This window comes from Anolis sagrei, chromosome 2 (assembly GCF_037176765.1).
Source record: "Anolis sagrei isolate rAnoSag1 chromosome 2, rAnoSag1.mat, whole genome shotgun sequence".
Taxonomy (NCBI): Eukaryota; Metazoa; Chordata; class Lepidosauria; order Squamata; family Dactyloidae; genus Anolis; species Anolis sagrei.
Window position 1 is genome coordinate 254,409,326 of NC_090022.1, and position 70,937 is coordinate 254,480,262.

At 48.0% G+C, this 70,937-nt stretch overlaps 1 protein-coding gene across 2 annotated transcripts; it reads right to left on the minus strand.

Annotated features, from left to right (window-relative positions):
• Nucleotides 1-22,975: 22,975 nt before the first annotated feature.
• NR2F1 (nuclear receptor subfamily 2 group F member 1) lies at nucleotides 22,976-39,478 on the minus strand. Of its 2 annotated transcripts, none has more exons than XM_060761776.2 (3): nucleotides 39,028-39,478; nucleotides 33,102-33,629; nucleotides 22,976-24,143 (listed from the first exon to the last, which is right to left on the minus strand). In XM_060761776.2, exons 1-3 carry the CDS (start codon nucleotides 39,476-39,478, stop codon nucleotides 23,863-23,865), a joined length of 1,260 nt encoding a protein of 419 aa, XP_060617759.1. In that variant the 3' UTR covers nucleotides 22,976-23,862. The 2 variants fall into 2 exon arrangements, with proteins under 2 accessions (XP_060617759.1, XP_060617760.1); XM_060761777.2 differs by lacking the exon at nucleotides 39,028-39,478 and adding an exon at nucleotides 35,654-38,914.
• Between the last annotated feature and the right edge of the window lie 31,459 nt (nucleotides 39,479-70,937).

A 70,937-nucleotide genomic window follows, 5' to 3' on the forward strand; every position in this document is an offset into this window, starting at 1 on the left:
ATGCAAAAAGGCAGAAAGAGAAAGAGAGCTGGAATATGCAAAAAAGCAGAGAGAGAGAATTTGTAAGGGAGGGGAGAGAGAAAGGCTGTGAACGGAAGAAGAGAGAGAAGCTGCAAGAAAAGAAAGAGAGCAAGAGAGAATATGCACAAGAGGAAAGGAAAGAGAGAAACACGATATGCAAAAAGGCAGAGAGAGAAGGAGAATATGCAAGGGAGGAGAGATAGAAAGGGAGACCATTTGCAAAAAAGCAGACAGAGAGAAAGAGAAGGAGAGAAAATAGGCAAGAAGAGAAGGAATATGCAAGAGAGGAGAAAAAGAGAGAAGCTGCAAAAGAGAAAGAGAGAGAGAGCTAGAATATGCAAAAAGCAGAGAGAGAAGGAGGATATGCAATGAAGGAGAGAAAGATAGAGAGGCAATCTGCAAAAAGGCAGAGAGAGGGGGGAACAGGCAAGAAGAGAAGGAATATGCAGGAGGGGATAGAAAGAGAAGTTGCAAGAAAGAGAAGAGAGAGCTAGAATATGCAAAAAAGCAGAGAGAGAAAGAGAAAGAATTCGCACGAAGAGAAGAAAGAGAAATGCAAGGGAGGAGAGAGAGAGAGAACTTGTAAAAAAGCAGAAAGAGAGAATCTGCAAGAAAAGAGACAGAAAGAGAGAATGGGGAACAGGCAAGAATCTGGAAGAAGAGGCAGAGGGAGGGAAAGGGACCCACCCTGCTTCGCCAGTTCCACCTGGTGGACAAAGCGCGCCCCCACCCGTCTTCTTCCCTCCACGCGTGCGCGCAAGCAGCGCCTCCACGCAGCAGAGCATCCCCACCCGGGGAAGTGGAGAGAGGGGTTCTGGTGTGCTCCCTCCTTCCCAAAGAGCGGCTCCCCCAACTCCCGTTGGCTTCGGCTCCGTAGGCTCTCAGGGTTACTTTGACCCTCTTCGTGTGTAATATTCCTCCCCCTTGGGTCCATTCTCCTGGGTGGGTGAGCGGTCGGGGAGTTTTTTTTTAGCCGGGACGCAAAGGGCGAGAGCCGCCCGGTCCTGAGGCTCTGGCTTGGCTTCTCCAGCTGAGCCTGCAAATCCCTGGGAGGAAAAGAGCCCCGACTTGCCCTCCCAAAACGCAAAGTCGAGCTGAGATTTTTAATTTTAGAACCCAACGTTGTTCCTCAAGAGATTACAAAAGTCAAGGCGCCTTTTCCTATTTGATTTGACTATTTTGCGATTTCATACATTCGGTGTCTTGATGCAATTGCCTTTAACAATACAAAACAATGACAGAAGAAAGGGAAGGAAGGAAGGAAGGGAAGGGAAGAAGGAAGGAAAGAAGGATGAAAGGAAGGAAAGAAGAAAGAATGAAAGATGGAATAAAAAGAAGAGAGAAGGAAAGGAAGGAAATAAAGAAAGAAGGAAGGAAGGATGAAAGAAAGAAGGAAGGAAGGAAGAAGGAAGGATGAAAGGAAGTAAGTTAGGAAGGAAGAAAGAAGAAAGGAAAGAAAAAGGAAGGAAGGAAGGAAAGGAAGGAAAGAAGGATGAAAGGAAGTAAGGAAGCAAGAATGAATGAAAAGAAGGAAGAAGGAAGGAAGGAAAGGAAGGAAAGAAGGAAGGAAGGAAGAAAGAAGGAATGAAAAGAAGGAAGAAGGAAAGGAAAGAAGGAAAGAAAGAAGGAAGGAAGAAAGGATGAAAGAAAGGAAGAAGGAAGGAAAGGACGAAAGAAAGTAAGAAAGAAGGAAAGGAAGGAAGGAAAGAAAGGAAGAAGGGAAGATTGTGTCTGGAAGGAGATGCTACCTCTGATGTTTGCAAGCCCTCCTTACCTTCGTTTTGGAGGGAAATGCATACTTTCTCAGCTTTGCTTTTTGGGAGGGAAAGTCTCTCAGTGCCTTGAAAATCAATATAAGGAAGAGTCTGGTGCGAAAGACTCGATAATGTCTGTGTGTATGTATTATTTCGAAATATATTCTTGATATATATTAAAGAACGGCCTTTCAACTGATCAGAAGAGAAAGAGGGTGAAAGTAAAGAGGACTACATTAGGAGCCTGTCCTCCCTTAACCTCTCTCACCCCATTTTCTCCGGCACTGGGTCTTATTTGGCGAAATCCCTGAGAAGGAGCCGGGCCAGAAGGGTGGGCACTGAACCCCACTTTAGAGTTGCTGAGGGTATCTGGGGAAAGCACCCCCAAAGGGGGATTCTGTTGGGGAAAGGGGAACTGGGGCAGAAAGGGGGCTCCGGCCTCTCCTCCTTCCCCACCCAGGCTGCCTCTCCCTGGGCTCCTTGAAGCGAACATTGACGGATGGCTCCTCAAAGGAAGTGGGCCCACACGCCCACGCCGCGCCGTTTTGTCCGCCCGGACCCCGAGATTTATTTCCTGCTTAGCGCCTGTCCGACGAAACAATGTCCTTTTAAGCTTTATTACACATCGAGGAGGAAACCCGCCTCGAATGTATTGGGCTTGTTACCTGAGTTTGTTGTTTGAGAAGGGCAAGAGGAGGGAGAGAGAACAAACGAGGGGGGGGGGAGGAACTGCTGGAAGGAGGAGGAGGAGGAGAAAAAGAACACGGGGAAAGACAGAGAAAGAGATAAAAAAGGAGGCAAGCAGGTGGGGAAATGCAGCTTGGAGGAAACAAACTTCCAAGGCAGCCAGGGAAGGGTGATATCCCCCCCCCCCTCCACCAACACAGAGGAAGAAACGGGGAAGTCGGGATAATTTAAGAGAGGCCAAGTTGGCCTTGATCCGCAAGGAGGTCTGTCGCTCTTCGCCCAAACTCTTAAGGAAGGGAGCATTCCTGGGGGGCCCTCCTTCCCCTCCCCCTTCTGCCCCCTCCCCTCCCCTCCCCGAGGCCGCCTTACCTGAGCCCCCTTGGCGGCCCCCTTCCGCTCCGTCCCCGCGGTCTTTAGTCCGCAATTAAAAGGGCCCTTCGCTCTTGGCCCTGATAGGACTGTCTCGGGTCTTCATTTCACGCCCTTGGAGGAAGGCGAAGTTCTCACATCTTATCAGGGAACAAGAAGAAGGAAAGGGGGGGGGGTCGCTTTGAGTTTGGGGACGAAGCCGGAGGGGGGTAGAGATGGTCAGGGATTGGGAAGGCTGTGTGTGGAAGAAAGAGTGAGTGAGTGAGTGAGTGAAAGAAAGAAAGGGAGGCTGGATTTACATCGCCATACAATGCAGTTCGAATAGCATTATGTGGGGATACACTGACTATATAATATTGCAGAACGAAGAAAGGAAGGAAAGAGAGAAAGTAAGACAGAAGGAAGGAAAGAAAGAAGGAAGGAAGGAAAGAAAGAAGGAAAGAAGGAAGGAAAGAAGGAATGAAGGAAGGAAGGAAGGAAGGAAGGAAGGAAAAGAGGAAGGAAGGAAGGAAGGAAGGAAAAGGAAAGAAAGAAGGAAGGAAAGAAAAGAGGAAAGAAGGAAGGAAGGAAAGAAAGGAAACAAAGAACGAAAGAAAGAAGGGGGGAAAGAAAGAAAGGTTATAGCTCTGTGTCTGACAAAGAGAGAGAATACTAAACTTCTGAAGATGCCAGCCACAAATGCAGGGGAAACGTTAGGAGGGAATGCTGCTGGAACATAGTCATACAGTCCGAAAAGCTCACAGCAGCAACCCACTTCTGTGTCTTTATATCTTTATATATGTATATGTATATGTGATACTGCTACACACAGAGGCGCATAGGAATCTATGCCACCGCATTGGAGGCCTCTTGCAGAACCGGGTTTGAGGGGCCCGCTTGCTGGGATGAATGTCCTTGGCCTCCTCCCCCTCCCTCCCTCCCTCCCCCCTCCCTCCCCCCCTCCGCGCCCCCCACCTGAATTCTCACGGAGGCGCCTCATAATCACTTTAGAGATCATCCAAGGAGGACGCGCTCCCTTTGCAAGGCGGGAGTGAAGATGTGACAGGGTTTATCTCCAGCCCTGGGAGGCGTCCTTTGTAAGAGACAATCTGCCATAAAGACCCCCGTCTCTATTAAAAGGAGACCCCCCTCCCCGGCTCCGAGAGGGGCCCCTCCCACCCCTGTGCTCCCTCCCCTCCCCTCCCCTCCCCTCCTCGCAGGCCTTCTCCAGGGTGTCCAGAGAGTGGCCAAAGAAAGGCAAACTTTTCTGTCCAGGGAGGATGGGGTCAGTTACTAAGGGAGGGAAAGAGGGAGAAGGCTGCCACGGTTCAAGCTCAGCTCACTCTCTCCAAATGACATAGATCTCTCCCCCCCCCCGCCCCACCTTTCACGATACAGCCAGGATCCGACCCCCAAACCAAGCGGACAAAAGACAGAAAGGTCCAAACCCGTGGACATGGCCCTATTCATAAGAGGCAGCGCTCCTTTCGGCCGCCCTTTGAATGGGGCCGCGTCACTCAGAAAACCCAGGGCCCTTCTTTCTCCTCCGACCGCACAGGCCTTTCTCCCCTCTCCTCCCCCCCACCACCTTCCCTCCCTCCTTTCATCGCTCGCCCAAGACCTCCGTCTGTCCTCCTTGAAACTCTTGCTCTGAGATCATCAGGAAGGGCCCTTCGGGAGAGTCCAAGGTGGGCCCGAAGGGGCCAAAGTCGCCTCCAGGGAAGAGGGAAGGGAGCTTTCCCTCGAGACACCCCCCCCCCCCCAAGCCCTTTGAAGACACTTTGTCGGGAGGGCTTTCTAAAAAGTATTAGGCAGAATGAAAAGGGGCTATGTAGAAGGTGAAAGGATCAGGAAGGAAGGAAGAAAGGAAGGAAAGAAAGTAGGAAAGATAAAAGGAAGGAAGGAAAAGAGGAAGGAAGGAAAGAAAGAAGAAATAAGGAAGGAAAAGAGGAAGGAAGGAAAGAAAGAAAGTAGGAAGGAAGGAAGGAAGGAACAGAGGAAGAAAGGAAAGAAAGAAAGAAAGAAAAGAGGAAGGAAAGAAAGAAGGAAGGAAAAGAGGAAGAAAGGAAAGAAAGACGGAAGGAAGGAAAAGAGGAAGGAAAGAAAGAAGGAAGGAAGGGAAAGAAGAAGAAAGGAAAGAAAGAAGTAAAGAAGGAAGGAAAAGAAGAAGGCAGGCAGGCAGGCAATCAGGCAGGAAGGGGGGAGGGATAAATTCACTTGGTGTCTCTTGGGCTATGGATAGGGCTACAGTTTCCTCGATTTGGAGGGTCACTTTGGTCCAGACCTCAGCCCTCTCCATCTAAGGCGGTTAACCGGGTTATGAAGAGCAAGGAGAGCTTGGCAGAAGTCACTTCCAGAAGAGCGTCAAACCCTTAGTGTTATTCAAGGACTTGGTTCTCAAATCTTGGGCTTGAGAACATGGGCGAGCCATTGGGAAGCGGACTAGCTCCGTGCTTCCCGAAAGCAGCCCACTTTAGAGACCCAGATTTTAAGTCTCCCAATTCCCCAGGGCTGAAGGGGAAAAAGAAGATCTGGAAGTAGAGAGGAAGAAGAAAGGGAAACTTCGCCTTTGTTGAGGCGCGGGTCTTGCCTGCCTGCTTTATCTCGGGAGTGGGGTGGGGGGAAAAAGGACTATATACACCCCCTTTCCGCTGCCTCTCATGAACCCCGGATCTGCTTTCGCACCCCCAAGTTCTCATCCGCAGCAGGAGGGAAAAGCCCCCTGCGTTGGAGATGCCGCAGCCTTCCCCACCTCCTGGTTTCGACAGGGTGGATTTCAAAGCACTTTGGTGCAATGGTTTAAGTGCCAGGAAAACCCACTGGGTCACACTTTCTCGACCTGAGAGGAAGCCAAGGACAAACCTTGTCAGAAAAATAACCCGAAGGCACGAGAAGGACAGATTTCAGAGCAGTGGGTCGGGAGAGGCCCTACTATCTGCGACAGAAGAGAGGGAACCCCAAAATAAATATATCACTAAGAAAATACAGGAGAGATCCTAAAATCTGCGACTGAAGAGGGGGAACCCCTAAAGAAATGCAATACTAAGAAAATACTGGAGAGATTCTACTCGACTGAAATACATCACAAAGTAAATACACAAGAGATCCTAATATCTGCGACTGAAGAGAGGGAACCCCTAAATAAATGCATCACTAAATAAATACATGAGAGGTTCTACTATCTACGACTGAAGAGAGGGAACCTCTCAATAAATACATCACTAAGGAAATACACAGAGATCCTAATATCTGTAACTGAAGAGAGGGAACACCTAAATAAATATATCACTAAGGAAATACAGGAGAGGTTCTACTATCTGCGAGTGAAGATGGGGAACCTCTCAATATTGACAATTGTGGCTATAGGCTTGGAAGGAAGAGGGTGCCAATGCAACCAATCGGAGAGGAAGCTGCCTTCCAAGAACCTGCCAGCTTCCTCCTCCTCCTCCTCCTCTTCCTCCTAATCCTCCTCCTCGGTCTTTGCAGAGACCCTCAGGGACCACTTGGGTCGGTGCCCACGTTCCCATCTCACTCTCTCGGCTCAGAACTGCCACGGGGCGAAGGCGAGGCGTGGACCTCTGTTGGGCTTTTTCCCCCGAAGGGAGGATGGAGGCCGGCCTGGGAGAGGAGAGGAGGAGAAGCTCCGAAGCGCCGCAGAAGGCGCCGGGCTCTCGCCTCCTCGTTCCGCCTTGATATGCAATTAAATTACAGCAAATTCCTCTTTAAATAATATGGTTGGGAATCCCGCGCTAAGATTCAAGGATGTCTGAGGTTAAGTAGCTTTCCGAACGTCAGTTCTAAATGGCTTAGGCAATGAATAGGCTACCTTTAAATCCTAACACCATTATAAATATGCTATACATGGGGACGTCAGTTTATCTCTCCATATTTCCTTCCTTCTCTCTCTTTATCCCAATGAGGGAAGCCTTCATGATCCTCATAATAACCACAGAAAGGGAGAGCCTTCCTTGGCGCATCTGAGTTCAGGAAAAGCAGATGTTAATTCCTCCCTTTCTCTGGAGCCAATCTCTCTCTCTCTCTCTCTCTCTCCCATTTACAATCTGGTTTGATGACCAGCTACGTTGAGAAAGAGCCAACGTGATTCCTGCTTTTCTTGGAGCCCCGACCCTCACGAATAGCCTTGCCAGCGAAGCGGAGGTCCTCACAATAAAATAAACACCCGGGATTGCTGTGAGTTTTCCGGGCTGTATGGCCATGTTCCAGAAGCATTCTCTCCCGACGTTTCGCCGGCATCTATGGCAGGCGTCCTCAGAGGTTGTGAGGTCTCATACCCACTGAGGATGCCTGCCATAGATTCAGGCTAAACGTCGGGAGAGAATGCTTCTGGAACAGCATCCTCAGAGGTTGTGGGGTCTCACAACCTCTGAGGATGCCTGCCATAGGCGAAACGTCAGGAGAGAATGCTTCTGGAACAGCATCCTCTGAGGTTGTGGGATCTCACAACCTCTGAGGATGCCTGCCATAGATGCAGGCTAACCGTCAGGAGAGAATGCTTCTGGAACAGCATCTTCAGAGGTTTTGGGGTCTCACAACCTCTGAGGATGCCTGCCATAGATGCAGGCGAAACGTCAGGAAATAATGCTTCTGGGACATGGCCATACAGCCCGGAAAACTCACAACAACCCGATGATTCCGACCATGAAAGCCTTCATCAATACATTAAACACCCGGGGCTTTGTCAACAATAACAACCACAAACCGAATGTGTGGACGAGTGGCAATCCAAACGGAGTGGCATTGGTGGTGGTGGGATGTCGACACGGTGTGTGGATGGAGAGTGAACACACCTGACGCCAAGGAAGAAGGAAGAAACTACCAACAAACTTTCCTTTCATAGCGTTTCTAAGGCAGGAAAGGGATTCCTTGGGGCCTGGCCAAGCGAGTGTGTATTTTCCATGAAATAAGGTTTTTAAAAACCCAAATAGATCCGGATGCCAAGATAGATTGGCAAAGTACCTCCCTATAAACACCCAAAACACCCTCTTGGGGCCTCATTGATTTCCTTTTTCCTTGGAGGAGAGTGTTGGGAGAGGGAAACCAAAATAAAACAACATTCAAAGACGGTGGAGGGAAAAGGTTTGCTTTTCAAGCTTCCTATCACCTGTTTGGGATGCCTGTCCTCACTCTCCTGATGGTTCTCTATCCTTCTAAGGGATCAAGTGGAAAGATTTCCATCCTTTTCCTCTCCTCCCCCCTCTCCTCTTTTCGCCCCATTAACTAATACGTTTGAGAAGGTTCTTGTTTGCCTTGAGTTACGCGGAGACCGGAATACATGGGAGGGCTTAACACAAGCACACTCACTCCTTCACTCACTCACACACAGACAGACAGAGCCAGCAGAGCTTTCTCTGGCATCACAATTAACTGTATGCAATATTTATACCCTTACAATGTTTGCCATCAGGAAAGACCAAACGTAAAATCGGTGGAAGTTTAATAAACAGACACCCAGAGATTGATCAAATAGAATGAATAAGCGAGCCTGGATTATGCAGACGTCGGCGCTTCTGACTATTAGGATCCTGAGCTCGGAATAAATGCCAATGGGGGTCTGGGGAGGCGTGGGCTGGCTTTCATTCCAGCAAGTCAGGGCTTTTTTCTTTCCCCCCACTTTCTATTGAAGTTAATTCGACTCCCCCTCCGTCCAACTTTCCCTTTGATATGAAAAGGTCAGGATTGCACCTCAGGAAGACATCCAGATTCTCTTTATGACGTCAAACGTGGGCCAGGTGGGTGGGTGACTGCGTGGGTGGGTGCCTTCCTTTACGGCTGCACTCATTATTGGGGATTGGAGGGGGGAAAGCACTATTTATTATGTACCTATATACCCAATATGCCCCGAATATATGAGTATTGCATGGGGGGAGATATATTTCCCTACATTGCACTATAATTCGACTAGATTATTATTTATTGTGGACCTATATACTCGAACATGACTCCAATATGGGGGGATATGTCCCCTTCCATACTGGTCTTGCATAGGGGTGACACATTTCCCCATGTTGTACTATAATGTGCCTAGATTATTAATTATTGCATATTATATACCCAAATATGACTCCAGTATGGGAGATATGTCCCCTTCCATTCTGGTCTTGCATAGGGGTGACAAACGGAGGAGAGAATTATAGGCATTATAGTAGAATATGGGGAAAATATGTCCCCTTCCATACTGGTCTTGCATAGGGGTGACATATTTCACCATGTTGTACTATAATTCGACTAGATTAATATTTATTGTGGACCTATATACCCAAATATGACTCCAATATGGGGGGATATGTCCCCTTCCATACTGGTCTTGCATAGGGGTGACATATTTCCCCATGTTGTACTATAATGTGCCTAGATTATTAATTATTGCATACTTATATACCCAAATATGACTCAAATATGGGGAAAATATATCCCCCTTCCATACTGGTCTTGCATAGGGGTGACGTATTTCCCCATATTGTACTATAATGCGCCTAAATTATTGCATGTTTATATATCCAAGTATGACTCAAATATGGGGAAAATATGTCCCCTTTCATACTGATCTTGCATAGGGGTGACATATTTCCCCATGTTGTACTATAATGCGCCTGGATTACTAATTATTGCATACTTATATAACCAAACATGACTCAAATATGGAGAAAATATGTCCCCTTCCATATTGGTCTTGCATAGGGGTGACATATGCCCCCATATTGTACTATAATGTGCTTAGATTATTTTTATTGTGTATTTATATACCCAAATATGACTCAAATATGGGGAAAATATACTGGTCTTGCATAGGGGTGACATATTTCCCCATATTGTAATCTTACGCTGCTTATTGTATACCTATATGTCCAAAAATAGAGGAGTGTGTCACTTTTGTATTGGTCTTACATAGGGTGCTATTTTTCCCTATATTGTAATAAATGCATCCAGATAATACTTTTCTATTGTATTTTACGCTGCTTTTATGTATCCATATGCCCCCAATAAAGAGGGGCATGTCACTTTTGTATTGGTCTTGCAAAGGGTTGCCATATTTCCCCATATTGTCATGCAATGTGACTAGATAATATATTTGTTTTCCATTGTATTGTGTTTATTTTACTCCCGACATAGGGACTCAAGGAAGCTAATAGCAAATAAGGATCCAACATAGACTGCATCTACACTGTGGAACTGATCTAGTTTGATACCACATTGCCATGGGTCAATGCAATGGAATCCAGGGATTTGTAGTTAGGTGAAGCACCAGCTCACTTTGGCAGAGAAGACCTCGCAAAGAGAGATCTCCCATATAACACTGATCCATAGCAGGGAAAGTGGTGTCAAGCTGCATTCATTCTACAGTGTGGATGCAACTATAGTCCAAAACAGAGCAAATGCATTGGTGTTTAAGGCATTGAATGTAAGGCTGTAAGCCGCCTTGAGTCTCCTTCGGGGGGGTCTAGAAAGGCAGGATATAAATATAGTAAATAAGTAAATAAATAAATGTGAATATAGAAATTGTGAATATAATTAAATAAATGTGAATATAGGAATTGAAACTATATATATATATATATATATATATATATATATATATATATATTGCAGTGGAGTATAAAAAGGAAAACTAAATTTCTACTCCCCTCCCCCACATTTTTTTAAATGCAGGCTCTTGCCGGCTGGGGCAGCACAATGCCAAGAAGCCATCTGGTCTGCTTGGAAGGGGAGGGGAGAGGGTGGCATGGCATTGCATGGCATGGTATGGCAGCATCTCTCACTCATCTACGCCTTCCCAGACACAAACCGGGCCTCGTCGGCTTCCAGAGGCGGGCAAGGAAAGGGCGATCCGGAGCAAGAAGCCAGAGCATCTTCGCTTCTCTCCCCGAGCCCCCCCTCCCTCTCTCTCTCCCTCCCTCCCTCTTGTGGGAGGTGGTCCCCAAGACAAGAGGGAGGCGAGAAGCCACGCCCCCTCGCCCTGACTCTGAAGGGGATAGGTCAGCAAGCGGGTGACGTCACTTCTCAGAACACAGGGAAGGAACCCGGGTGGGAGGGGAGGGGGCGTGGAGGGGAGCGCTGCCACTCTCTCAACAGTTGGGAAGTTTGGCTGGGAAAACCGAGGCGGGGTGGGGGGGGGGGGGGGAGAAGCATCTTCGTATTGAAAGGGGTGTGTGCGTGAATCCTAATTTAATCTGAAACCCATTTATTGTGCTTCTTTCCCTCTCTCTATGCCTTCAAATCCCTTATCCACTCAGTGTTAGACCCATATAATGCAGTTTGAATGAACAGCATCTGATAGGTCTACACTGGCCCCATAATGCATTATTTGACAGTGTATCTCCAGCCTAAGAAACCCCTATGGAATTCAAAGGGTCACCCTATCCAGCTCCTAACTAGGGTCGACCCTGCTTAGCTTCCAAGACGGGGTGGGATCTGGTTCCTGTGTAGGCTATGCTTATTCATTCATTCATTCATTCATTGACTTCATTTATTTGTATGGACTTTATTTATTTGTATGGACTTCCCTTTATTGATTTGTATGGAATTAAAACATTCACACCTAGCTCCCACAGACAAGAGTTCTTTCTCCCACCCTGGACTTTCCACAGATATATAAACCCAATTTTCCTAGTCTCCCACAAACCTCACAACCTCTGAGGATGCCTGCCATAGATGCAGGCGAAACGTCAGGAGAGAGTGCTTCTAGAACATGGCCATACAGCCCGAAAAAACCTACAACAACCCACTGTATGGACTTTATTTTTATTCCACCTTTCTCCTGATTATAGGGACAGGTTTCTCCTCCCCCACCCCTCTCATTTTATTGCTGTGGGGTATTATCTCACCATTTTCTTTGAGTTAGACATTTCCAGTTTATGAACAGGAGGAGAAGAAGTGTCAGATCAGGTGACCCATCCACCCAGGCACCCAGGCATAATGATTAATATAGAAGTAAATAAATAAATGGCTCCAGCCACGCCTCCTCCCCGCGTGAAGCTGACCCAGGGCAGCCGACCTGTAAAGAGATCTCATCCCTCTCCTGCTTTCCAACCAACCATCCATCCAACCTTTTCTTCTCCCTGCTTTGATGGAAAGTCCCTTATATCTTCCCTTCCCAAGTGTTTTGTGTGACGCTTTCCTGGAGTCAGAGTCTTTCAGGACTCCTTTTAGGATTCCTCTTCTTCTTCTCCCTGATGCTTCTCCCCATCTACTCATCCTTTTCTCCCTCTTGTTTTGATAAAAAGTCCCAAGTCTCACTTGCATCTTCCCTTCCCAAGTGTCTTGTGTGACATTTTCCTGGAGTCAGTGTCTTTTAGGACTCCTTTTAGGACTCCTCTTCTTCTCCCTGATGCTTCTCCCCATCCATCCATCCATCCATCCATCTACCCATCCTTTTCTCCCCCTTGTTTTGCTGGAAAGTCCCAAGTATTCCTTGTATCTTCCTTTCCAAGTGTTTTGTGTGACGCTTTCCTGGAGTCAGGGTCTTTTAGGACTCTTTTTAGGACTCCCCTTCTTCTTCTCCCTGATGCTTCTCCCATCCACCAGGAGAGATTTACCTTGCCCTCCAACTTGGCCTCTCTTCCTTACCAATGTAGAATCAGATAACCCTCTGAGCGCCCACTACTTACTTATTTTTCGGTCAGGAGGGTCCTGAGAAACGTCCTCCTCTTCCTCTTCTTCTTCCTCTTCCTCTGACTCTCCAAGTCGCTGGATCTGGGTCGCCTGGGAAGTAGTCCTGGGCCAGTTGGAGGCAAAGAAGGCACCCAACTTTCCTCCTCTCTCTTCCCTCCTCTCTCTTTCCTTGAAGGATTGGAGATACAAGAGGTCCATCCTGAGGTGGGGAGGACTAGAGGGAGGCAGGCCTCGGTGGGGCGGCCCTACACAGGCGGGGGGCCAAGGGCTGCCTGGTTTCAGAGCCCAGGAGCCTCGGAGTTTGGCAGCCTTTGCGGCGCCCCAGAAGGCCGGCCTTGGAGCGAATTGCAGATTGAGACATATCGGGATCCCTATAAAAGGGTCATTTCAGGAGGGAGGTTGGACACCAAGTTTGGACTCGTGACTGGCATTCCTGAGAGAGAGAAAGAGAGAGAGAGAGAGGCCTGCATATTTTAAAAAACAACAAAGCGAGCCCCCAAAGAAGGGCTTAAGGGGGAGAGGAGAGGGGAAAAGGCGCGCGCGGAAGGACGGGGGTTGGGGGTAAAAAGAGGGGAAGGGGGGCTGGTGGGGGAGAAGTTCCTGAGTGACACACATCTGTCCATTTGGACGCGTTACTTCAAGAAACTAAAAGACACTGACCCCCCTTCTCTCTCTCTCTCTCTCTCTTTCTCTGTATTTATGTCTCCAGCATCATTTATATATATATATATATATATATATATATATATATATATATATATATATATATATATATATGGGTATGTGTGAGTCATTCGAGAAAGTTTATAAAAGAGAGTCTAAAGCCACAATGGAAAAGTGGGGAATGGAAAGGTCTGACATAATGCCACCCTCCCCCCTACACGCACCCCTCTTTTCTCCCCGTCCCCTTTTCCCAAGGTGTGTTTGAATGGGTAAAATTAAACATTTTTCAACAGAGAAAGAAAAGGACCAAAAAAAACCCACCTCACTCTTTTTAAAGGGATTTTTAAAGCCTTCATACAATAACTCCTAATTGCAGTGAGGTTTGTATATGTTTTTAAAATTATTTGAATTATTATTCCTTCCCCCGTGGACAATATGACAAGATCTCAGGGTAGCATCCAAGAAAAATAGTCTAGAATCATAGAAAAATTGGAAGAGAACTCGTGGGCCATTCAGTCCAACCCCTTGCCAAGAATTAGGAAAATCGCATTCTAATTACCCCCTACAGATGGCCATCCGGCCTCTGGTTTAAAAGCCTCCAAAGAAGGAGCCTCCACAACAATCCAGGGCAGAGAGTTCCACTGCTGAACAGCTCCCACAGTCAGGAAGTTCTTCCTCATGTTCAGGTGGAATCTCCTTTCCTGTAGTAGTTGTGGTGACCATGAATCCTGAAGAGGTTCCTAAGCCAAAGGAAGCAACCACTTGGACCGGTAGAAAAGGCCTCTTTTTGGAAGGCACCAGATCCTGTTTTGAGTTGGGAAACTAAGCAGGGGCGGCCCTGGTTAGAACTTGGATGGAAGGGTGCAGTTAAAGTGGTGTTGAACTGCATTTAGTCTCTAGAGTGTAGATCAAGCATGGGCAAACTTCGGCCCTTCAAGTGTTTTGGACTTCAGCTCCTAAAATTTTAATGGGGGCTTGTATGAGAAAAGGAGGAGGATGCTAAATAGCGAGAGGACAAAAAACTCACCTCAAGTTGGACGTCTAATTAATCAGGGAATAGTTTTGTCAGGAATAGTTTGGTCTGGGAAATAGGGAGTGGGATAGAAGAGGGCTGTGGCTAGATCTACACCAGACATGGGCAAACTTGGGCCCATCCTCCAGGTGTTTTGGACTTTCAGCTCCCACCATTCCTTAGCAGCCTCAGGCACCTTCCTTTCTCCCCTCAGCGGCTTGTTAGGAATGGTGGGAGTTGAAGTCTAAAACACCTGGAGGGAGGGCCCAAATTTGCCCAGGCCTGGTGTCGATACATCCTGAGTGTTCCTTGCTCTTATAAAAATCCAGGGGGTCGTCATAAATAGTATCTGGACTCCATTCGAAGGAAGCCGTGGTCAGAAAAATCCCCTTTTCCTCTACCTTCTGTCTCTTCCAACCCTTGGAAAACATCTGAAAAGGCTTCAGCAGCGGCTTGGAATAAAAGTCGGCCGAAAGCGGGTGGGAGGGGTGTGGGGAGGGGGCGGCTGGTGCTCTTTGGGCGCTTTGCCTTTGCCGGCCTCGAGGGCGAAGCCGGGGGGGGGGGGGAGGTGGGGGTCTGTCTTTGCTTAGGCAGCCGGAGAAGCCGGTGTCTCTCTTCGACAGCGCAAGACAAAAGGAGGAGAGGCCTAGTGGTGAGCTGGATATCTCTGTTAGTTGTCAGCTCAGGTCGAGGGGCCGGCCAGGAATGCTAATCAGCCCCGGAGGAGGGGGAGGGAGGGAGGGGGGCTGCCCATCTCGCAGCAGAGTCACGTCATCCCCCCCCTTCCCCAGTCTCCCCACCTAATCATTTCAGTGACGTCTCTCAAGCCCAGGCTTGGCTTTGAGCATCCCCACCCGGCAAGCCCTCTCTTAGCCACACAAGGCCTTCGAGATCTGCAAGGGAGGAAGGAAGAAGAGTGCCTGGCTTGGAAAGAAAGCCTTTTTTTAAAAAAACCTTTTTTCTATCCAAAAGGGCTTGGATTTGGGGTGCGCCTCCAATGCCAGATTTGCAAAGAAATCCCTTTATTTTCTTATGCAAAAGGGCTTGGATTTGGGGTTGCGCCTCCAATGCCTGGTTTGCAAAGAAGTCCCTTTAAAAATCCTCCAAACCGTCTTGAAAAGGTCTTGGATTTGGGGTTGTGCCTCCAATGCCATCTCGGTTTACCTGGCTGCAAATCCCACTGAATTAATGAAGTGTTTTCTTTTACATAGGCAGGTAAAGGAAGGGGTCGGTTTGTCCTGTGTTGTCATGTGTGCAAGGTCACCTTTTTATTTGGGAGGGGGAGGGGTGTCTCAAACGGGATTCACAAGGTACCCAGGCTGAGATGACAGCCCCTAATTTCCCCCATAGATCTGAACCTCTTCGGTCTTCCTCTGTCAACACACACACACAACACAGAGGCTTTTTCTAAGCAGCAGGATCGATCGCTGACCTCAAGGTTTGTCCGACGCCTTATTTATCTGGACGAGGAATGATATTATCAGCCTTAAACGTTATATACAGACAACGTCTTCCTAAATCGACACACACACACAAGGCTCGCTGGTGGCAAAGGCAGCACCCAGGCAGGCTTCTCCCTCGCCTTCCGGGACTTCTCATGGCCTCTCCTCCTTTTCCTGGTCCGTTTGTTAAAATATATATAAATAAACCCTGCTTTCTTTGGTTTTCGCGGGGCGGGGGGCTCGGCCATCCAGGAGGCACAAATATACCTGATCCACACACACACACACAGAAAGGACTGGGTTCGTTTCAAAGGCTACATTATCCTTCTGTTTCAGAATTGGGGAGGGGTGGGTGGAAGGGTGTGTGTGTGAGTGAGTGAGAGAGGAGATCCAATTTCCCACTCTCCTCGCTGTTAATTGCTTTCTTTCCTGGCAATTATATTTATAAACCGATTTGCGCCTTTCTATGTTACGGCTTTGTGTTTCTAATGGAAACCACGTGGGGGGAGGAGAGCAGAGCAAAGCAGAGAAGCGATGAGACCTCCTCCTCCTCCTCTTCTCCTCTCGTAAAACTCATTTTGTCCCTTTGCAGGTGCCCAGCCGACCGAAGCGAAGGAAACTGTTGAATTTAGTGGTAGTGGTGGTGGATTTGTCTTTGGGGAGAGGCTGTTTTGGGGGGCTGGGGCTCTTTCCCGGGTCGAGGAAACACCGCCAGGTCTAGAAACGTGACTTGCAAGGGCATCGAACCAAACAGGGAGGCCTCAAGTTGGAGAAGTCTTTATTTTTGAAGGGTGGGAGCATCTACTCCTCTCTCCCACCTCTCTCTTTGCCTTTTCTTTCAACAGGTGGCTGCATCTTGCCAGGTCCTCGACACCTCTACAGATCTCGCCTCTCTAGACTGCGAGGCCTTTGGGCTGCAAATCCCCCTGCCACCCAGGGATGGTGGTCCCTGCCACTTCTTGGGAGTCCAGTTTGATGCGCAATTACACGCAAAAGCTCCTCCTCCCCCGGAATCCTGCCCCAAAAGGCTCTTCCTTGCCAAGAAAGGCAGGGATATTTACTCCTGTGTAAAGCTGCTTTAGCTAGGGACGTAGAAGAGCGTTCAGCCGCAAGGACTAAACGCCCAAGGCCCCTTCCACACAACTGAATAAAATCCCACATTACCTGCTTTGAACTGGGATATATGGCAGTGCGGACTCAGGGCCCTTCTACACAGCCCTATAGCCCAAAATATCACGGCAGGAATTCCCACACTGAGTGTGGTTTCAGATAACCCAGTTCAAAGTAGATATTGTGGGATTTTCTGCCTTGATATTATAGGATATAGGGCTGTGTGGAAGGGCCCTAGGAATGGCATTGGTTGTCAATACCTGTCCAAGGTGCTTTGATATTCTGGGACATAGGGCTGTGTGGAAGGGCCCTCAGATAACCCAGGTCAAAGCAGATATTGTGAGATTTTCTGCTTTGATATTATAGGATATAGGGCTGTGTTGAAGGGCCCTAGAAATGGCATTGGTTGTCAATATATTTTCTGCTTTGATATTCTGGGTATAGAGCTGTGTGGAAGGCCCCTCAGATAACCCAGGTCAAAGCACATATTGTGGGATTTTCTGTCTTGATATTATAGGATATAGGGCTGTGTGGAAGAGCCGTAGGAATGGCATTGGTTGTCAATATCTATCCAAGGTGCTTTGATATTCTGGGATCTAGGGCTGTGTGGAAGGTCCCTCAGATAACCCAGGTCAAAGCAGATTTTCTGCCTCGATATTCTGGGATATATGACTGCGTGGAAGGGCCCGAAGTGGGAGAAGGAAAAGGGTGAACTGGGGAGAAGAGCCTGGGCTGTCTGTCTGTCTCTCAAGGGAAGCAGCAGCCCCAGATCCTTCGCCTCTTTCCCTGGAAAAACCCTCCTTCCTCTCTCTCCAGCTGTTTTCTGCCCCTTCTTCTCTGGGAGGGAATGGAAGGGGTGGGGGTTAATCCCGGAGCCTTCAAGGACTTTCCTCGCCCTTTCCCTTTAAAGCAAGAGCCCAACTTTGAAAACGGATTCGCTGACAAGTAAGGATAATAAATGAGGGGCGCTTTCAGATAGATATCTCAGACGTGAAATCGCGCCCAGCTGGTTGTGTAAGCAAACAAATCGGTCCATGTTCGAGGCTCTCGACTCGCGGCTGGATGAATAGGAGGCGACAGAGGCAAATGGCTCTTGAACTCATTTCGGAATCCCACTCCGAGGCTGCCCGAATCGGAGGAGAGCCCAGAGTCGGGGTCGACCCGGAGCCAGGCCTTTCCACGGGAATTGCACGGGTGGATCCCGCCTCTCCTGCATCTCCACGATGGGCAAGGAGGCCTGGTGCCCAATGAGCCTCCCAAATGAGAAGGGCCGTGGAAACCCTTTGGATACACACACAACTGGAACTTGAAATCCAAGGGCATATGATAGGCACATACAGACTTCTATACCGCTCTTCGTTTCTTTTTTCTTTTCTTTCTTTTTTTAAAAAGTCGCCAAGAAGCGGTTTACAAAGCTGAATACAATCGATCTACTTATCTGCCGATAAGGTGCATTGTAAATATATGTATAATAAATAATGGAACCTAGTAATTTATTGTATACAATAAATACTCGCCTCCCATTGACACCGGGAAGGGGTGGGTTCCTCCCTCCTCCCCAACTCTTTCCGTTACATTCAGATTGTTGGCAGCAAGACTGATGACACAGGTGGAAGGAGAATATATTTCAGCACCCTTTAACAACAACAGCAACGACAACAACAACAAAAAGAGGGGAGATTCCCTGCTCTGCAAAAAGCAGACTTGAAGGGCGAGGAAGGTGAAGGCGGGTTTTCTCGCCATGTTTATTATGCAAGATCAAGAACATCTCAGTCTGAAGGCACCGACCAGCAAGACTTCCCTTTCAGGGAAATCATTTGCTCCGGAATATAGCGCTCGTTCCGAAAGGTCTGCTCATTACTGGGAGGCGTGGGTGTCAGCCTGATGCCTGTCTGCCTGGCCCTCCAGATTTGCCAGGCGGAGAAGGGGTGGGTTAATTCTTGGGGGGCTCTGCTTTACTTACAACTCCCCCGTTTGCCTTTCCCCACCTTTCCAAAAGCAGTTTGAAACTACCACACTTCCCAACCACTTCAAAGAAACTTACAGCTCTTGCCCTCACCAAGAACGTTTTGCCTGCCAAAAGAGGGAGGGGGGACCCTTTGATTTCAGTATGAAACATCTCTTTTTTTGTTATTTAATACGAGATAATTATGCCAAAAGGGGTTCAGATAGAAGCGCCGAGGTCTATTGCCTTCTCAAAAAGGAAGACAAGGAAAGTCACATTTGCCTTTCACCAAAGAGAATCAGTCTGCAGTCTCAAAGCTTCCTCTCTAATCTTGATCTCTCCCGGAATATTTTCTGCCTGAAATATATTTATGAACAGCCCCCTTCTCTGATGTTAAGCATGACTGGACAAAGTTTCTCTCTCACAGAAACACACACACCCCTCGTCCCTCTTTTCTTTCTTCCTCAGCTAATTCGGAGCCATCAAGAGTGCGTCCCCGAGGCCCTTACAAACAGAATAAAATCTATGCTTCCGTGGAAAAGTGTGTAAAACTAATTCTGGACCTAAGAAAGACACTCAATTGGTCATAAACTCGCTAAGACTCTCTCCACAACCTGGTCACACTGCTTCATAGCCCAGTCCTGAACACTTTGCATGGAAAGCATTGACGACTTCCATTAAAAGTATTCCTAGTCTGCGGTGGCAGACCACAGTCCCTCGTTTTGGAAAAAGAGACCAGGGCCCCTTCCACACAGCTGTATAAAATCCACATTGAACTGAATTATATGACAGTGTGGACTTAAATAATCCAGTTCAAAGCAGATATTGTGGATTATCTGCGTTGATATTCCGGGTTATATGGCTGTGTGGTCTACAAAACAAGTCATGTTAAACCAACACCACTACCTTCTGCAATATTCTGTTACAAAACTCTGTGATAACTCTATTAACAACCTAAGGGCAAACAAAGTGTCCACAGTCTCGTTAGCTAGAATTATTTGCCTGAGTTTTGCATCAATCACTTTGAATTTCTTTAGCTGTTGGGTGATACAGCTGGAGATTTACTTGCACATAAGTTTCCTTATTGGAAAGGTCGGATTAGCGTCCATAAGAGCCACAGTCTTGCAGTATTCTCCCCTTCTCTAATTTCTCAGGGTTCTCAGGATTTATCACCTAAAGTTGGTTGAACTACTAATACTGTTGTATAAGAAGAGGAGAAGAACATTGTTGCTTCCTATGACTTCACATTTTCCAAAGTGGTGTGAGACACTGAGGCCTGACCAGATTTTTCAGAGCCCTGTGGCTGCAACAAAAAGAGGAACACCACTTCTTACGAAAAAGAGAGATCAAATAGTGGGTTCCTGTGAGTTTTCTGGATTGTATGGCCATGTTCCAGAAGCATTATCTCCTAGCGTTTCGCCAACATCTATGGCAGGCATCCTCAGAAGTTGGGAGGTCTGTTGGAAAGTAGGCATTCCACAGATATATAAACCTCACTTGCCTCGTTTCCAACAGACCTCACAACCTCTGAGGATGCCTGCCATAGATGTGGGTCAAACCTCAGGAGAGAATGCTTCTGGAGGACGCCCATATAGCCCAGAATGTTCACAGCTCACAGCAACGTGGAAGGCTTTCATTGAATCCTGCCATGAAAGCCTTCCACAACACAGAGATCAAATAAATGCCCTTTTGATATCATTTGCGAAAGACTTCACCATTGAGCACCCTCCTTCCCTACAGAAGGCCAATGGATTCTCATGCTGATCTCACTAAAGGCAAAAGTAAAAAAAAAAAAATCAGGAATAAATACTTGGTTTTTGGAACAATCGCTAGGAGGAGAAGAGGCTGAGTCATCAAACGTTTCTTGAGGGGTCTAAGGCCCTTCGCTTTTGAGCGCTCAAGGGCTGAGATCAAGTACCATCTGAAAAAAGAAAACCAACACCACTACCTTCCTTAAAACAAACTGAGAAGTCAGAGAGAAAGAGAGAGCTTTGCAGAGCTCATCAGAAAAGTTTGATGACAGAAGGAAATCCCCTTAGGCATCCTTTCCTCCTTTCTGGACCTGAAAGACTGACTCTATTCTGTATTTTTTCAATAGCCTTAATTTGTATTATTGACACCTGCCATTGAAATAATTATAATTCTGAATTTACCCTTGATGGGGAAAAGGACGGTTTTTGGATGGGAATTTACCCTTGATGGGGAAAGGATGCATTTTAGGTGGGAATTTGCCATTGATAGGGAAAGGATGCTTTTGGGGCTGGTGGGGAAGATGGGCGTCCATCTCTGAAGGATATTCAGAGCCTGACTACAGAGGCTGTCTATTCAAGGCTTGTGTGGTCTCAAAGGCCAACATTACCCAAACCAGAGAAACCAGTGGCACTGGCAGTAGCTTGGCCTGATTGTCCCAAAACCAGATCCTTCCTGAGTGTAGGCATCTTGAAAGCCTTGGGCCAGGCAGAGGAGGTTATCTAACTGGCCACTATATAGAAATAGGTTTCTTTCTCTCTCTCCCATCTCGGATCTCCTGCAAGTAGAATATTAAAAACCACCCCTAGTGAGTTGGATGGAAGGATCTTGTTAATGCAAACCAGAGAGAGGGAGATGGTGTGTGTGTATGTGTGTGTGTGTGTGTGTGTGGGGGGGGGGGGTGGTTGGTTTGAAAAACCCTAGAGAGCACAGACAGCAAATTAACAGGGAAAGTGCTGCCTCTTCTTCCTCTCGAAAGCCCTGTCTGGTTCTTGGAAATGTTTGGAGGGCTACTAGAGAGAGAGCTGAGGGGAGAGAGAGCTGGAGGAGGAGGGGGAGGGAGTTAGGAGGGGGGACACGGATGTTATTTTTAAAGATCCAGGCTTTATTAATACGTTAAGGAAGGGCTCCCTTGGCAGTGTGTGTTCTTACAGCTCCGTCTCAGATCCTATAAAATATTAATGCGGTGAAAGCTGTTGCAGAGATCTGGAGCGACCGGCTCCAAGGAATGGGGAAGTCTCCTTGCCTTCAAAAGGGGCTCCTCTCTGGGTAGGGAGAGAATTGTGTGTGGGGGGGGGGGGGTATGGGTTTTTGAAGGGGAAAATACAATATGAGGATTCAAGAAAGAGACTACACAGGAGTGTCCTTGGATGGGTACACACAACCCAAGTGAGCCACCTCTTAGTTTTTCTTTCTTGGAGTAGGTGGCCCTTGTGGTCTCTTCTGGTTCTAGGGTTCAATGATGTCTCCTTCCCCATCTCTCTTCCTCTTTTCCCATATTTACAACTACTACACATTCAGCCCTCACTGTCTCATAGTGACACCATAGCCAAAGCAGTCACCATGAAAGGATATACCCTGTCTCTTTCCATCTACAAGGAAGCCATACAGTTGGCCGAGTTAGAACCCAAATATCAAATCATGGACCATAGCAAGAGATCAACCAGGAGTACATTTTTTCATGACTGATATTGAGACTTCTATCAAACCACCGGGTCTTTCATCACTGATAATGAGGCTTCTATCAGGCGACCAGGCCTTCGTGTGTCTTTGGATGGGAAGGCAAAACAGATACATCTAATCTGAACAGAAAAGAGACAATAAGAAGGATCTAAACCAGTGATCATTCTCCCAACCAAAGACATTTGTTTTCCAGGTTATGCCTATGTTGGAAACAATGATCATTGGGGAAAAAATGACTCAGAGACTGAGATTTCTTTCTGGTTTTGTAAGACTTACATGAGACCAGATACCTTGGAAATGCTAAGTTAGATTTGCCTAACCCATGCCAACAACTTGGCCAATGTATTTGTTTCAAAATAGGTCCCCGTCTCCTGAAACTCTGGCAGGAGCTACACCAGTTATGGGCAAACTTGGGCCCTCTGGATGTTTTGGACTCCAACTCCCACAATTCCTAACAGCCTCAGGCCCTTTCCTTTCCCCCCTCAGCCACTTAAGCGGCTGAGGGGGGAAAGGAAAGGGCCTGAGGCTGTTAGGAATTGTGGGAGTTGGAGTCCAAAACACTCAGAGGGCCCAAGTTTGCCTATGCCTGAGCTACACAAACTTGGCCTGGGTTTGGAGTTCAACTTTCCCTTCCTCACCCTTGTAGGTCGGCCTCAAGGAACAAGGACACATGGACTAGCCTGGGATTGGGTTGTTTTTGTTGGTGTTGCTGTTTGGTGTTTCTTTTGTTGTTGTTGCTAAATGCTTTATTATTATTATTATTATTTGTTTAAATTCTCACTTCAAATTTTAATTCTTGAAGAACAGCTTCGACAACATATATCGCACTCATTATAAGAAGCAAAAAGGGTTATTATATCAAAAATGATTAGTATAGAATCACAGGAAGCCTGGTTTGGAACCAGAAAAAAAAATACAAAACAGATATAGATACATACACACAGAACAATTCCTTGTTTTTTTTAATAATTATTTGGAAAATGTTATTTTCCCCCCAGTTTCTGGTTGTGTTTTCTTGTGTTTTCTCTCTCTTTTCCTCTTGACCCTCCCTTCTTTTTTTCCTCTCTCTCTCTCTCTTCTTTTTTCCCCTCTCTTTTATGCGCATACGATGTTTTTAAATTTTTACAAAAAAAGTGAAAATAAAGACTAATATTTTACAAAATGAAGAACAATGTTCGTGGTCAGTGCGTGCCTGTGGGTCCCTCTCCCTTGGCCCGCCCCTCAGAGTCAAGTCGGCTCCAGTTTCTGACATTTTTCTACCATTCCTTGGTTTATTTTTGTTTTTTCCTGTGTTTTTTAAACTGTGGGGTTGGGTTGGCTGTACAGAGACGCTTCAATCTCCACCTCAGTCCGTCATAAATCCAAGAAAATCCATTCTAGGTGTCTTCTTTTTTGAGGGGGAGGAAGAGGAAGAGGAGGAGGAGGAGAGGGGGGCACACAGGAGGGAGGCAGTGCGAGCTGGGGAGAGGGGCAGAAGAGGCCAATCCTTTCCTCTTTCATTGTTTGTCCCGAAGCATTCAAAGTTGGCTCCCCAGTCCCAGCGTCCCTGGTTGCCTTCCTTCCACAAGCAAGAGCTGGCTCTGTCCGGAGGCTCCTTCGCCCAAAGGAAGAGACGGAAGGCGAGTCCTTGCCCTTCAGGGTCCCCTCCCGCTCGCCAATGTGCCTCGTCCACCTCCCAGAAAGGGCGATTTGGGTCGCTCTCCTGGAGGAGCGATGCCACGGCCTTCTCTTCCTTCTTCCTTCCCTCTCTCCTTCTCTTTCTTCTTTCTTTCTCTCTGGGGGGGCTTCTAAGCGCGGGGAGGCCACGAGGCGGGCGCTCTAGGAGCACTGGATGGACATGTAAGGCCAGTTGAAGCTGCTGCCGGAGAGCAGCATGTCTCGGATGAGCGTCTCGATGGGGGTTTTACCTACCAAGCGGACGAAGAAGAGCTGCTCGATGACGGAGGAGGAGACGGTGCGCAGCGAAGGCAACCGCAGGAGCAGCTTCCCGAAGCGACTGGGCTGGTTCGGGTACTGGCTCCGCACGTACTCCTCCAGCGCGCATTGGGACTTCTCCTGCAGGCTCTCGATGTGCGCTGCGTCCGACAGGCCACACGCGTCTGGAACCCGGATCAGGAAGCGGGGGGGGGGGGGGGGTGGAGGGAGAGAAGAAGGGGGAGGGAGGGGGCGACACGGTTAGCGAGTGGGGGCCACGCAAAGGAGGAGCATCCCCCCGCCTTTCCCTTCAAACGCCCCCCTTCTCCCCCAGCACCATCCTCAGCCATCAGGCAGCAGCAGCCGCGACCCCAGGCGCCCCCTCCACCCCTGCGCGCTCTCTTTGTGTCGCTCTCTCGCAAATATAAATAATGGAAGACGCGGAAAAAGGCAGCCAGGAGAGAGACCAGGGAGCCATCTTTCCTAGCCAAACCTCAGGAAGAGGGCACTCAGGAGGGAGTCGAAGAGGACACTCAGGAGGGTGTCGACACCCTCCTCCCCCCCCCCCCACGAGCAGCATCCTATTGTTATCCTTTTTTTCTGGGCATGCAAAGCAACGCCACCTCAAGCTCTGACCCAGAGGCAGCCGTGGGGGCTTCTGCTTCGCCCCTCACACACATTCAGGCCTCCCCCTCTTCTTGTCCTCTCTCCCCTTCTTCCTTTCCCTGCCCTCTTCGACCCCACGCGCGCTAAAAGGGGGGAAAGAAAGGGCTCCGGGGTGGAAAGGAGAGAGAGAGAGAAATGGGGCCAAGGCTCGGCCGCGCGCGCCTCGCCTCGTGTGCAGAAAAGCAGCTCCGAGCCAGGCGGGGATTTGGAGCCGCTCGCACGAACGTCTCCCGGTTCCATTTCCGAGAAAGAGAGAGAGAGAGAGAGAGAGAGAGAGTAACACAGAGAAAGAGAGAGGCGCTGAGAAAGAGAGGGAGGGAGGGAGGGAAGGGAGGGAGGGAAGGCCCTGCTTTGTCTCGGGGATCTCGGCGATCGAGTAATTGAAAATGGGTCACATCTCTGTAAGCTGTATAATCATAGCCAGGAAGATGGCTCAGTGCTCTCCGCTTCCCTCCCTCTCTCACTCCCTCCATTCTGCCCCCCCTTCCCCTCCCTTCCCCTCCACCAGCCCCAAAGCCTGGGCTAAGCCGGCGTCTGCAGCTGCTCTCGCTCGGCCGCTCGCACGCACAAAGCTGCGCCTCCTCCTCCTCTTTCTGGGGTGGTTGTAAGGCCAGGGCTGCTTTGCCTTGGGAAACACGGGGGCGAAGAAGGAGCCAGAGGGGTCCCCTCCATCGGAGTGTGTGTGGAAGCGCCACATTGCATGATGTTATGTCTTTATCCCAGGAGGAACGAACCCAGGATTCTCCTCCCTTCCTGCCCTCCTCCTGCCCTCCAATGAATCCAAATACAGCCCCATAAAGAGAAAGGGGAACCCCACATCTAGCCGGGGAGAGAAAAGAGAAGAAAACCCCCCTCCTCCCCCTCCTCCCCCTCCCTCCCTCCGCTTTTCCAACCCGCGGCCTGTATTCTGCTATTAATAATAAATATCTCCAAACACCCGGATCACAAGCCGAGCAGGCGGCGAGCGGGTCGCGTTGGAGCAGATCAAAGGCAGCCTCGGCTAATATCTGGAGCGGGATCTGCATTAATGGCCGGGTAAATGGGCCCCGAAAGGACGCCGCACCGGGGCGGGTGTCAAAGGATTCAAAAGCGGGAGAAATGTGGAGATGCAGAGGCGTGGGAGCATCTTCTCTGTGCCTCTTATCTTTGTAAATATACATGGTGGGGTCTACACTGAGAAACAATGCCGTTTGAATGGCATAATGCGGTCAATGTAGACCCAATGCACTTGGAACTGCATCATTTGGGGGCATACTGACCATATCATGCAGTGCAACCAGAGAGACAGGCGCCTATACAAATACACTAAGATCTTGGGATGCTGGGGGGCTCTGAGTTCCCCCAATGGCCAGGCCCCTCTCTTTCCTGGCCAGGGTGCTTCTTCTCCTGACCTCCGGCGCCCAGAGACCCCGACTAAGCCATAATTCAGGCGCTTGGGAGGGAGAGACCCCCGTGACCCCGGCCATGGACTAAGCAGCGCTTAGATCTACAATTACGCGCAGCCGACTGTTGGGCTAATCCAGACTTTGGCCTTAAACGCCGGGATCATGGACAACCTATGAAGGCGGGCGGAGGGGGGCATGTCTGGGGGAAGGAAGGAAGGAAGGAAGGAAGGAAGGAGGAAGGAAGGAAAGAAAGAAGGTAGGAAGGAAGGGAAGAAGGAAGGAAGAAGGAATGAAAGAAAGAAGGTAGGAAGGAAGGGAAGAGGGAAGGAAAGAAGGAAGGAAAGAAAGAAGAAAGGAAAGAAGGAAGGAAGGAAAGCAAGCAAGAAAGAAAGTAGGAAGGAAGGGAAGAAGGAAGAAAGGAAGGAAGGGAGGGAAGAAGGAAGGAAGGAAGGAAAGAAATAAAGAGGAAAAGAATGTAGGAAGGAAGGAAGGAAGGAAGGAAAGAAGGAAGAAATAAGGAAGGAAGGAAGGAAGGAAGGAAAGAAAGGAAGGAAGGAAGGAAGGAAGGAGGAAGGGAGGGAGGGAAGGAAGAAGGAAGGAAGGAAGGAAGGAAGGAAGGAAAGAAGGAAAGAAGTTAGGTAGGTAGGAAGGAAGGAAAGAAGATAGGAAGAAAAGAAGGAAGAAAAGAAGAAAGGAAGGAAAGAAAGAAAGAAGGAAGGAAGGAAGGGAGGGAGGAAAGATGATAGGAAGGAAAGAAGGGAAAAAAGGAAGGAAGGAAGGAAGGGGAACAGGTTGCCATACACCTGCCCCATAACTGCTGAAGACCACCCAACACTTGGAGAGACCCTGACCAGCGGAGAAGGAGAGCCTCTCCAATCCTCACAGCCCTCTTTGCCACCAAGCTTGATCTGATCACCCATTGATTTGCTGGAAAGGGCTTTTCAGGTCACTCCAGGGCCAAGCCGGGTGAAGAGAAGGCCTCTCTGTCTCCTCCGGGGGTATTTTGCTGAGAGAGGGCTCCAAAGGATGTATCCTGGCTTCCACCTTCACGACAGAAAAGGCTTTCCTTCCCTTGCCTCATCTCTCAGACTGGATCTACACTGCCAAAGGATGCAGTGTGAACTACAGTGTCGACCCAGTGTAGAATTGCATTATATGGCAGTGTAGATCCAACCTTATTCAACACGTATTTGCTTTAGTCTGTTGTTTGACTCCCTTACTTCAGTACAGGTACACAAGATTCAGTTTTTATGGGGCCTCCCTGGCACTAAGCAACCCCTCTCAATGTAAGCATACTTCTTTCCAAGCAAAATCACCTCCCAACAAAGAATCCTCCCAGGCAGGAAGCAGCCAAGCCTTGAGGCTGCAAGGCTATTCAATGCTAATCAAGGTGACCAACTGCAGCATTCACACTTGCCTCAGACAGACAAGAGTTCTTTTTCCCACCCTGGAGATTCCACAGATATATAAACCCCACTTGCCTTGTTTCCAACAGACCCCACAACCTCTGAGGATGCCAGCCATAGATGTGAGCGAAACCTCAGGAGAGAATGCTTCTGGAACATGGCCATACAAACCCGGAAAACTCACAGCAACCCAAAATCTGAGGTGTTTAAACCTCCAATGGAGGGGAGGGGTGCTTTCAACACTTTTTTCCCCTAGCAGGAAGATCTGAAAATTAATTAAACAATCTGTGCTATCTGATCGATTAGCTGAGTGAAGAAATAGACTCAAGAAAGAAAGCAATGTCTCCCCAACCTTCTGTTAATTTGCATCTAGGCGAAGATGGGTGTGTGTGTGTGTGGGGGGGGGGGGGTTTGAGGCTGGGAAGTGTGCTTGTGTGCCTCTGCGTGTGGGGGAATTAGGTGGAAATTGTGCGTGTCCCACTTTTTGAAGATGGCCATATTTTCTCCCTGCAGTCATTATTTCTCCATTTTTCTTCCTCCTGTCTATGGCAAAAGGAATGATGTAAATAAATAATCATTACTGTTCGGCAGAAGCCCGACCTGGGCCTTTTTGTACTACAGGGAGTATATTTCATGTAACGCATCCAGGAGAGTTTAGTGCTCAGAAAATATAGATGTAATCAGTGCGCATATAACGAGAAATCAAAGTTGGGATGGCGCGGAGGAGAGATTGATGGGCCTGATCTTATCTCACTTGATCCTGCCTCTGGAAATTTTAATATCTCCAAGGTGGGGAAGCACAGGGAGGGGGGCAGGAATTAGGAAAGCATTCTCTTTATTTTAAAATGGGGTTTGCATATCATTGCCAGGAGCCAATAAGCCAGGACTGTCCAAGGCTTTTGTGGCCGGGAATCACTGGATTGTTGTGTTTTTTTCCGGGCTGGTATGGCCATGTTCCAGAAGCATTCTTTCCTGACGTTTCGCCTCAGAGGTATCCTTTCGCCATAGATGCAGGCGAAACGTCAGGAAGGAATGCTTCTTTTCCAGCCCGGAAAATGCACAACAACCCAAGCCAGGACACGCTTTCAAAGCCCTGTTGGCTCGTGAGACTGGTGTACGGATGATGAAAAATAATATCCTGAGTTTAAAGCAGGGATGAAATGGGGGGAGATGACACGCCAGAGCAACTTCCGAGCCTGCTTAAGCCTTGATCTCTCCTCTTAAAGGACACTGATAGGGAAAACAACTCTCCCTTCAGGTTGTGGGCCAGGCCTGCCTCGGGGATCATCTCTATCCATGAGTTTGCTTCAAAAAGTTGGGCGACTTGGAGAAAGAACCACCTTAAATTAACTTCTGGTTAGCTCTCAAAACAAGACTAGGCCCAAATGGAAATGGATGCAGATAGGAAAGGCAGAGAGGTGCTGAGAGAGAAAGGCAAGGGCCCATCAGGAGCCTCGGCAGGCCAGAACTCCTTTCTTCTCCTTTCCCAAATAATGGAAAATATTGCATTGTCGAAGGCTTTCAAACCTCGCAACCTCTGAGGATGCCTGCCATAGATGCAGGCGAAACTTCAGGAGAGAATGTTTCTGGAACCTGAATACAGCCCGAAAAACTCACAACAACCCAATGGAAAATATTGTCGAAGGCTTTAGTGTCCGGAATAGGGCTGTATGGTCATGTTCCAGAAACATTCTCTCCTGACGTTTTGCCTACATCTATGGCAGGCATCCTCAGAGGTTGTGAGGTCCTCACAACCTCTGAGGATGCCTGCCATAAATGCAGGCGAAACGTCAGGAGAGAATGTTTCTGGAACATGACCATACAGCCCGGAAAACGCACAACCGAAAATATTATTTCTTTCTCGCTCCCCTGTTGTTTATTGTGAATTTTTGGGGATTTTTTTTAAATGTCAGAAACATCCAAGGTGTAAATATCTTATCTTGAGATAGGGAATGTTGGTTGAAGCGATCCCTAAGCTCGGATTTAGGAAAAGCGGGAGAAACCTCTCGCCTTTTTTGGAGTGGGGTGTTATGGAGCCAGGCCTTTTTGGGGGCTTTCTAAGGGCTTTCCCACACAGCCCTATGTTCCAGAACATCAAGGCAGAAAATCCCACAATATCTGCTTTGAACTGAGTTATCTGAGGCACCTTCCACACAGCTGAATAAAATCCCACATTTTCTGCTTTAAATTGAGATATATAGTAGTGTGGACGGAGATAAACTAGTTCAAAGCAGATATTGTAGGATTTTCTGCCTCGATATTCTGAGATATAGGGCTGTGTGGAAGGGCCTTGAGTAAACACTCATAATGTGGGATTTTCTGCCTTGATATTCTGGGATATAGGGCTGCGTGGAAGGGCCCTGAGTCCACACTCAGATAATGTGGGATTGTTTGCCTTGATATTCTGGGATATAGGGCTGTGCTGGAGGGCCCTGAGTTCACACTCAGATAATGTGGGATTTTCTGCTTTGATATTCTGGGATATAGGGCTGTGCGGAAGGGCCCTGAATCCACACTCAGATAAGTGGGATTTTTGCCTTGATATTCTGGGATATAGGGCTGTGCTGGAGGGCCCTGAGTACCACACTCAGATAATGTGGGATTTTCTGTTTTGATATTCTGGGATATAGGGCTGTGCGGAAGGGCTCTGAGTCCACACTCAGATAATGTGGGATTTTTTGCCTTTATATTCTGGGATATAGGGCTGTGCGGAAGAGCCCTGAGTCCACACTCACATGTGGGATTTTTTTTTTTTTGCCTTAATGTTCTGGGATATAGGGCTGTGTGGAAGGGTCTTAGAAGACTTTGGCTTCCTAAAGCCGCAATTTTCTGGAAAGACAAAAAGCTGGGCTCAGTTATTTCTTCCCCTTGGCTAGTTTAGCTCTGGCTCTCCCACGAATGGATAAATACAGGGTTTAAGAGAAAGCAGGGGGACCTTCCCAGTTCAATCACCCTGAAAAATGCCACCAGAGTCTCTTTTCTGTCAGTGGAGTAAAGACAAGGAGATGAAGAGACAAGGGGGAGGAGGAGAGGGACGAGGAAAGAAGCCCAAGGAGCCGGAAGATAAAACGCATCCCGGTGGCTGTTCCACAAATCTCCCCATTTGTTTTAAGCTCTGCCCTTGATCCTCTGCAAAGAAAGAGAGGGTGCCGGCCTTTCCCTGGCTGCTGGGCCTGCATTTGCAGCCGGAGGAACCAGGGGGGCAGTCTCAGCCCACGCTTCCCAGTCCCAGGCCTGCCTTCCCCGCCAGGAACAAAACATTAGCCCGTGTTCAAGTCGAGATTAATATTACATGGGCTGCCGTGTCAATCCTGCTCTTCTTCAGGCGAGAAACGTGGAAGGATTCGCCTTCCTCTCAAGCAGAGCCTCCAGCAAAGCGAGCGGGGCGGTTGGGCTGCTTCCCCCCAAAGCTTTTGTGTGTCTCCTGGGCCCATTTTTTGAAAAAGGGAAGGAGGGGTGTGCGTGTGTAATGGCATAGGATTGGAGCCCTGAAGGAAAGGGGCCTTTAGGAAAAAAAATAAAGCGGGGAGATGTTTTGTTTTTCTGGGAAGGTGTTAAAGCCACACATCCACACCCGTCCACTGTGGCCAAGGCCACCTCCGAGCCTGGTTCTCTTGGCTTCTGGTCCCTTTGATGCTCCTAGGTGCCCCCCACCCTTTCACAAAAAATTAAAACCCAACCAAGGGCGCTTTGTGCGCTTCTGGGCTCCAGCCGGAGCGCTTCAAAGGCGACGCTAATGCACCCGCCTGCAAAGTTAATTTGAACCATCTATCATAAGCAAAATTGCTAACATGCCCGTTACCCCCGCCTACCTTTAATTTGATATTTTGCAGGCAATCTGTTACATTTCCCAGGATTTGCCTGCCTTTGCGTTGTTTTGTTTGTTTGCTTAGAAGATAGAGAGATAGAGATAGAAAAAAAAATAAGGGACGGGTAAAAAAGAAAGAGAAAGGCGCCTTCTTCAGGGTGGTTCTTCTCGCCCGAGTCTCCTCTCTCTTCCTCTCTCTCTCTCTCTCTTTTAATAGGGAGGAAGGAGTCCTATTTTTGGCACTCGAATCAATTTTAATGAGCCTCCCTAACCGCAGCAACTGCAAATATTAATGGTTTCCGATAAGGGAGGGGGGAGAAATCAGGCAGCAATAAAAGCGGTATTATTTATGATTTATTTGTGCGCCCTGCCTGCCTTATTTGAACAAGATCTGTCGAAAAGCCCTTCCAGCCAAGCCTGAAACCTCCTTTCTTCTCGCTCTGACACAAACGCAACCGGGAACCAGCAAAAGGTGTGCAAGGAAAGGGAGCTTTCTCAATCATCTCACACAGAGAGGAGCCGGATCCCAAACAATCCAGGCCACCATCTCTGAGGGCAAGGAAGGCATCCCCGGAAGGGGTGCCAATTTCACCCGAGGCCTACAGGAAGCGACGCCAACTACATCCGCCAGCAAGGCAAGGCAAAGCAGGGGTTTGGGTGTTTTCTTCCCCCTGGAGAGCCTTTCTGTGGGGAAGGAGCACGTGTGAGGGCGCCTGGGAGGAAGAGGAGGAGGAGGGCCCTCCTGGAAGGTCCCAGAAGGAACTCTCCAGGGAGAAAAAGAAAGGATTTCCCTCCCTGAGGATGCATCTGGAGGAGGAAGCCGAGGACGAGGAGAAGGCCCACCACTCGGAGGAGAGCAAAGAAGGAAGGAAGCAAGCAAGGAAGGAAGGAAGGCAGGCAGGCAGGCAAGGGTGGAGGAAGGAAGGAGGGAAGAAAGGAAGGGAGGAAGGAAGATAGGAAAGAAGGAAGGAAGAGAGGGAGGAAGGGAGAGAGGAAGAAGGAAAGAAAAGAAGGAAGGAAAGAAGGAAGGAAAGAAGGCAGGGATGGAGGGAAGAAAGGATGGGAGGAAGGAAGATAGGAAAGAAGGAAGGAAGAGAGAGAGGGAGGAAGGATGGAGGGAAGGAAGGAAAGAGTTAAGGAAGGAAGGAAGGAGGGAGGGAAGGAAAGAAGCAAGCAAACAAGGGAGGAAGGAAAAAAGAGGAAGAGCATGGGTTGATGTGAAGTCTGTTGGTAGCAAGGCAAGTGGGGGTATTCCACGGATATATAAATCCCACTTGCCTTGCTTCCAACAAACCTCTCAACCTCTGAGAATGCCTGCCATAGATATGGGCGAAACGTCAGGGGAGAATGCTTCTGGAACATGGCCATACAGCCCAGAAAACTCACAACAACCCAGAGATTCCGGCCATTGAGAACACAAAGAAGAGCACGGTTTCTGACTCAAGGAGCCCAAAGTGGAAAGACGAGGGAGATGGGCCTTTTGTCGCGAAAGGACCAAGTGGGAGTGTGACTAGGAGGCGGTGGTTCCTGAAAGATCCCACAAGTCATTCTCCAGGTCAGAAGACTTAGGAAGAGAGTGGCTGGCTGCATGGTTTCCGAGGCCCCATCTACACTGTCCATTGAATGCAGTTTCCCAAAGTCTTTTGGCTGTGCAGACGAGGACACCGCCTGGAAACCCTGGAATCAAACCTGAGGAGGGCTTTCTTTGGTGCCACTTTTGTGGGAGTTTGGCCTGCATTGAGTGGCCAGCCTAGATGGGGCCAAACTAGACCTCCTGGGGAGATGGAGGCCTGGGGAGAGCGGTACCTCTAGGGCTGCCTGCGGCTGCTGCTGCCCCCCATCGCCCCCCCCCCCCATGTCCCTGTTCCCTGGACTGACCTGAGGTGAAGAGGACGATGGCTTTGAGGCAGCTGTACTCGGCGGAGTCGACGTGCAGCGCCTTGAGCTTCTCCACCTGCTCCTGGAAGATGCGGATGTGGTCCATGAAGGCCACCACGCGGTCGGCGGACATGGGCGAGGCGTGGAGGCCGGCGGCGGCGAGGAGCGGGGCCACGTGCAGCGGCATGGAGCACTGGGCGGCGTTGAGCACGAAGAGCTCGCTCCAGGTGAGGCGCAGCAGGGCCACCTGGTCGGTGATCTGCAGGTCCGGGAAGAAGGGGATGTTGCGCGCCCACTCGACGGCGCTGAAGAGCAGCCGCGCCGCCAGCTCGCAGATGTTCTCGATGCCCATGATGTTGTTGGGCTGCATGCACTGGCTCCCGTAGCGCGACGTCGGGTAGGGCTCGGCCCGCAGCAGCAGCGAGATGTAGCCCGACAGGTAGCAGTGCCCGTTCAGCGGGTCGCCGTTGGTCAGCGCGTACTGGCCCGGGTTCGGCTGGCTCGGAGGCATCCTGCCTCGCTGAACCGCTGACGGGAAGAGGGAGAGAGAGAGAACAGGAGAGGAAATGTGCATCTAGCCGCCGGCGCCGAACCGCCGCGCCGCGAAGAAGAAGGAGCCCGGAGCCCGCTCCACGCAGAAGGAGACACGCGCAGGCAGGCAGGCAGGCACACCGACACAGGCACACGCACACAGGCCGGCTCTCCCGCAAGGCAGGCGGCCCCTTCCCCCGGGCAGGCACCAGGCCCGCCTGCAAGGCTGCCCTGCCTTCCCTGAGGATCAGAAGAACCACCACACAAGCTTCCCCCTTCCCCTGGCATGGCCCTGCGAGTGGGGGCACCAGGCCCTCTGGCAAGGCTGCCCTTGAGAGCAATGAGGAGGATGATAACAACAATAATAATACAAGCTGCCCCCTTCCCATGGCATGGCTGTGCAAAAGGGGACACAGAAAACCCTCCTGCAGTTACCCCCAATAATAATAATAATAATAATAATAGCTTCTCCCTTCCCATGGCATGGCTGTGCAAAAGGGGACACGGAGACTCTCCTGAAGTTACCCCTAATAATAGCAACAACAATAATAACAATAATAATATCTTCTACCTTCCCATTGACATGGTTGTGCAAGTGGAGACATGGAGACTCCCCTGAAGTTACCCCTTCCTAATAAAAAAAAGTGGGGACACGGAGACCCTCCTGAAGTTACCCCTAAAAACAATAACAATATAATAATAATAATAATAATAATAATAATAGCTTCTCCTTTCCCATTGGCATGGTTGTGCAAGTGGGGACACTGAGACACTCCTGAAGTTACCCCTTCCTAATAATAATAATATAATAATATAATATAATCTCCCCCATTCCAATGACATGGTTGTGCTAGTAGGGACACGGAAAACCTCTTGCAAGGTTGCCTTCCTTCTCTGATGCTGCTGCTGCTGCTGATGATAATAATAATAATAATATAAGCTTCTCCCTTCCCATTGGTATGGCTGTGCAAGTGGACACACAGAGATCTCCTGAAGGCTACCCTTCCTTCTCTGAAAATAATAATGATGATGATAATAATAATAATAATAATAATAATAAATACAAGCTTCCCTCTTTCCACAGCCTTGTGCAAGTAAAGACACTGAGACCCCCTTGAAGGCTACCCCATGATGATGAGGATGATGATAATGATAATACAAGCTTCTCCCTTCCCATGGCATTGCTGTGCAAGTGCGGACACGGAGACCCACTTGCAAGACTGCCCTTCTTTCTTTTTTGATAATGATGACGATGATAATAATAATAAATTAATTAATTAATAATAGTAATAATAATATAAGCTTCTCCCTTTCCATTGACATGGCTGTGCAAGTGGAGACACTGGGACCCTCCTGAAGACTGCCCTTCCATAATGATGATGATGATGATGATGATGATGATGATGATGATGATAATAATAATAATAATAATACAAGCTTCTCCCTTCCCATGGCATTGTTGTGCAAGTGAAGTAAGGAAGACCCTCTTGAAGGCTACCCCACAATAATGATGATGATGATGATGATAATAATAATAATACAAGCTTATCCCTTCCCATATCAATGCTGTGCAAGTGAGGACACGGAGGCCCCCTTGCAAGATTACCCTTCCTTCTCTTTTGATAAATAGTAATAATAATAATAATAATAATAATAATATAAGCTTCTCCCTTCTCATGGCATTGCTGTATAAGTGATAACACGGAAACCCTCTTGCAAACTGTCCTTCCATAATAATAATAATAATAATAATAATAATAATAATAATAAATAGCTTATTCTTTCCCATGGTATTGTTGTGCAAGTGAAGACAGGGATACCCTCTTGAAGGCTACCCAATAATAATAATGATGATGACAATGATAATAATAATAATAATAATAGAAACTTCTCCCACCCATGGCATTGCTGTATAAGTGGAGAAACGGAGACCCTCCTGAAGGCTGCCCTTCCATAATAATAATAATAATAATAATAATAATAATAATAGCAAGGCCAAAAATCCAAAACAGAGCCCCCACCTCCGAGCTGCTTTCCAGAGAGCCAGAAATCCATGGCCATAGCCTCCAGCCTCCCAGTTGTGGCAATTTCCGAGAGGCCCCTTTCCTCCGGAGATCGGCGGCTCTTATTTACCAGCCGGAGTCTCTCTGGCCAAGAGGCTTGCAGGCGTTATTTGGGGAGGGAGGGGTGCGGTGCAGGGGGGGGGGGCTGCCTTCTTTCCTTCTCCTCTCTTGCTCCCGCTGCCGAAACAGCCAGGTCCCAGTCCAGCCACACTTCTGCCTAGACAGGCATGGCGCTGCAATTTTTCAGTGGAGTTGTCCTGCTTGGGAAGGGCAGGAGGCACTCGAGAACCGCGTTTGCTCTTAAAGGGTTAGGGTTTTTTCTCCCCTTCCCCCTTTAAAATTTAATAAATAAATAATAGAACAAACTTCTGGGTTTCCAAAAAGGGTTAAAAAAACACGAGTGGCAAAGGAGCAAGGATAATCTGTTTCCTTGCAGATGCAAAGGGGGACAGAGGGAGAAAAACAACAACAACCCTCTGCTTTGGCCAGTCGAAGTACAGGCTTGCAACTGCACACACACACACACATAGGGTGTGGGGATTTATTAACCACCCCGACCCCAAACCGAAGCGTGCTTGGAGGTCCCAAAAACTGAGCAAAGTCTTAACTTATTCAAACTCGTGGCATGTAAACAAAGGCAGCTTCAAGCGTGAGGATGCCCACTGAGAGTGTTTCTAACGCCTGGAAAAATTAATACCTCCCAGAAATTAATTAATTTCAGTGTTTTCTACTGCTAAGGTGGGGGTTTCTAATATTCCCATCGACCTGTCAGAATCTGTCCCTCCTTTCTCCCTTCTCCTTGCAAAGTAATACTTTCTGACCTGACACCGAGGTGTTTCAACTCAATGAGCAAACAGTTCAAAGACGGTGACAAGAATATCTCACTCTTCCCACCTTTCTGCATTTATTGTCTCTATCGATGCTTCCTCCCCAAAAAACCCTCACCCCGCCAATAATTATTTAAAAATGGATTTTTAAAAAATTCCCACACAGATATTTTTCTTTTCCTGGTGGCAGCAAGGAAAAGGAGTATTTTGAATGGTCCCAGTTCCTGCCCACTGCACAAAATGCTTTGATCCATTTGCCTCTTAGGTAATAATATCTTTATCCAGAAGCTGAAGGTTCACCACCCATCAGCCAGAGTGAAAGAAGAAGTGGATAAGGACACCACACACACAGACACACAACATGGCAGCACAATCTCACCACAAGGAAAACAACAATAAAATAAAAACATTACAATAATATATATATATATATATTGACCAATAAATACCCTTATTATGGGAAAGAGGGGGGAAAGGGAGCTTTCTAACATGGGAAGAAGTGTTGGCTTTGTTTTCAAAAGCAAAGTAGGTGCTAAATAATAATAATAATAATAATAATAATGAGGAGGAGGAGGAGGAGGAGCTGTGGTGTTGGATGCAACTGGGATGGGGTCTTTGAAGAGGCGATGGTGTGTGATGGCGAAAATGAACGAGGCAGCATGCGAAAGGTGGCGGTGGTGGAAAATGGCAGAACTCGAAAAGCAGTCATCGTTCACAAACTTTCCTTTGAAAGCACGAGGGAGTCAAAACAAGGCCGCTGAATCTTGAGGGAAAGAAGGGGGGAGCCTAGCAGATGGAGGGGGGGGGGGTGCAAGGAAGCAGCGATACAAGCAGCAGAAGTTACACTCACCCTACAATATTTATGGCCCCCCAACCCCAGCATAACATATCCCTTTCAGTTCCCAAAGCTGCTTTGGGGGAAAGGAAGGAAGAGATGTGTGTCAAGAAGTGTTGTGATTCCTACCACCTTCCCTCCCCTATCTTAAAAAAAACAAGAGAAGTGGGAAGCCAATGGTCTGCTTGGGAATATTGAGAGGGCCTGAATAATTTCTCATAAGATTTGCTGGCAACTCTCTCTCTCTTTCTAACCCCCCCCCCCTTTGCACTTCTTCCTAAGCCAACAAAAGGGAGAGTCACCTAGGTCAAGAACACAGAGCTGGGGCTTAAGGAGCCCTGGCTTGTTTACTAGAGGAATCATTTACTTGTTCAGAGGTGGCCATCATAATTCATAGCAACACAAAAGTGGTGATGGTGGGGGTGATTTTCTAAGGAAGTGTGTGAGAGAGTGAGTGGAGGAATCATGACTTGTATGTACAATGGGGGCAAAAATTATAAAATGTGTTTTTTTCTAAGGAGTAAAGGAGTGTGTGTGTGTGAGAGAGAGTGACTTAATGTATTCTTGAAGGCTTTCATGGCTGGAATCACTGGGTTGTTATGAATTTTCCGGCCATGTTTCAGAAGCATTCTCTCCTGACCTCACCACCTCTGAGGATGCCTGCCATAGATTAAGGCAAAACAACAGGAGAGAATGCTTCTGGAATATGGCCTTACAGCCCGGAAAGCTCACAACAACCCAGAACCCTGACTAGTTTGGTGGAGGCAGCCCTTGTTCAGTGGTGCCCATAATAAGCAACATCAAGATGGTGATGGTGAGAGTGATTTTCCTAAGAAAGGAGCAAGGTAAGTGGGTGAAGGGGTGCCTATGAGAGAGAGGAATCATTCATTACACGTTCAGTGGGCGCCATAATAGTTGGTGATAGCAACATCAGGATAGTGATAGTGATTTTTCTAAAGTGGATGAAGGAAGGGGTGTGTGAGGGAGAGTGGAGGGACCATGAGAAATGATGACTTGTTCAGTGATGGTCATAATAATAAGAGCAATATGAGGACGTTGGTGATAGTGAGAAGGATTTTTCCAAAGAGGGAAGGTGAGTGAAGAAGTGGAGTGGAGGGACCATGACTTTGTTTAGTGGAGGAATGATGACTTGTTCAGTGGTGGTCTTAATAATAAGAGCTATATCAGGATGTTGATGATAGTAAGAAGGATTTCTCCAGGGAGGGAAGGTGGATGAAGAAGGGGAGTGGAGGGACCATGACTTTGTTTAGTGGAGGAATTATTATGACTTGTTCAGTGGAGTATTAATAGTCATAGCTCATAGCACTATCAAGATGGTGAGGGTGAGTTGTCTAAGGAGGGAAAGCGTTGTGTTGTGGGGAGAGTAAAGGGGTTTCAAGGCGAGGGAGACCCCCATTCCCTCTTTCTTTCCTTCTCTATTATTAGTCATAGCTCATAGCACTATCAAGAGAAAGGGTGAGCTTACTAAGGAGGGAAAGCGGGTGTTGTGTTGTGTTGTGGGGAGAGTGAAGGGGTTGCAAAGCAAGGGAGACCCCCCCCACCCGCTTCTTTCTTCCCCTCCCCCTCGTTCCCTCCCTCCCCCTCCCGCCCCACACATACCACAAAGCCGTAGGAGCAAGGAGAGAATATAGGGAAGAAATAATATTCACCTTCCCGCCTCATGCCCACTTTGAGGCACTTCTTGAGGCGGCAGTATTGGCACTGGTTGCGGTGGTGCTGGTCGATGGGACAGTTCCGGTTGGCGCGGCAAGTGTACGTTAAGTTCCTGCGGACGCTCCGCTTGAAGAAACTTTTGCAGCCCTCGCAGGTGAACTGCCCGTAGTGCTTCCCGCTGGACTTGTCCCCGCAGACCACGCACTCGATGTGCTGCTGCTGCTGTCCCTGGCCTTGCTGTCCCTGGCCTTGGCCGGAGCCCTGCTGGGGCTGCCCCTTGTCTCCCGGCGTGGAGGGCGCGCCCGGCTGGTTGGGGGTCTGGGGCGTGTGGGGCGCCGCCGAGGCCCCTTGCTGCTGCGGGTCCCGCCCGGGCTGGGCCGCTCCCGCCGGGCCGCCCCCGGCCACCTCCTCCTGCGCATCTCGCCAGCTGCTAACTACCATTGCCATATCTCGGGCCCACGGAGGAGGCAGGGGAAACAAGACCGGGGTGGGGGGTGGGATGATTAGGGAGGAGGGGGGGTGCTCGCCTGCCTGCCTGCCTTCCTGCCTGCCTGCCTTCCTTGCTTCCTTCCTTCCTGCCGGGGAAGAGGCCGGGAGGAGGGGGTGGGGAGAGGAGGGGGCCGGGTGGGGGAGGGGTGGTGGGTGGGGAGGGGGCCCCCTTCCTGCCTGGATGGAGGGGTGGATGGGTGGGGGGCAGAGGCCAAGATTGGGGGGGGGCTCCTCTCGCTGCTGCTGCTGCTGCTTCTCCTCGCTGCTTCTCCCTCCGCCGCGCTCTTTCTGCTCCTTTGCCCTGCCCTGCCCCCGCCTGCCCTCTTTCCTTCCTCCCTTCCTCCCTTCTTCCTCTTCTTCCTTCCCTCCTTCTTTAAAAAGGGGGCGACGCTTTCGAGGCAGGGGGCAGAAAAGTCATGGAATTCCAAAGGTCTTCCTTTTTCCCCTCTCCCCTCCCTTATATATTTTTAACCCTCTCCCCTCCGTTAGCTATCCTTCCTCCTCCTCTCCTTTCTTTCTTTCTCTTTCTCTCTCTCTCTTTCCCTTCCTTCCTTCTTCCTCTCTCAAGTTGCCCAAGCAGCCAGGGCCGAGCGGGATGGAGGGGGACGCATCCAGGGAAGGAGGGAAGGGAAGCGGGAAGGAAGGGAAGGAAGGAAAGGGGAAAAGGAGGAGGAGGAGGCGGAGGAGGAGGAGGTAGGGGATCTCTCTCTCTCTCTGTCTCCCCGGAGGTTGCTCTGGAGAGTCCGGCTGGCCCCAAGCGGAAAGCGGGGCGAAGGGAAACCGGGCTCGGCCCTCGCTCCGGATGGAAACGCTGCTCTTCCTGCCGCTTTCGCCTCCGTCGCCGCCTCCGCTGCCGTTGTGTCCGGGTCCCTTCCGGAGGCTCCGGGCTCGCCTTCCTCCGGTGCCGCTCAAGGCGCGCGGCTGTCCGGGGGCCAAGTCCCAAGCAGCGCCGAGCAGCCGCCAGCCATTCAGGAGAAGGAGAAGCCGAAGGAGGAAGAAGAGGAAGAAGGCGCTGGGATCACCGCCGAGTTGGAGAGACGCTTCCCGGCGCTGCGGCTGCCTCCGATTCCAACCAAGGCGGCTCTTCTGTTGTTGTTCTGCTGCTGCTGGAAGAGAAGGAGGAGGAGGAGGAGGAGAGTCCCTCCGCCGCCGCCGCCGCCGCTGCTGCTGCTTCCTGCCGCCGCCTCGTTGTCCTCCTTTTCTCTCTCCTTCCCTCAGTCTCTCCGGGAAGGATACAAAGGGGAAGCCGAAGAAGTCCAGGCCGGAAGACGGAGGAGGCTCCTTCCCCTCCAAACGCCGAAGAAGCAGCCTCCGCCGCCGCAGAAAGCGAACATGGAGAAAGGAGCGAATGTCACACTCTCGCGCGCGCCGAGGGGAGGGAAAGAGCCAAAGGAGAGAGAGAGAGAGAGAGAGAGAGGAGAGAGAGAGCACAGAGAGCGAGAGAGAGAGAGAGAGATCCAAAGTAGGTCGAATAAATAAACCCGCTTCGCCTTCCTTCTTCTTCTTCTTCTTCGCCTCTCGCCTCCTTGTCTTCTTCTCCTCCTTCGAGCCGGGTGACAAGAATCACTGGAGAGCTCCCAAGAAAGAAAACCGCTCTTTCTTCCTTCCTTTCCTTTTTTTTTTTTTAAAAAAAGCACCACTTCAAAAAAAAATCTTCAGCAGCCAAAAAAAAAAAAATCCCTCCCCGAATGTTTTTTTTAAAGTGTCAAAAAAAATTGAAGATAGAATATATATTTTTTTGTTTTCTCCTTGCGATCTTTCTTTCTTTTTTTTTTCTGTCTTCTTTCTTCTTCTTTTTTTTTTTTCAAAGTTTCCCCTCTCTCGCGGAGGAAAGAAAGAAAGAAAGACTTGGGAGAGAAAGAGGATAGAGGGGGGAAAAAAGAGAAGGAAGAAGATAAAGGGAGGTAACACAAAAAAAAAACACCGAAAGAAAGAAAGAAAAGAAAGAAGACTTCAACTAATAGAATATGCAAGAAAGGAGAGAGAGAAAGAAAGAATGAGAAGAGGGAGAGGGAGAGAGAGAGGGAGAGGGGGAGAGAGAGAGAGAACCAAAAAATGAATGCGTTTCAACGGGAAGACTACCAGAGCAATGTTTCCGAAAAGGGGATCTGCGCGGATGTCTGTATATAGTGAACTTTGACACTACTATTGAAACTGACACGTTTCTATGGAGATTGCTGCCTTATATGGAGCTCATGTCAAGGAGCCAAGAGAGGGGCTGCTGGCAACTGATAATCAAAGGCGACTGACTGGTCAGAGCCCCGAATTGGGGGGAGAGGAGATGGGAGGCGAAGGTTAGCCAAGCCTCCTCCTCGCCATTGGCTGAGGCCTCCCCCCTCGCGCTCTCTCTCCCTCTCCCTCTCTCTCTCTCTCTCTCTCTCTCTCGCTTCCCCCGCTCCGCCTTTATTCTCTGCTACCTACTGACTGAGATGGGAAAAGGGGAAAAAGGGGGGGGGAGAGAAGAGAGGAGAGGGAAGGAGGGGGCGGAGGGAAGGAGAGGAGGGAGGGAGAGGAGAGAGGCGAGAGAGAGAGAGAGAGAGAGAAAGAAGAGGGGGGGGGGGCTGGTTTCTTCTGACAAGCACAATTTACATTGAGATCGCCCTGCTCTGCTATTTACTTTGAGACCTGATTAGTATGGGTCGTCTATGGTCACACACACACTCACACTCCCTCACTCACTCACACGAGGGAAAGAAAGGCGAGGGAGGGGGCGAGAGAGAGAGGGGAGATGCATTGCGATAGGGGGAAAGGGGGAATTAAAAGGAAATTATTTTGGCTCGCTCGGAAAGTTTTTTTTTTCAAAATTAGATGTCTCTCTGTGTGTCCTTTGCTTCTCTCTTTCTCTTCTTTCCCTCCCTCCTCACCTCTTTCTTTCTTTCTTTCTTTCTTCTCCCCTAAGAACTTGATGAGGAATTACAATACTTGGATCGGAATCCATTGTTTAAGGGGCTGGAAGTAGATGGCTCGGGGAGTTCCACCAGGAATGTAAGTATTTAAACAATAATAATACATTGATGGTTCCATATGTTCCAATTCAACACACACACACACACACCCCTCCCTTCCCCCTCCATTCAGAACATTGTTTCCTCCATGCTTTATTTATTTTTTGACTATCTTCCCAGATTGAGTTGGTCCTATTAATATATGTGTGTGTGTGTGTGTGTATGCATACGCGCGCACACACACACGTATATATATATGTATATATATTCATTTTCTTTCAAATTTGCCTGCTCAGAACACAATAATCCCATTTCGCTTGGAGATCATCACCTTTGGCTTCCTATCCACAACGCCTCTCCCTCCCGCCTTCTCTCCATCCTCTCCCCTTCTTCTCCTTTCCTTTTTCCACGAGTGTTCCCCCCCCCCCCTTAAACACTGATTAATTGATAACAAAAGTAAGCGGTCCTTTTTGGCTCTCTCTCCCCGAAAGGATCAATGTTGGCAAAGCAAAGTTCAAGGAAGAGGAGGAGAGAGGAAAATGCGAGCCGGGGAGGAAAGGAGGGTATGCTGGGAACCGGGTAGGTCGGCGATGTGTTTTGTTATATGTGTGTGTGTGTATGTGTGTCTTGGGGGGAAGAGAACAGATTCCCCTTTTGCCTCCCTTGGTGGGAATCGCTGGATCGTGCTGCCATCTAGCGGACAGGAAGAGAGAGAGGTGAAATCGCAGCTTGTTTGGCTCCCCCTTCCTTCTCTGTGGGGAGGAAAGAGAGAGCCGGGGTGACTGGGACAGGAGCAGGAAAACATTTCAATAGATTTGCATATTTATTCCCCTTCATGCCCCCAATCTAAGACCGCAGGCGGGTAGAGTGACCCCTTTCCCTTCCACCTTTGGGTCGCTTCTCCCATCCTGGCCCAATTTCTCTTGATTTCCACTCCCACCCCCCCGACTACTTAACCAAGTTTTGGAGAAGTTTCAAAGCTTTTCCAGCCCAGGCTCGCCTCCTTGAAGGGTGAGCAGAGCAAGCCGGCCTCGGTGGCTTGCTCTGCTAACCTCGGTGGCTTGCTCTGCTCTCCTTTTGTGGCTTCTTTAAAATGAAATCACCAGGGACCCCTTTGGAGGGTGGAATCGTGGCTTCGGAGGCACGGTTTGCGATTTGGTGGCGGAATAATGAAGGGTGTCGTCGTCGCCCCCCTTTCCCTTTTCCTCTCTCTCTCTCTCCTTCTCTCTCAATTTCTCCCCCCCCCCCCCGCCGCCCATCAGTTTTCCCTGCCAAGCCGTCTCTATTGTAGATCGCATTGATAAAAAGGATGTTATTGACTATGCAACAGTGGGCTCTCTCTCTCTCTCGCCTGTCCCCCCTCCTCTCTCTCTCTCTCTCTCTCTTTCTTCCCCAATAAACTCCCGGTCCTGTCTTCTGGTGGTCACTGAAAAGGTGAAACGAATAAGATTAAATCAGACTCGCTCCCACACTCACGCTCAGGCACACACACACCCCAAGCTCTGTATGTATATCGTCGCTGATTTTCCTCTCCGGACTGTGAAGAGACAAGGAGGGAGGATGGAGAAGAAGAAGAAGAAGAAAAGAGGCAGAGCAAGAGAGAGAGAGGGAGGGAGGGAGAGCCTGGGAGAAGAAGGTACAGAGCCAGGCACCAGCTTCTTGTCAAGGCTTCTTCTGCGTCGGGATGATGCCTCCAGTTGGCGCACCAGGCGACTCTCGGCCCATCCATCCAAGGCAAGTAACTTTTCCTTCTGTCTGAGCTCCTAGGTCGGAGTGGGGGGCTGGGAGGCCGTGGAGGGACTGAGTGAGCAAGGCCCCCCTCCACCACCTTGCCTTCCGGAGCCCCAGCTCAGCAGCCCCCGGGCCTGGCCATCCACTGCCCCTTCCCTTCCTTTCCCTTCCTTCCCCGCCTCCTCTCCCCCTCCTCTGCGGCCTCCCACTGCCCTCCCTTCCCGCCCCAGCCCAGCTCCTCGCCTGCCTTTGGCCCCAGACTCCGAAGGAGCCCGGGGTCCCAGAGAAAGGGGAGAGGAAACAAAGGGGGGGGGGGAGTAACATGTTGTGGAAGGCTTTCATGGCCGGAATCACTGAGTTGCTGTGAGTTTTCCAGACTGTTATGGCCATGTTCTAGAAGCATTGTCTCCTGAAGTTTCGCCCACATGTATATCAGGCGCCCTCAGAGGTTGTGAGGTCTGTTGGAAGCAAGGCAAGTGAGGGAGTTCAACAGATATATAAACCCCACTTGCCTTGCTTCCAATAGACCTCACAACCTCTGAGGATGCCTGACATAGATGTGGGCGAAACTTCAGGAGAGAATGCTTCTGGGACATGACAACATACCGCCCGGAAAACTCACAGCAACCCAAAGGGAGGGGGAGCTTTGTATTTTGGAGAGGGTAGGCGCCTCTGGGTGGACGGAGTTAGTAGAAAGAGGCAGGTGTAGTAGAGCAGCCCAATAAGCAGCGAGAGACGCTCTGTCCTGTCTTCTATGCCTTCCGCCCAGCTCTCTTGGAAATTTAGAGGGATATCTTAGAAATTAGGGCAGGGGGTCACATCCCCCCAATTTCCCAGGAATAGAGAGTCGGGAGGCTTTTTCTATAGTGGGACCACTTCTAGAAGAAACCAAACAGCCCCAGAAGGGGAGGAGGCGAGCCCTGTCCCGAGTGGAGTCCTAGTCTGTCCTTTATGTGGTTGAGCTCTCTTTTGGGGGAAGGTTTGTTTGCTGGGGAGGGGGCGTGGGGTTTGCCCAACTCTCCTGCAGGCAGGAAAAGGACGGTGCCAGCCTCTCTCCTGACGAGTGTCAGCGCGCGAAGACGTGTTGTCTTTCACCTGCTCTGTTTGTTATTTGATCACCTAATGAAAAGATCGATTGCAGCCTGTTTAGCTGGGGGAGGGAGGCCGGGAGGGGGGAATGTCAACAGATTAAAGGGACAACTGCGAGGAGATCCGCCGAAGCAGGAGGGGAGGGGGGAGGAGAGGCAGCCTTTCCTAGCTAGGGAAGGCCACACATTCAAAACACTGTAAGAGTGCCTCTTGCTATGGACAAGAGTCTTCCCTTGTTGCCTAGATTAACTCTATTGCACCCTCCCCAAACTGATCTCTGAAGATCCCTGCTTAGAAGGGAAAGGGATCCATTAGTACCCATTCAATATTTGGGGAAAAGAAGAGGAAAGATGGATTTCATGTTTAGGGATATGAAATGCAGGCGAGGAGCAATAGATCCTTCACCAGAAGAGCTAACTTAGGCCTCTAATATCTCCAAATCTTTTGTCCATCTCTTTTTTGGGGGAGAGAGAGCTACAATACTTCAAAAGATAGGAAGAGGGAAACATAACGAGGGAGAAAAGAGCCCTGGCCTGTCTGTCTTCTCGATGCAATTGGGAGCCTGTCTTTTCCTTCCTCCCCCCGCTCCCCCCACAGCTTTTGCAGTAATGTTTCTGGAAGTTGGCCTCTAACTTTGCCACCCCCTTGGCCCCCTTTGCCCTCCTCTCTCTCTCTCTCTCTCTCTCTCCTCTCTTTCTGTGGCTGCAGTCGAGAGTGTCGCGCCTCAAGACAGACCGAGTGGCAGATGACATTTGCAGATGGAAAGGGCACTTGGCGGGGAGGGGAGCGGGAAGCGGGAAGATCCGTAGCGGAGGTGCGAAACGGGGTGGCGGAGGGGGGAGAAAGGAAGGACATCCAGGCGGCAGAGTTCTGGAAAGAAGGGGCTCAAGGAGTTGGTTGGTTGTGCCTTGAGGGCCCCAGAACTGGCATCTCTCTATTAGGCTCCAAGATTTTTAGAAAGGGAAAACTGGGCTACGGCCTACACCAGAGTCAGTGACTCCTTTAGAAGGGCGGGATTTACATTACCAAACAGTACAATATAGACCAGGCCTAGGCAAAGTTGGCCCTTTCTTCCGGGTGTTTTGGACTTCAACTCCCACCATTCCTAACAGCCTCAGGCCCTTTCCTTTCCCCCCTCAGCCGCTTAAGCTTAAGCCTTAAGCGGCTGAGGAGGGAAAGGAAGGGGCCTGAGGCTGTTAGGAATGGTGGGAGTTGAAGTCCAAAACATCTGGAGAAAAGACCCAACTTTGCCCAGGCCTGGTATATATCCAGCCACAGTCTACTTCTATCCCTCTCCCTATTTCCCAGACCAGTCTACTTATTTCCTGACAAAACTATTCCCTGATTAATTAGACGTTCAATTTGGGATGAGGTTTTTTTTTTGTCCTCTCTCTATTTAGGAGTCCTCCTCCTCCTTTCCTCGTACAAACCCCCTCTGCCATTAAAAAACCCACTTTATTCCTCTTCTTCTCTCCCTTCTACTCTTCAAGTGAGGCTGATATAATTTTCAGTATTTGGTACACAGCTAAAGTGGCTGAGGAGGAAAGGGAAAGGGCCTGAGGCTGTTAGGAATGGTGGAGGTTGAAATCCAAAACACCTGGAGGGCCCAAGTTGGCCCAGACCTGGTATAGATCCAGCCACAGCCCTCTTCTATCTCGCTCCCTATTTCCCAAACCTATCAACTTATTTTCTGACAAAACTATTCCCTGATTAATTAGACGTCCAACTTGGGATGAGGTTTTTCTTGATCCTCTCTCTATTTAGGGATCTTCCCCCTCCTTTCCCCCTACAAACCCTCTCTGCCATAAAAAAAATCACCCTCTTCCTCTTCTTCCTCCTCTTCTCTCCCTTCCACTCTTCAAGAGAGGCTGATTTAATTATCAATCTTTGGTACACAGCTTAAGCTGCTGAGGAGGAAAGGGAAAGGGCCTGAGGCTGTTAGGAATGGTGGGAGTTGAAGTCCAAAACACTTGGAGGCCCCAGTTGGCCCATGCCTGGTTTAGACCTATCTCATGTAGTTCAAACTGCATTATATGGGTCTACATTGATCACATAATGCAGTTCAAGATGAATTCCCAACCCTGATGCAATGCTCTCCATACTTTCCTGTAAGGAAGACCCATGGACTCTTATGGGATCTCTCTTTGAGGAGGAGAAGGCATTGTGAATGCTATTGTAACCCTTTCTGACTGTAGTCTAAAAAAAAGGACTAGTAGAAAGCCTTATGACTGGCACAACTTTTCACAGCTATTTTTGAAAGCACTGGCAGGCGATTTTTTTTTCTCCTCCAAAAAAGAAAGAAATCCAATTAAAGAGGAGTCAAGAAGTAATTACACCTAAACTGAGAAATGCAAGCGAGATAGATATGTGTCCAAGTAGGGATTGTCAGCCTTCGGCAATCTTGGTTTTCTTTTTATTTTGAAGGCCCAGTTTCCTCGAAAATTCGTGAGGTTACAGAATATATATTTGCATGAATTAGTTAACAAAGGTGCTGTTTTTTGGGGAGGGTGTGTGTGAAAAGCACCTTGAAAAGCGAATTTCTCTCTAGTAGGCCGCATCTCCTAGCTGTTTTCTAGAAGTGTCTCTGTGTGAGGGAGTGAGAGGGGGAGGGAGGAAATGACATTCTTGGAGTAACTTTTCCGGCAAGGGATCCAGCTGCATTTCGTTAGGACCTGACATTTGGAAAGGGCTTTTTCAAGCGCCCATATGCCATTCCCCTTCTCCACAGCTCCACTTCAAACAGGCCCAGAAAAGCCATACGGAAGGCGGGCTTGGAGGGCTGTTCTCTCGCTTTTCACACACCACCAGCCGGCTGGGCCGTTTGCCCCACAAAGCAGCCCCCTGCCTCCGCTTTCGAGGCGCTCCTCACGAAGGCTTTGGGGGAGCTTCAGCACTACGAGCCCCTCAAAGGAGGGCGGCCCAGAGCCGGCCTGCCTTGGTGTCCTTTCCCAGCAGAGAGCACTGATTCCTGGGAGGGCCCTCCTGCCTGCTTCTCTGGCCCAGCAAAGACGCACGTAGGCTGGCTCAGGCCCCAGGTTTCCTTTGGCAAGGGACTCCTGCAAGGGCTCCAGGCTCAGCCGCTTCCAACACCTGCGGAAGTGGGCCCCGTGGCCTCCCAGAACTAGTGCCGGGTCAGATATCCCATCGCCCCCTCCCACATGGCTAAGCCACTGCTTCTGATGGGCAGGAAAACCTGATTTTGCCCGTTAACTATAGTAGAGAGCTGTCTGTCTGTCTGCCTCTGTCTGTCTGTCTTTCCTTCCTACATTCTCCTTCTCTTTCTCTTCTCTTTCCTTCCTTATTTTCTTTTCCGCTTCCTCTTCGTTTTGTTGTTCTTCTCCTCCCTCCTCTCTCTTCTTCTCCTTTCTATCTCCTCCTCTGCCTCTTCTTCTTCATTTCTTTCTCCCTCCTCCTCTTTTTCTGCCTTCCTTTCCTTCTTCTCCCCTTCCCCCTCCTCCCTTTCTTCTTCCTCCTCTTCCTTCTCTTCTCTTTCCTTCCTCCTCTTATATTTCCTTCCTTTTTCTTTTCTTTTTTCTCTCTTCCTTTCCTCCACTCCCTTCTTCCTTCTCCTCCTCTTTCTCTTCCCCTTCCTTCTTTCCTTCCTTCCTTCCTTCCTTCCTTTTCCTCTTCCTCTTCTCCTCTTTCCCTCTTTCCTCTTCTCCTTCCTTTCTCCTTCTCAGCCTCTTCTTCTTCTTTTCTTTATTTCTTCCTTCCTCCTATTTGTCTTCCTTCCTTCCTTCCTTCCTTTCTTCTCCCTTTCCCCTCCCTTTCTTCCTCCTCCTCTTTCTCCTCTTCTCTTTCCTGCCTCCTTTTTTCTTCCTCTCTTCCTTTCGTAGTCTTCCTTCCTTCCTTCCCCTCTTCCCTCTGTCCTTGTCCTCTCAGTTGACCATCTAAAGTAGACTATAGTGGATTCTGGTCTCCTTGGAGTAAATGCTAGTCATCCGCCACCTCGCTTTCTGAGGGCCTTCTTGTTGTTGTTGTGGTTTAAAGAAATAAATAAAAGAAGACATATGCTTCCTTCTAGACAAAATTGCCGCTTGGGTTGCATGTTGAGCGTGAGAAAGAGGGTTCCCCCCCCCCCTTTCTCTTCCACCAGCATCCCTGCAGGTTTCACGAGAGCACCCAACTGATTTGAGCTGGCTCTCATCTATTCGCGTTCTCACTTTCGGAGATCAGGTGTCTGGGTTTGGGATATTTGCCACTTCAGCGCCTGTGTGTGTGTGTTGGAGTGAGTCGCTTTCCTCGTCTCTCTGTAAAGTCAACCAGGGAGCCCCCTCCTCCTCTTTCGAGTGGAATCAATGTAAATGAACAGAGCTTGGGAAAGAAGAAATGTGTGGACGTGTGTCTGCACAGAGAAGACAGTCCCTCTTTGGATACATCTAACGTCTTAATCAGGATTACTTTCCAGCAGTTCTTTCTTGGACTAAGTCATTTTATAAAACACATGTAGGGCCTATAGTTTTAAGCATTAGAAAAAAGGCTGGTCAGAACCAATAATACTTCCAGGTAAACAGGACAATTGAGCTTGCAGGGTTCTTAAAAAGAGAAAAGCGCCTTACAAAAAGAGCCAAACACATAACCTGGCCTGTTCATTTAAAGGTGAGGAGGGTTTACTATCTTCTGCAGTAAGGTCATTGGCATCACCTTTGCAAATTGTCCGGTTGTTGAAGATTAAAATAAAAATATCCCCTCTCTCCTAAAACAAGTGGATAGGATTGTTAAAGGACAGATAGAGAGAGAAACTGAAAAGAGAATTAAAATATCTTCAAAGCTTGGCAAGCTAACTAGAGTTAATATTCCGCAAACCTCTAGGCCTTAGATGGCTCTCTGGAGGAGAAGGCCCTGAGTGAGAAAGGCACAAGGGCCAACTGAAAAACATGGTCACCCACTGATATCCCAACACATTGATAAGGCCCTGCAATCACAGGCTGTCCCATAGCTTTCCTCAACATGACACGACTTTGAACTGCCTTGGCTCAATGCTATGGAATTATGGGATTTGTATTTTGGTGAGGCTCCAGCACTCTTTGGCAGAGAAGGTTACAGACCTTTCAAAACTGCAACTTCCAGAATTCAATAGCATTGAGCCATGGCAATTCAAGTGATGTTGCATTGCATTCATTCTACAGTGAAGATGACCTGTAGTCAGGTTAGGGAAAGACAGGCTGATTATGTGCATTCTGGACTGGGTTGTTGTGTGTTGTGTGCTTTCCGGGCTGTGTGGCCATGTTCCAGAAGCATTCTCTCCTGCCGTTTCACCTGTATCTATGGCAGGCATCCTCAGGTTATGAGGTCTATATTCTGGACTATTTTCAGCAGACTTTCTGGGCTGTGGGTTCACCAAAGGTGACCTCAACAGGACCTCAATAGGACAAGCCATAAGGGATTGGCAATGGCTGATCCTTCAACTTCCCTACCTCTGAATCTCACCTCAGGAAAGGGCTAGTTCTTCCCACTAAACTTTTTTCGGTGCAAATCAAGGGAAGAGGGCATGGGAAGCCAAGAGAAATCTGTGGGTGAAGAAGAAGCCATGAAGGGAGAGTAGGGGGGAAGAGAGGGACTTTTGGTTGCGTTGAGAGGGCTTCTGGGCGACCCCATACTGCTCTGGCGAGAGGATCGCCTCAGATATAGACGCAACTCCCTGAGAGAGGGATCGGGAGGCTCCTCAGCTTGGGAGTGAAAGGGACACACTTGCCCCAGGAGTGTCCGCCTTGTCCTCTCGTGTCGGGACAATGCGGTCCCCCGGCTGGCCGAATGGTTTCCCATAATAGTCACCTGTCACGGCTCCCATTTTCTTTTATCAGGAGGATTAGTCCATCAGAAGGACGGGGAGGACAAAGGGGGGGGGGGTTAACTTGGACGCCTCCCTTCTCCCCAAGCTCAAGAAGAAGAAGAAATCAAAACATTTCAAACAAAAATAGGAGAAGAGACCAAAGGAAAGGGAAGAAGGGGGGGGGGGGGATGGAGCGAGAGGAAGAGTTCCCACTGGCTGCTAAGTTATCGCTTGTCACTTGCCTCCTTTGGCTTGGAGGCGCAGATGGTGTGAAACTTGGGCTGAGGGTTTGATATTTTATTTCATTTTTTTCTGGGGAGGGGGGAAAGGAGAAGAGAAGCGCCCAGGAAGGCCGGGCGTGAGTGAGCTGCTGGTGCGAGAATCACCCGGAGCTCATCCTAAGCCTTGATATAAGTAATAAATCTCACTTTTCACTTAAACTGTCAGGGCCGAGATATGTTTATTACAGGCCTGTTCTGTCAGGCAGCTCGGGAGAAGGCAAAGGAGGGCGGGAGAAGGACTTTTGGGGGGGGGGGGGGTAGGCGCTGTTTAAAGGGGAGGGGGGAGAAAGAGAAAGGTCATTGCAACCAGACCCAAAAGAATCGTGCCACGCCAAGGAGTGGGCAGAGCAAGAGGGGTCAGAAAGAAGTATCTCTGAATGGCAAGACCCTGGCAAAGTTGTGTGTCTGGGGGGCAAGAGAGAGGAGAAGGACCGGTTTCATTCTTAACCCTTTGCAGGGAGGTTTGAGAAGCTGAAAGGGCAAGGGAGGGGGAGGGGGGGGAGAGAGAGGGCTTGGCTGAGTCTTTTGTCCCAATTGATCCTCGGCTATTCTGGCGACTCAGGTTGGTGTGAAAAGGACGAAGAGGTCACTTGAAATCGCCTTTTATCTACTCCTCTTTTCTCTTTGGATCAGCAGCTTTGAATAGGCGCCATCTAATCGCTCTCCAGAGCTGCGAGAGAGAGAGAGAGAGAGAGAGAGAGGAGGGCCAAGGCCCGAGAAATGCCTTTGCTCCCGAAGGAGGGGATAGAGGAGCCTCGGCGGCGGGAGGGCTCCAAGCCTCAAGGCAGGCTCCCTCTGGACAGGCAGCCCAGGAAGGAATGCACCCAGGCTGCAGGGCCAGGAGGAGCCTCGCTTGGGAAGAAGCAGAGAGAGAAAGAGAGAGAGCGAGAGAAAGAGATTGCCTGCTCCCTCCCTGCTTCTTGCCCTCCGGGAGGGTCATTCGGGAGATGCAGGAGAGGGGTCATTTTGGCTAAGCAGAGCCTTCCCATGTTTTTATTTTTCGCCTCTCCAGCTGCTGTACTTAGGCCTAGTTCTCGCGTGGGAAAAGGGATCTCAAAGACACTCCCGTCAGGAAGTTATGGCAGGACTTCTCTCTCTTCTTCCACCACCGCACTCTCTCCCCAATTTTCCACACATTTCACAAGAAATGGCCCTTCTGCAAAGGGACATTTCACCAGAACTTGAGATCTCTGGAGATTCCTCTCTCCTGTTTGGAGGTCACTTCATTTCCCCGCAGGGATGCGGCCTTGCTTAGTCCTTTGGGAAAATCTTTCCTCAGAAGTGCCAGGCCTCTCAGACAAAGCTTGGTCAGACCACATCTGGGTTTATCTACACAAATATGGCTTCTTTATGTGTTGCCGAAGGCTTTCATGGCCGGAATTACTGGGTTGCTGTGAGTTTTCCAGGCTGTATGGCCATGGGTTGTTGTAAGTTTTTCGGGCTGTATAGCCATGTTCCAGAAGCATTCTCTCCTGACGTTTTGCCGTCAGGAGATCCATGGCAGGCATCCTCAGAGATTGTGATATATATGGCCATGTTCCAGAAGAGATAGATAGATATAGAGGGAGGGGCCTTCTGGAACATGGCCATACAGCCTGGAAAACTCACAGCAACCCATAGCTTCTTTTTTCCCCTTCAGTATATCCTCCCTCACCACCTCTGGCCCATTCCGGGAGACCAGGGTGTTAGGATCGCTAGAAAACTGAGCTTGGCTGGCCTGAATCCGCCATGCATTGGCATCAAAAGACACAGGTCTCATCTACACTCACCATTTAATGCGGTTTCAAGTGGTTTCGCTGTGCAGGGGATTACATAGGAAATCCTGGTGGTGGATTTCCTATGCATATGAAGGGCTTTCTTTCATAGGCGTTTATGGGAGTTCCTTGTCTGGAAATCTCGAACGGCATTAAATTGTTACTGTAGATGCCAAACGAGGCTTTCCTATAGTTGGTCAATTTTTTTAAAAAATCAGGGGCTCAGAAACTATTTTAGAGCCAGCTACCAAGGCTGGAAATTATTTTTTAAAAAGCAGGAATGGTGGGAGAAAGTGATGAAGGAAACCCCAGTAATGTAAGAGGATTCCTGTCCTTCTCAGCTTAAAAAGAGCCACTCTGGTTCCTGCCCAGCTCCCAGGGATGGGGCAGTTTTGAGATGTGTGAGCCCAAAGGGGAGCCCAGTCCTGAGACCAACATATGCATGCATGTATGTATGTATGTATGTATGTGAACGCTCCATTCTCAAAACGCAGACCCTCCTTCCCCACTTCGACCTCCACTCTGCCCTGAAGGAGGAGTACAAAGTAGTTGAACAGAGATCAGAATGGGAAGATTCACCCCCTAAAACTATCAGGTGTCAACAGTATTTGTTTTTACCCCACCCTCCCCCTTTAAAACACTTTATTCTCCCTTCCACACAGCCCTATATCCCAGAATATCAAGGCAGAAAATCCCACAATATCTGCTTTGAAATGGGATATCTGAATCCACACTCAGATAGTGTCAGATTTCTGCCTTGATATTCTGGGATAAAGGGCTGTGTGGAAGGGCCCAGAGTGTCAGGATTGTACTAGCAGAAGGGGCCATGAATGGGGAAGATGGGCACCCAGAAGGAATTGCTATAAACATACCTTGGGGGGGACCAAGAATGGCTGCTCAGGCCAGACTCTTAGCTCCGTCTAAGGAATGAGAAGGGAGGCCTACATCTTCGCCCCACAACCCACCCAGGGCTCCCTAAAAGCGGCTCTTGAGAGCCAGAGCGGATCCTCCTCCTCCTCCTCCTCCTCCTCGGTTTGCCAGATCCTTTTGCCCAGAGCCGGTCTCCAGCCAAGCGGCCCCTCGGCCCCCAGATTAAATTAAGGACAAGGCGCTGGGCCGGGCGACATTATGGAGCTCCGCTGGCGCGTCAAAGCGCAGTTTAACGCATCGCTTCCACTCAGTGCGCGCCAGGCTCCGCCGGGGGAAACCTCTTAATTTCCCCCTTTAACCTGCGGGGGGAAAGAAAGGAAGAAAGAAAAGAAGAAAGGAAGGGGGCCAGCGAGAAAGAAGCCTTTCGCCCCTCCTTTGCCTGGCTGCCTCGCTCCCCCCATTCCCCTCTCTTCAGCTGCAATCAAATCCTCATTTAAACCACCCACCCACCTACGTCGCTAACCGGCTCGGAATTCCTGGCTTGGGAATTTCTAATTTATTTATTATTTAAGCCCGAGTTTCTCCCAATCATCCCATTTGTCACCAAGCAAATGACGGCGCTGTGTTTTCAGCAGAGCCTTTGATTTATTGGGTTGAGCACGCCGGGCTCAGACCTCCGAAGCCAAGCCTTCCTTCCAAAGGAAAACTCCACACTAAAGAAAACTCCAGAGAGGCCGCGTTTCAAAAGCTCCTGCGTTGGGCTTCCATTGACCACGGTTCCCGGGAAATGTTGCTCTGTTGAAATGGGAGGACAAATGCTTAGGATCCCTTGGACCCTCCAGTATCCTCTGTGAGAGAGAAAGATGCCAAAAGGGAATTGGAGAGGCCGGAAAAGCAGTCCAGGCGAGGTTTGCCAACCTGCGTCCAGTTGAGGGCCGTTTTGCCAAGGCAGGAAGGCCAAGGGAATAAATAAACTTCCCAACCCAGCTAGTTTGGGGTGTAGTAGTTTAGCAAGACTAATTGCAGACAATGGAGCCGAAATGACTTTTCCAATTAGCTGCTGGTTGGAGTTTAGTTGGAGGAACTGTCAGCTCCAGCGATGGGTAATTGCTTTATTGCTCACAAAACTATCATCTATTTAGAACATATGTGCTAATTACTGCGGATGGGCGTTGGGGAAAAAAAAGAGAGAGAGAGACCATAAATCTATTAGCACTTGGAAAAAAGTCCATGAGGTTTGTTTGAGCTCGCCTTGGTCGGAGAAGCTGAAGGGAAAGAAAGGGAGGCGGAGAGCTTCTCTTCCCAATCCAGATTCAAGCAAAGGAAATATAGGATCCTGTGTCCACAACCCAGCCCAAGCCGGGTTGGAAGTAGACCATAAACCAAGCTCGGCCTGAATTTGGCCTCTCTTCCCTCGGTCACTTCAGGAAGGCTCCTTAGAAGGAAAGAGGCAGGCATCCCTTCTTCTCCGCATTCCTCCACGGCCATAAATCACTTCCCTTCCCTTCCCCCTTTTCTTCTTTCCCCCACCCCCCCTAAAAAAAGATTAGTTGAGAAATCTTTTAATTGGATTATTCTTGGAAAATTAATCTCCTTTTGGCTGGCTAAATTTTGTGTACCAAATATTGAAAATTAAATCCGCCTCATTTGAAGGGAGAGAAGAGGAGGAAGAAGATATGGAAGAATATGTATTTTTTTTTAATGGTAGAGGGGGTTTGTACGAAGAAAGGAGGACGGGGATCCCTAAATAGAGAGAGGACCAACAAAAAAACAACAACAACCCCTCATCCCAAGTTGGACGTCTAATTAATCAGGGAATAGATTTGTCAGGAAATAAGTAGACTGGTCTGGGAAATAGCGAGAGGGATAGAAGAGGACTGTGGCTGAATCTATACCAAGCCTGGGCAAAGTTTGGCCCTCCTTCCAGGTGTTTTGGACTTCAACTCCCACCATTCCTAACAGCCTCAGGCCCCTTTCTTTTCGCTCTCAGCCGCTTAAGCGAAAATAAAGGGACCTGTGGCTGTTAGGAATGGTGGGAGTTGAAGTCCAAAACACCTATAGTGCCCAACTTTGCCCAGTGCCAAATAATAGAGTTTGAACTGCATTATGTAGTCAGTGTAGATCTATATAATGCAGTATTATATCTCCTTTCTCTTTCCTTTAGGACAGAGAGTAAGGTTTGTTCAAGTTGGAGCTAAGATTAGGGGGGAAACAGGCAAAGAGAGACGGGTTGCGCTTTCCTTGCCAGTTTTCCCTCTCTCATCCTCCCTTTTCTAGGACTAAAGAGCCATGCAATCCTCAGCCAAAGCAATGGGTTTGGACTCTCCGGGGTACCTTAGGTAGATGTAGACACGTCTATTAGGGGATGGAAGTGCCACAAAGCCACATTCGGAAAGGAGAGGAGACGCTGCTTTTGGGGTCTTTCTTTCTTTCAATAACTCCCTCCCCAATTGGCTTTTGGGGAGTAAGAGGGAAGGATGGGGTATCTGGTTTGAAAGTGCGACACCGCCTGCTGCTTCTCTCAGTCCGTCCCTTTGGCTTCTGCCAGGCTGCTCCAACCTCTGAACTTTCCAGTGTGAATTTTCCTTCCTCCGGTAGATTTCCTTCGTCTTCCCTTCTCCTCTTTGGGCTTTGAGGCGGGACCTGGCCTGCGGTGCCCTCCCCGCGACAGACCCCTCTCTGAAAGGGGATCCCCCACTTTCGAGCCCCATGTGGCTGTTAATAGCCGCCCTCTGAGGTGTGGTTAATTGGGGGGGATCAAGGCGTAATGACTTCACAGGGAGACCGCAATGAGCCTTTAATGTACCTTAAGAGAAACACAGGCACACGAAGGAGGAGGAATTGGGAAAAGGGGATGATGCTTTAGCTGGAAGCAAAGGGATCTCTCTCTCTCTCTCTCTCTCTCTCTCTCTCTCTCAATATCTTCAAGGGTCCACTTAGAACAGGGGTCCTCAAACTTTTTAAACAGAGGGCCAGGTCACAGTCCCTCAAACTGTTGAAGGGCCAGATTATAATTTTTAAAAAACCCATGAATGAATTCCTATGCACACTGCACATATCTTATTTGTAGTTCCAAAAACACTTTAAAGCAATACAATAATTAAAATGAAGAACCATTTTAACAAATATAAACTTATTAGTATTTCAGTGGGAAGTGTGGGCCTGCTTTTGGCTGATGAGATAGGATTGTTGTTGTGTGCTTTCAAGTCGTTTCAGACTTAGTTGACCCTGAGCGAGGGCCGGGTAAATGACCTTGGAGGGCCGTATCTGGCCCCCGGGCCTTAGTTTGAGGACCCCTCACTTAGGACGCCCCCATGGACTCCATAGAGTTTTATTTAGAAGGCTGGTTGTGCACTGCCTTATAATGCACTTTGAAGTGTATTGTATAGCCAGTGCGGACTCTTATATGTATTACACTGTGTAACAAAATTTGAAAAAAAAATTCTTTTTTTGGTTTGAAAGCATTATTTTCTATTTAATTGTGGGATACTTCCTTTGCAAGTAGTTGTTATACTCCAGGAACTTTGTTTTTTTGGCTGCCACAAACTATGTTGAATGGGTTGCTGTGTGTTTTCCGGGCATATCTCAGAAGCATTCTCTCCTGACGTTTCGTCCACACTATGGCAGGCATCCCCAGAGGTTGTGAGGTCTGTTGGAAACAAGGCAAGTGAGGTTTATATATCTGTGGAAAGTCCATAGTGGGAGGAAAAACTTTTGTCTTGTTGATGGTTTGAGTTTTCCTGGTTGTACGGTTATGTGCCAGAAGAACATGGAAACATGGCCATACAGCCTGAAAAAATTACAACAACCCAACTCTTGTCTGTCTGAGGCAAGTGTGAATGCTGATTGATCACCCTGATTAGCACTGAAAAGCCTTTCGGGAGAGAATGCTTCTGGGACATGGCCATACAGCCCGGAAAACTCACAGCAACCCAGTGATTCCGGCTATGAAAGCCTTCCACAACACATATGTTGAATGGGTTGAGACTGGATGAGATATTCATTAAAAACGATAGCAATACGTGACACAGGATGTCCTGCAAAAACAAATTATTTGCAGTTTAATAAACCCTTTCCATGTTTTATGACAGAACAAATTAGGAAATGGGATGAATAACCCAGGAACAAAAATCGCGTCACACAGTGGGTTGTTGTAGATTTTTCGGGTTGTATGGCCATGTTCTAGAAGCATTCTCTCCTGACGTTTCGCCTGCATCTGTGGCAAGCATCCTCAGAGGTTGTGAGGAATGCAGGCGGCGAAACGTCAGGAGAGAATGCTTCTAGAACATGGCCATACAACCCGAAAGACCTACAACAACCCAGTGATTCCGGCCATGAAAGCCTTCGACAATGCGTTATGTACAGTATATAGCTGCATTATATGGATCTTCACTGAGCATGCAATACACGCCAAACTGCATTTATACGGCAGTGTAGATTCAGCTTCTGGAGAGGAAACTCACAGTGGTTTTGCCATCCCTAGTATTTGTTGATGGTTTCCCATCTAAGTACTAATCAGGACCGACCCTGCTTAGCTTTCCATTTCAGAAAGGTGAAACTTTTGGGGTCTTTAGGGCAGTTGGTGGTCTGCTGCACCCCCAAGAAAAAGGAGCCTATTCATCTGGGATTTGGAAGACTTTTCACAAAGGGTTCTCCCGGTTATGTGTTTATGCAGTCGCCTGAAGGCAATGCTTTTAAGACTGACAGCAGGGAGGGGGGGATCCATGATGCCAGTCAAAGCCTAAGAGCCCCGTGGGAGGGCAGGGAGAAGGTCAACCCCGGTCTCCCAGGCCAGGCTGTCTCTCCCTGGGCCCCTTTGGGAGGGCAGATCTAATCAGGTCCCCCTGCTTGGCCCTCCTTCCTCCAAGGCAGGGAAGGGGCCAGGCCGCTGGAGGAGGGTGGCAAGTGCCCAGAGTGAGGAGGGCTCTCTTTCATGTTGGAACTGAGAGGAGATGAACCGGACACAGCCTCTTCCTATTGCGAAGGTGTCAGAAAGCAGCCAGTTGGTAGACCACAGCTTTTCCCCACTGCTTGCAGATCAGAATCGTTTGATACACGTTTGAGGCATTGCCAAGGCCAGGGAGGTGCAAGAGAAGAAGATTTGCCCATCACTCCTAGATGCGTAAAGGCGTGGAAGTTGCCTAGGTATGGATACTTCAAGACTATGGGCATTCTTTGTTCTCTCCCTCAACCGTAGAGGCGCAGACCAGACCCCTGGCCTTTCAGCAAGCAGGGTTTTCGCCCTTTCTCTCTCATTCTTCTCCTTGAGATCAATGAGACTTTCTCCACAAGTGAGTTGAAGCGTGCAGCCGACCAAGGAGACTGTGGAGGCGTTTATGACTCCTTTATTGGCCTGGGATGTACAGAGCTCTATGCGTTCTTTGAAAATAAACCGGTGTTAGATATGTATTGTCGAAGGCTTAGATGTTTACAGGTCTAGGCATACCGCCGGGAATATTATCTGCGCCCTGTTCTGCAACACATCTCTCTGTGTTTCCGGGCTGTATGGCCATTTTCCAGAAGCATTCTCGCCTGACGTCTCGCCTGCATCTATATCAGGCATTCTCAGAGGTTGTGAGGTCTGTTGGAAATTAGGAAAATGTGCATATCTCTGTGTTTATTGGGGAAAGCAAGGGGAACCGTGTAAACTAAGTGTCCTCCAGGTAAGGGGTGGAATAAAGGAGGATGCCCTGTCACTAACACATCCCAGGAAAACAAAGTGACAAGGAATACTTTTCTTTTCTTGGGCCTTTTCTTTTTATTTATTTATTTACGACATTTATTTGCCACCCTTCTTACCCCAAGGGGACTCAGAACGACTTACTATACACACACACACACACACACACATACATATACATATATATACACAATATATTATTAGCATAGTACAATATCAGTATTAAATATTACTATATTGTAGTATACCATTATATTGTAATATTATTAGTAATATTACATGTAATATAAATATATAATTATAATAATATATTATTATATTGCATTACATTATAATATTATAAATATTATATGTGCATACAATATATTATATTATATTGCATTATATTATATTATTAGAATAGCACAGGAGACAAAGTGGAACTATCTTCTGCCCCCCCCCCCACTCTGGCCCAGAGCAGCGGTTGGTGCAGGGGGGAGGGGTTCCCAACTAATGACATATGTAGGAGACAAGATGGAACTGTCCCTTGGCCTCCTCTCTCTTCACTCTGGCCCAGAGGGCAGTTGGTGCTGGGGGGGGGGGGGGTCTCCAGCTGATGGCAATATATGCAGGAGACAAGATGGAACTGTCCTCTGCCCTCCCCCCTCTCTTCACTCTGGCACAGGAAAGTTGGTGCTGTTCGGAGGGTCCCCAGCTGATGACATATGCAGGAGACAAGATGGAACTGTCCCCTGGCCTCTCCTCTCTTCACTCTGACCCAGAGTGGCAGTTGGTGCTTCTCTACTCCCTCCCTGCTATAAGAATAGATCCTCATCTTCTTTTGCACCCCAGCTTTAAAGTCCTACTGAGAAAGCACTACGGCTGGAATCTATGGCATTGCTCCCCAAATTTCCCAAACAATGGGTGTTATCGCCCTGATCTCGAAGTAGTAGCAAAAGACACACAATCCCCGACCTGTCGCTTTCCTTTGGGTCCTTCCCCTGATTAATATCTCCTTAGATCCTAACCTTGCCAGGGTGGAAGTGACTAGAGGAGAAGAGGAATTCATCCCTAGGAGTGGATCCTGAGAAATAGATCGCAGGTGTCTTCGCTGCAGAGGTTGAACGGTCATCTGGCCCTCTTGTTCGTGGATCCCTTCTCCAAAAAGAGGAGGAAAGCTTCCGGACCGAAGCAAGGAAGGGCATTTCCCATCAGGCGTCCTTTCCCTTTCCCTCCCCGAGTGGCCAAAGCCGCAGGCCCCAGTTCGCCCAGTTTGCCCCCGACGGAGCCAAACACAACTGGCGAATGGCCAGAGCAAGCCAGGCTCTGATGTTAACCTCAAATAAAATGTTCTATAGCAATGTGAAGCAGTGCAGGGAGTATTACATTTGTGAACTGCAGCTTCTGAAGGCTTTCAGGAGAAGCGGGTCACGATTTCTTTGGAGCAGCAAAGAAAGGTAGTTCGAGAAATTGGGGAGAACCGAGAGCCGCAGAGCCAGGTTGGTCTTTCTGCACCCACTCTGGCTGCTACCTTGGAAACACAATAAGTTAATGTATGTGTGCATCTACACATCTACACACACACACACACACACACACACATATATAGAGAGAGGGAGAGAGAGAGAGAGAGAAAGAAAGAGAAACTATATGCATATACATACATGTATATAGTATGTGCTTATGCCTACACACACAGATTTGTTAGTGTGTGTGTGTGTGTGTATAGATACATATATGCACGCACACACTAATGTAATGGGGTTACCTATATATATATATATATATATATACACACACAGAGAGAGAGAGAGAAATAGCGAGAATATACACGCATATATACATATATGTATATAGTATGTGCTTATTCATGTACACACATATATATTTGTTAGTGTGTATATGTATACATATATACACAGTAATATAATGGGGTCACACACACACACACACACACACACATATATATATATATATAGAGAGAGAGAGAGAGAAATAGAGTATGTATGTATATAAACATTCATGTATATAGTGTGTGCTTATGCATGTGCATGCATATAGATTTGTTACAAACACACTAATATAATAGGAGACCCTACACTTGGAAGGCAATCATACTCGGTCATGAGTGATAGCCTTTATTGATGCCTTTATTGATGATGATGATATATAAAATGTTTGTATGTATATTGTGTATATTGTGTATTATATACACACATATACACACACACATATATATACAGTTTCTTATATAATGTGTGTATATTTACATGAATACATATACATATTATATGTACATACAGAATGTATATATATAATGTGTATATATATATGTGTGTATATTTAAAATATACATATAATATGTGCGACATAAACACATTATACATACACGCACACCCATTATAAATACACACACACATTAACTAATACACTCAGACATCTATCTATCTGTCTGTCTGTCTGTCTGTCTGTCTGTCTGTCTATCTATCTATCTATCTATCTATCTATCTATCTATCTGTTCAGAAGCCCGTCCAGTCACTTTGGTTGGACCAAGTCACAAAGAGTGCGGATAGGAGCCCAGTCCTCCGCATAGTCTGAACATACACCCCTCGCGCTAGAGAGATTCCCTTTAATTCCATTTGAACCCCTTGCGTTTTTTCCTCGAAGAAAGATGGGTCGCCCCTGGCCCCAAGGGCGCGACATTCCCAGCCATGATTGACTGGGATACAGAGACTCCTCCAGCGACAATCCTCGAGTCCTTCACTGGGTAGGACCCGAGGAGCATCTTTCCGAGTAAACATGAGAAGGAAAGCACCTGAAAGTGGAAGCAGGGGTCTTTCGGGGAGTGAAGGGAGGAAGGAGATGCCTTGGAGGGCGCGCGTTTGAGGAGAGGCGAGGCTCCAATGCGGAGCAAGCCAAGAAAGGACTTCGGAGCGAAGGGGTCTGGCGGCCTTCGGTCGGGGCAAGGCCGCGGGGTCACTTCAGGGCCTTCAGCATCCCGTGGGCGAGCCCTTGGTTGGCTTGCTAGGATAGGAGAGTCCAGGTTTGGCTCTTTTGGACTCCTGGACTTTGGAAAGGCCAGCTTAGGATAGAAGGTTTTAGAAGGAGATGTTTGAGACTCCAAGCTTGGTCTTTTTCAAAAGTAAAAGCCGGGTATATTCCTTTTCTCTTTTTCTCCCCTTTCAGCTCATGCTGGGCTTGGATTTATTTCAGAGTCACTACCCAACCCCTCCTCGGATCCATTCCAATGAACTATGCCGTTGAAGTAGGAATTCCCATCACTCCCCTTTCCTCGGGAGGAAGTCCCAAAGTTACTTCCGAGTAAGTAGGGCTTGTTCCTTTCCTTGGGAAAACTAAGCAGGCCATTCCAGCCAAATGTGTGCTCTTTATGCAGGAGCTTCATCAGTCCACATAGTAGTGTCTCGCTTGGTGTGTGAGACAATGGACCTCCTTGTGACTTTATCAGGGGTTTCTTGATCTGATTTTGTAAACTAAGCAAGATTGGGCCTGGTTACCACTTGGATGGGGGATTGCCAATGAAGATCAGGTGCTGTGGGATCGCCTGCTGGAGCCGTTTGAGGGATGGACTAGGATCAGCATGGAAAACGACTGGGTGATCTTAGGCAAGTCCCACCCTCTCAACCTCAGAGGAAGGCAAAACGGCATCCGAATACATTCTGCTAAGGAAACTCGTGATAGATTCGCTTTAGAGTTGTCACAAATGATGTGAAGGCACACAAGGACAACACACGTTATTGTAGGCAATGGAGAATAACCTCTGTCTAAGAAAACCCTATGAAATCTACGTCGTTGTAAGTCCACCAGCGACTTGAAAGCATCCAGGCAAGTCCTTTGGTGTCCTAATTTAATTTAGTGTCCCCGTAGAGTAGTCATGGGCAAACTTGGGCCCTCCAGGTGTTTTGGCCTTCAGCTCCCACAATTCCTAATAGACACAGCCCTCAAACGGAAATGTTTTGTCAGGAAATAAGTAGATAGGCCTCGGAAATAGGCAGCGGGATAGAAGAGAACTGTGGCTGGGTCTATACCAGGCCTGGGCAAACTTCGACCTTCCCTCCAGGTGTTTTGGACTTCAACTTCCACCATTCCTAACAGACTCAGGCCCCTCTAGGAAGGGTCCTGAGGCTGTTAGGAATGGTGGGAGTTGAAGTCCAAAACACCCGGAGGGCCCAAGTTTGCCCATTTCTGGTGTAGATGCACCCTTGGAGGGCTTTTAATAATAAATAACAATAATAACTTTCTTTTTATACCCCGCCAACCATCTCCCCAAGGGGACTCGGGGCGGCTTACAAGGGACAAGCCCAAAAAATTACAGGTAAAAACACAAGCAATTAAAAACATCCGATAAAATATAAAAACAATCACAATCGTAAACAACATCATAATAATACGGCTGAGAAAAAGAACATAGCTGAGGTTCAGGCTTTCCTTCATAGGGTCTCCAAAACTCGAAGTACGGGATTTTGGAGGTTTTTCCTTGTTATGAGGCACAGAAGGAAGATCTCCTAAACAGTTTTCTTCAACTCTGAGCTCCCTAGACTATTTAGAATACAACTTCCATAAGCATCACAGTCTTTGGGGATTGTGGAAGTTTCAGCCCGACACATCTGGAGAAGGCAGAATCGTCCTTGAAGCATCTCCCTCTTTCAGCTGAGGACTAAAATACTCTCCCTTTTCGAAAGAATTCATATGTACTTCACCTTTTGCTTTCTCTCTCCCATCCCTCTATCCTCTCCAGCATGTTTTCTGGTCAATCTTGCTGAACCCAAGGCGCCCAGGACTGTTTTGCAACAGAGTCAGCTCTATTCATCTTGTGTTTGAAATTTTATTTTTATTTTTGTGTAAACCAAGGAGTGTGATGAAGCTAAGATTGGCTAGAGCTTACGTGGGAAGTCCTCGCCTCAGTCCTGTGAAATAGGAAATGCTTCTGAGCGTGTGCAGAGGGTTTCTCTTTCCCCGCAGCCTAAGCTTAGGACTGGGATCTGGGACAGTCGTGCCACCGCTTTGGGCAACTCCTTCTTGATTCTTCCAAACCAACTGTGGCTGCACCTCAGGACAGAGAACCAAACCTATTGGCGGCTTCATCAGACTCCTTCCCCTCCCGCCCTGCCTTGATTTCTCTTCCCCTTCAACCTGCAGGGAGAGAATAACATCCCTCCATTCTCGGTGCCTAATCGTGTCTCTCTTCCCATCCCCTTGGCTTTCCCTTCTCTTGATTTATTTTAACTGGAAGGCTTCACATTTAGGAGGTGAAACTTTTCTCAGCATGAAGTGAGTAGGCGAGTAAGAAAAGCTTCCTCCAGCTAACCTTTCCCCTCTGGCCAGTCAGTAAAGGCAGAAGAGCTGGGCCTGATAAAAAAAAAGATAGCAACCTTGCTTGGACTTCTAGCAGAACAGTTTTATTTTTAGGCGTGAAGCAAGCAGCCTTTCCGTTCTGCGTTTGTGTGTGTGTGTGTTGATTCTCCAGATGTTACCTTCCATGAGCCACAAAGATGATGGAAAATGAGGCCCATCCAACAGCTGAAGGGGGACAGTTTCATAGAATCATAGAATCAGAGAGTTGGAAGAGAACTTATGGTCCATCCAGGCCAACCCCCTGCCATACAGGAAAAGTACAATCAAAGCACTCCTGATAGATGGCCATCCAGCCTCTGCTTAAAAGCTCCCAAAGAAGGAGCCTCCACCATAATCAGGGTAGAGAGTTCCACTGCTGAACAGCTCTCACAGTCAGGAAGTTCTTCCTAATGTTCAGGTGGAATCTCCTTTCAGGTAGTTTGAAACCATTGTTTTTCCCCTCCTAGTTTCTTCTGTTGGACAATAAGACCAGGAGAGGGAAAGTTGGTCAGCGAAGTATCCTTCATATTTTTCCAAGAAAGTGGGAGAACAAGCCTCAGAATATCTCTTTGGAAATAATTTCCATTGAGTTTAATGCTAATTACATAGACACCTTGCACCCTTACAGCTAGGAGCCCGCATGTGCATTGGGTAAAGCCTTTGTGCTGGCAGGACTACTGAAGGAAAGGACATTGGAATCAGGGGAGTGGAGTGAGCTCTCACCTGTCAGCTCCAGCTTCTTATGCCGGGACATGAGAGAAGCCTCTCACAGGATGGTAAAACATCTGGGCATCTCCTGGGCAACATCCCTGCAGATGGCCAATTCTCTCACACTAGAACTGACTTGCAGTTTCTCAAGTTGCTCCTGACATGAAAAAAATCAGTTACAGCATTTTTTTTCACATACAAGAAGTATATAAGGTTTGTGCTTTATTTATTTAACACTATATATAGAATCAATAGAACCACTTAGGATAAATAGACATGCACATTACAATATGCAATGCTAAGTTACAGTACTATGCACATGTACCTTGATTTAAAAATCATTCATTCAATAGTACAGGCTCTGTGGTCAGCAGGGTTCTGTGAGTTGTAGTTTTAAAAAGTAGCCTTTCCACACTCAACTTGCAGACCTATATAAGAGCATGCTGTTCCCTAATGCAAGCGCTCTACTCTCTGAAAACCTGATGTCTATAGAGCAAAGGTTACAGTCCATAATTTGGTCTATGAGGCATTGTCAGCTACTTGTCACTAGGCTTACAGACACACAAGGAGGCAGGAAATATTTCAGGTCAGTTAAGTTACCATAGGTTTAACCAATGAATCACATAGGTCACTCTAGAAGAGATGCGACTGTCTCTCAGAAGAGTAAGTGGGAATGTTAAAGGACATTTAACTGGATAGCCGAATCAGAAAGAAATCACACTTAATATGTATTTATTGGAAGTGTTAAAAATAACCAAAAATATAAAATTGCTGCAGGTGATGGTAGGGTCACCATAAATTGATAAGTGACTTGAAGGCGCATAACATGCATGCAATAGTTTTATAAAAGTGATTTTGCATTTTTAAACTTATGTGTTCTATGAAATAATAGTTAAACCAGAGATGCAGAATGTGCAGCCTGTCAGATATTGCTAGACTCCATCTACTATCATCCCAATACTGATATGAATAGTTATGAGGACATGAAATTCAGTTCATGTTGATTCAACAGCATTTGGGCTGCTCTCAGTATTTTCTGCTGTTCTTCGGAAGTCCATATTGGGATGTCAAATTTATTATTTATCTATTATTTGAAATATTTATATTCTGCCCTTCTCGGCCCGAAGGGGACTTATGGCAGAACAAAAACATATACATGGCAAGCATTCCATGCCGGAACATAAAATAACTATAAATATACATAACACTAAAAACAGTTACATCTATTTGAAAATTAGTTGCTTAAAAACCATCTCAACCATCTCAAAGCATCATGCTGGCTCCGGTCAGCAGAGTGGGTTTTCTATTACTGCCCTATTGCACTGTCCCAAAGCCTTGATCCCACAGCCAGATTTTTTACCATTTTTCTGAAGGACAGGAGGGAGGGGCTGATCTAATCTCACCAGGGAGGGGGTTCCATAGCAGGGTGGAGTGGGGTGGGATGCGGTGGGGGGAATCACCAAGAAGGTCCTCTCTCTCATCTTCCCCAAACGTGCCTGTGCTGGTGGCAGACCGAGAGCAGGGCCTCCCCAGAATATCTTAGTCTTCACGGTGGTTCGAAGAGGGAGATGCGTTCCACAGGTAAACTGGGCCTGAGCCATTTAAGGCTTTATAGGCCAAAGCCAGCACTTTGAATTGTGCCTAGTAGCAAACAGGCATCCAGTGGAGCTAACATGGGAGTTGTGTGCTTCCTGTTTGCCACCCCAGTCATTGGCTGCCTCTTGTTGGACTATTTGAAGCTTCCGGACAGTGTTCAAAGGCAACCCCACGTAAAGTGCATTGCAGTAGTCTATCTCGGATGTAACGAGAGCATGGACCACTGTGGCCAAGTCTGACTGGGGCACAAGTTACTTAATGAACCTGAGCTAATCATACTCCCCTAGTCCAATCTAGCCCAAAGAGTTACTGTGAGAAAGTTATTGAATGTAAACTGTACATTACAATTTAATGGGCTCTTGGTATCACTGGGCTTTGGTTCCAGAACTACTTGTGAATACCAAATTCTATGGATGCTCAAGTCCTATTATATGCAACTATATATTTGAGTAAAATGGTGTCCCTTCTATCAAATGGCAAAATCAAACTTTACTTTTGGGTTTACATTTTGGAGGGGGGGGGGCGGTATTTTCTGTGGATGGTATAATCCATGATGGCAGAATCCTTGCATACAGAGGGCCAGTGGTATTCATTTATTTAGGTAAGCATTTCCCTGTTAGAATGAGAGGGAATATACAGGAAACAAAATAGATACCAAGTCTATTGGAGAAAATATGAAATATGAATGTAACAGGCAAATCAATGAATAAATAACAGGCAAGTATATGATTGTATTTGTAGGGTTAATGCTTTGATCACCTTTATGAGAAATCTCCATTAGTCTTTTGGGAAAGACTGTTTAAGAGTAGCAAAACGACAGATCTGATTATTCCCCAATATGTAATCTGGAATTAAACTATGAGTGTGGCACTATTCAAAAGATCATAACTCTTTCTCCACAACCTGAAAGTGATGGTAGTGGTTGCCTGGTGATTCAACCAAGGGAACTGGAAATCTCCACAGCCCTGTATCCAAAATATTTGGCTTATTCCTTTCCTTTCTTCATAATAAAAGCAAAGCGCTGCTAAGCCAGATGCTGCACTAAGTCCGGCTGATGTGTGAGCAGGTAATATAGGCAGGAGTGACACTGTTAACAGAAAACATCTAATTAACAGTGACTTCATTTGATTGGGAGGATGAAAAAGCCGTTTTAAATCAATCCAGATTTACTGGCCTCAGAGCAGCCAATTTATGACTCGGGAGGATGGAGAGAGTCTGCTTTCCCTCAAGATGACATTCAAGGGGGAATAAGGGGCTAGGTGAAGTCATTTGGTTAGCCCGTGGAAACCCCAGGAGTCCCTTGATTTTGGGATTGAAGTCAGAGCGGCTTCTTCATTTTATTGGGAACAGGCCAAGCCCATCAAGGAGATTCTCTCAGCTTCTTGAAGCAATTAGGTGCTCTCAATTAGCATACTTCTCCTGACCCCAAGAGCTTCTCCAGGTCTTTGTGTTTTGCAGCTCTTGAAAGAAAGGGAAAACTAGCACACAGCCTGGACTGGAGTGGGGAAAGCTGTCCTCAATCATGCTACAACCCCTGTGTGGACAATGATGCTTCTCCCCCAAATGTTTTGTACTCTAGCTCCAATAGTTCCCCATCACTGACTATGAGAGTTGTCAGCCAAAAATATCTGGAGACCCACAGTTACTTACTCCAGCTATATTGGCAGATATAAAGGATGGTGGGTAGTGCACATGGTTCTGTCTTGGCAACAGGAAATCTGTGGTGCTTCCAGATGTTGATGAGCTCCATTTCCCACCAACTCCAGCCAACTGGGTCCTTGTATTTCCTTTTGACCACAGATGGAAAACTAGGATTCTCCAGAAATTGTAAGATTATAAGTTCTCTCCGCCCTGCTTATTCATTCTGCTGGTTGGGGATGATGGGAGACTGAGTTTGACAATATTTAAGAGGTGACAAGTTTCCCAACACTACTGAAGGGAAGGGGTTTTCAACTTGAAAGAGTTGACTGGCACCTCAAGGATTAGGAAGGATCGATGAGGGCTTCATCACACTAGAGAAAAAATCCACTTAAAATCCAGTTTCTGCTTTCTGGAGAATTCTGGGGTTTGTAGTTTAGGAGGGAACTTTAACAGCCTCACTAAACTACAAACCCCAGAATTCTGCAGGAGGCAGAAACCAGATTTTAGATGGATTTCCCCCCTCTAGTGTGATATAAATTTGATAAGCAAAAACATCAGACAGATAGGAAGAGTCTTTAGGGCGCAGATAGCTTCTCACGTTACTATAGTAAGAAAGGTTATGGATTCACACTTCTATTTAACTTTGAAAGCCATTTCCAGAATGTTGATAATGATAGCTTTCCAGTTTGTTTGGAAGGCAGATCCCATGACCTGGAAGCTATAAGTCTTACATCCAGATATGACAGGGCTAGTTTTGGTTACCCCCTCCGAGGCAGAAGGAAATGCAGCTTGCAAATGTTTACAAATAGTCTCTTTTATCCCTTCCTTTGGAACCTAAGGGCTTAAATGACCTGGGGACGCAGCATGAATTAAGCCTTACCATATGATGATGCAGAAATTCAAACTCAAGTTTTCAGAAATCCTGCAGCCAGAATTGTTCACAGGATCGTAAGAGTTTGTGAGGTCACCATTCATTGTGGTAACATCCCTATTCCTGCAAGTCTGGAGACAGATGTAGATTGTTCATGTTCAGTATGTACTGAACAAAACACTTCTAGTTTATCTTCAAATGACGCAAGGATGACACAAGGGTGTGTAAGGGTGGACCCATAAAATGCAGGGAATCAAAGAGGGAAGAGTGGGAACATTTCTTTCCCTTAAGGACTCTGTTCTTTACTTCTCTTGGACCCTACCACTGAAAAATAGAGATGTGGAAGGATGATTTCCCCTATGACTTTTAACTTTTAATCCTCAGAACCTATATTTGGATTCCCACAAACTCAGGAGTAAGCCTCATCGGCCCACCAAGACCAATCCTATACTGAATAGACATGTAAGGAAAAATACTGTAAAGATCCATTATTTCTGCCACAGTACAGTCATATATATTGTTGTACAGAGTGCACTGGAGGGTAAAAAAGGTGGAGGAGGTTACTAAGAAGAGCTAGAACAAGGTAGGAGCAACTTTATGCTACATTTAATATTGCGCTATCTCATAATCTGACATGATTACCTATTATGTTATTCATTAGTTATGAGCTTGTAGGGAGAAGTCTGAAAATATGCCATTGACCTTAATGTAAATTATATGTTTAGAATTGGGGTGTTAGTGTGCTACCTGTCCATGTTACTATAGTCGATTTTAATGATGTTATAATAACAGATGACATGAATCATAGGGTGCATCTAAAACAGGAGTCCTCAAACTTTTTAAACAGAGGGCCAGGTCACAGTCCCTCAAACTGTTGGAGGGCCGGATCATAATTTGAAAAAAAACAAACAAACCATGAATGAATTCCTATGGACACTGCACATATCTTATTTGTAGTGCAAAAACACTTAAAAACAACACATTTATTTATTTGGAACATTTATACCCTGTCCTTTTTTGACCTCCAAGGAGGGACTCAGGATGGCTACCAACAGGCAACAATTCGATGCCGAAACAATAAAACACATAATAAAATACAAGCAAATGCCTAAAATATCAATATAAATATACATTAAAACAGTTCAC

Coding starts and splice junctions, on each gene's coding strand:
- NR2F1 (XM_060761776.2), bottom strand. CDS start 39,478: ATGGCAATGGTAGTTAGCAGCTGGCGAGATGCGCAGGAGGAGGTGGCC. Junction 33,630..39,027: donor AGTGGGCATGAGGCGGGAAG/GTGAATATTATT, acceptor TCTTCCCGTCAG/CGGTTCAGCGAGGCAGGATG. Junction 24,144..33,101: donor CATCGTCCTCTTCACCTCAG/GTCAGTCCAGGG, acceptor TCCGGGTTCCAG/ACGCGTGTGGCCTGTCGGAC.